Source organism: Gracilinanus agilis, chromosome 3 (genome assembly GCF_016433145.1).
Source record: "Gracilinanus agilis isolate LMUSP501 chromosome 3, AgileGrace, whole genome shotgun sequence".
Classification (NCBI taxonomy): Eukaryota; Metazoa; Chordata; class Mammalia; order Didelphimorphia; family Didelphidae; genus Gracilinanus; species Gracilinanus agilis.
Window position 1 is genome coordinate 371219513 of NC_058132.1, and position 58374 is coordinate 371277886.

General features: G+C 37.3%; 1 protein-coding gene across 1 annotated transcript; it reads right to left on the minus strand.

The window, feature by feature from the left end:
- Nucleotides 1–23785: 23785 nt before the first annotated feature.
- On the minus strand, nt 23786–41143 carry LNP1 (leukemia NUP98 fusion partner 1). The gene is made up of 3 exons (XM_044669201.1): nt 40988–41143; nt 26111–26365; nt 23786–23932 (listed from the first exon to the last, which is right to left on the minus strand). The coding sequence occupies exons 1-3, from the start codon at nt 41141–41143 to the stop codon at nt 23786–23788; spliced, it is 558 nt and encodes a 185-aa protein (XP_044525136.1).
- Between the last annotated feature and the right edge of the window lie 17231 nt (nt 41144–58374).

Sequence of the window (58374 nt, forward strand, 5' to 3'; positions counted from 1 at the left end):
GATTCTACAGCAAATACCTGAGCCTATAGGACTGTGATTAAATGTCTTTCTGTCTGATTCTACGAAAAGGGAACATGAGAGCTGTTAATAGTGCTAAAGAAAGCACATGGTCAGAGACTTGACTGACTGATAATCTGCATGAATTGCAAAGTTCTATGCCAATACCTTAGGGCTTGGAAATTGGGGTTTGAGTCCTGGAGTCCCAGTCTTTTCTAAAACTTTAGAGGACGTGGGTCCCCTCGACTTAGATTCCTAGAAAGCACCTAAGATTGGTTATTTATTTGGCTCAGTTCCCTGAAAAGCTGATAAGTCAGACCAGAGAGAGACATTTTCCTTAAGTCCTGGCCCTGAATGGGTAATTGCAATCTGCTGAATTCACTTTAATTAGACCTTCATTCAAAGGTCTAAGTTTATTTTCCCCAGATTTTTTGCACATTTTACATTTCATTCACAAGTTAATTTTTTCTTCTTTTTTCTTTAATTTTATTCTTTGTATTTTGCCAGTTGATTTCATATAACCCCCAGGACCCAGCCACTCATCCTTAGCTGACCTGAGGTACCCTTTTTAAGAAAAAAAGGTGTGTTTAAGATTTACCTCAGGGGGATATCTGTTAAGTTTTTTAAAATTCGATAATGTAAAAATATATGTATATTTAACTCTTTTAGGAGTAATTTCAGGGGGAATTGTATAAATCTTAGAAAAAAATGTATGTTTTGTAATCTATAATGTAAAGTTTAAATTCTTTTGAGAATAATTTCAGGATAAGGATCTTGCCATCTCCCCAGAATCCAGAACGACAAACCTGTTTGGTGAAGACACCATGAAGATGTCTGAAAAGCCTTCACTGTACCATGAAGATCAAATTTGAACTTTGGGGTGCAGTTGATTGAACTATGGGGAGTGGAAATTGAGTTGTATATATTGTTTTAATTGTACACTGTTATACCAATAGGGGGCTACCCCCAAATTGTTTTTTTGTCAATGCGGCTAATTTTAACCATTTGTTCATCTATTTCTTTTATCCCCAAATTCCTGAAAATTTTAGAAGTTGTCTATTTTTACAGGTCCAGCAAAGAAAAAGGGCTAACCTTTTTTTTTGCTGGACCTCAGGGGAAATTGTAAAAGTGAAATTTGGGAGATGCCATCTAAAAGTATATATATTTTCTATGGACACGTGGAAATTATCAAACTACATTTCCCATGGTCCAACGGGTTTCCATTTCCTGTTCTTTGGGCGTGGGGACGCCTACGTCACCACGCAGAGGTCAGTTTAAATCTCCTGGGTTAGGAGGGAGTTGCTCTCTTGGCTAGCAGACTCTAGAAGAGACGGGAGCCTTTATTATTTTTCACCTTAATAATTTTGATCCGAGAAGGTTACATTTATTATTTCTGCTCTTTTGCATTTGTTTGCAATGTTTCTATGCCCTATTACATGGTCAATCTTTGTGAATGTACCATGTGCAGCTGAAAAGAAGGTGTATTCCTTTTTGTCCCTATTTTTTTTCTCCACATATCTATTAAATCTAATTTTTCTAGGATTTCATTCACCTCTCTTATCTCTTTCTTATTTATTTTTTGGTTTGATTTATCTAGATCTGAAAGAGGAATATTTAGATCTCCCACTAGTATGGTTTTACTATCTATTTCCTTCTTGAGCTCTACCAGTTTCTCCTTTACATATTTGGATGCTATGCCATTTGGTGCATACATATTGAGCAACATTATTTCCTCATTGTCTATACTGCCTTTTATCAGGATGTAATGACCTTCCCTGTCTTTTTTAATCATATCTATTTTTACTTTGGCTTTGTCAGAAATCATAATTGCCACTCCTGCCTTCTTTTTCTTATTCGAAGCCCAAAAGATTTTGCTCAAGCCCTTTACCTTAAACTTGTGTATGTCCACCTGCCTCATATATGTTTCTTGTAGACAAAATATGGTAGGCTTTTGGTTTCTAATGCACTCTGCTATTTGCTTCCATTTTATGGTCAAGTTCATCCCATTCACATTCAGAGTTATAATTATCAGTTGTGTATTCCCCAACATTTTGGTATCCTCTCCTAGTTCTACCCCTTCTTCTTACGCTATTTCCTTTTAAACCAGTGATTTGCTTTAAGCCAGTAACCCTTGTCCCCTCCCTTAATTTACTTCCCTTTCTACCCCCCTCCCTTATAATTCCCCTCTTTTTATTTTTAAAGCCTAATGAATTCCCTCCCTCCCCCTTCTTCTCCCCTCCCTTTTTTGACCTCCCCACTCCCCCGCTCCCCTTGGTTTATCCCCTCTGACTTTCTCAGTAGGTTTAGATAGAGTTCTATATCCCAATGGATATAATTACTCTTCCCTCTCAGGGTTAATTCCACTGAGGGTAAGGTTTAAATATTACTTCTTAATGCTCTATTCCTCTCCTTCTTATAATAGTATTCATCCCCTTCCCTTCCCATGCCCTCTTTGTGTGTAATAGAATATCCTATTTTTCTTATTCATTCAAGTTGCTCTTGGTGTCCTCTACTATTCACCCCCCTCTTTCCCACCCCCTATATCATCTTAGACCATTTAGTACTCCAACCTCTCCCTATGAATAATTACTATAATAGTGGATACTATAATAGTGAATAGAGTTCACTACAGAGAATTACACATAACATTTCTCCACATAGGAATACAAATAATTAGATCTTATTGAAGCCCTTAAAGAGGCAAATTTTAAAAAATAAGAGTTTCCTTTCTTTCCCCTTTGTTTCTTATTTACCTTTTCATGTTTCTCTTGATTTTTGTGGTTGGATATCCAACTTTCCATTTAGTCCTGGTCTTTTCTGTGCAAATACTTGGAAATCTTCAATTTTGTTGAATGCCCATACTTTCCCCTGAAAGTGTATAGTCAGTTTTGATGGGTAGGTGATCCTTGGTTGTAGACCCAGTTCTCTTGCCTTTCTGAATATCATATTCCAAGACTTGCGGTCTTTTAGCGTGGAGGCTGCCAGATCCTGTGTGATCCTGATTGGTGCTCCTTAATATCTGAATTGTCTCTTTCCAGCTTGTTGTAAAATTTTTTTTCTTTTACTTGGAAGCTCTTGCATTTGGCTATTATATTCCTGGGGGTTGTCTTTTCAGGGTCTAGTGTAGAGGGTGATCTATGGATCCTTTCAAAGTCTATATTGCCCTCTTGTTGTAGAACTTCAGGGCAGTTTTGCTGAATAATTTCATGGAGTCCAAATTTCTATTAATTTCTGCTTTTTCAGGGAGACCAATGTCTCAAATTGTCTCTTCTAGACCTGTTTTCTTGATCTGTCAATTTCTCATTGAGATATTTCATGTTTCTTTATATTTTATCAGTCTTTTCACTTTGCTTTATTTGTTCTCGCTATCTTGAGTGTTGTGAGGATTTATTTAGTAATAGTGTTGGACCTATCAGGAAGGGCTGGAGGATTCCAAGATGGAATAAAGGAGCAGGAAGTGTGCTTGTGCTCTGAGAGAGACTCCATTAGTGGTTGGACATAACTGTTGCTAACCGTGGGAGATCTCAAAGTTAGGGGGAAACTGCATCCTGATTCCCTGGGATGTTGAGAGATGAAGGCTTTCAGCAAGTGGACAAGACCTGCAGAGCTGCACCAAGTGGGGAAGTAGTTTGGGATCTGGTGGACAGTATCTCAATCTCATTCTCCCTACCTGGGTACCTTGTACCACCTTGGCTCTTGGCATCCTGTGACCATCCTTGGATTACCATGAGACCCTTTAGTATCCATTGTAAGTAGTCCATTCCCTGACACCCTAGCCTCAGGCTATGGTTCCTTTCCCAAGCCTGCCTGTGTCCTCTCTGTATAGTTTGGATTCTACCATTTCCTTGTTGCCATGGTAATGTCAATCAATCACATTTCCCTCTCCCTTGGTTCCCCAAAAGATATATAAGTTCCCCAAATTCTTTTGTTCCCCAGAGTTATCATCTTGCACAGTGATACTCTCAGGGAATACTATCCCCAGAGTCTCAGGGTGTAGATCCTATAAAAGTTGGGGTTTTTTTGTGTGTTTTTTTTTGGCACTGGGCTCTGAATATTTGGACCTATTTTTGGCACTGGGCACTGAATATTTGGACCTATTCCTTTCTTGATCAAAGATTTGTTTTTTTCTGACAACTTTTGTAGTTCTGTGTGTTTTACAAGTTAACATTCTAAAATTAGCATGTAAAGTAGAAATTGTATATAGCAAAATGACTCTTCAAAGCAGTAAACAGTCTCTGGTATGCTGGAACAATGTAGTGTGGTGAGTAAAATGTAACAAAGACAAATTGATGCATATTTTTTCCAAATAAGATAATTATTTATAGTGATGCATATAGTTCTTAATAAGGTGGGTCAGGTTGGCCTTTTGGTCAAGTCATCGACCAAGTGAGAAGGGGAAAACTGTTTAGAGGCAGGAAGGGAGAAGTTCTGGGTGGCTAAAGAGATTGTACACCTCTGACAATTAAAAATTGTTAATTGCTTTATGGGCCTTAACTGCCTCCAGTAATCTTCATTAGAAAATCAGTACCACTCCAGTTGGGACCACCAGCTAGTCGTTTCCTTGGAGGTGAACAAACTATTTCTAATTTCACAAAGTGAGATGAGGGCAGAATAACTTTTTGGATTGGAAAAGAAGCTTAACATAAAAAAAACAAAGATCTTAGAAACCAGGTCCATCATTTCTTGGCACAGTGGGAAAGAAATGGAAGCAGTGTCAGATTTTATATTCGTGGGTTTAAAGATTGCTGTAGACAGTGACTATAGTCATGAAATTAGGATATTTGTTCCTTAGGAGCAAAACTAAGGCAAATCTGGCACCACAAGAGAGGGAAGAGAGAATTACCACACTGACCCATCTCTCTTTCTCACCTAATCCCTCAATATTTGGACCACTAATACAATTCCAGACCTTTAGTCTAATTAGATTCCCTCTGTGACTAGGAAAGGGAAGGAAAAGGAAAGGGGAGAGAACTGATTAAATTAATACAACTTCTATAGGATCTTATTTTTACATCATCCATATCCTTTCCCTTCTCCCATTACCTCCAGGATCAAAAACAAAGACACTATCTGGCATTTAGAGCCTTCCATAAGCTTGCTCTTTCCTATATTTCCAAATTCCTTTTATTTTGCTCCCCTCTATTAACTGTTCCAGTGACACTGGCCTTTTTGTTGTTTCTTGAACAAACCACTCCATCATCTACTCTGGGCATTTTTACTGGCTATCCTTTATGTTTGGAATTCTCTCCTCCTCATCTCTATTGCCTGGCTTTTGTGGCTCCCTTCAAGTCACAGCTAAAATCTTCATTTCTGCAAAAAGTCTTTGCCAATCACCTTTATGCTAGTGTCTTCCTTATGCTGATTATCTCCAAGTTATCCTGCCCATGTCTTATTGGTACATGGTTGTTTTCATGTTATTTCCCTCATTAGACTTTCAGCTCCTTAAGAACAGGAGATGTGGCAGGATCGGACTTGTGCTCTAGGAAGATCAATTTAACAATTGAGTGCTGTTTCCTTCACTCTAGATCTACAGTTCATAATCTTTGGACATTAAAATTAGTTGTAGAGATAAAGGAAGGAGACTAAGAAAAGATGGCAGTTAAGTACAGTTTACCCATGGCTAACCTTGCAAATGCAACCTTGAAAAATTCATTGCATAGAGATGGCAATTTGCTCTTAAGGCCTTAGCCTGAGTCTAAACCATTCCTTCTCTACATACAAGGTTGAGAGCAGGAAATAACAACCAAAAATTAAGATGCCATTAGTTTTATCCTTAACCTGAATTTCTTATTTATTTATTTGTTTGTGTTTGTTTGATTAATTTAGAATATTTTTCTATGGTTACATGATTTATGATCTTTCCCTTCCCTCTTCCCTCCCTCCTCCCATAGCCAATAAGCAATTCCACTGGGTTTTACATGTATCATTGATCAAAACCTATTTCCATATTATTAATATTTGCAACAGAGTGATCATTTAGAGTCTACATCCCCAATCATATCCCCAAATGACCTGAATTTCTTAATTCTTAACTATCAGAAGTCGGTCTCAAAACTTTACTAAGAAGGTGAAGTAAAGAAGTTAACATTTATTCAAAGTTTTTGTTCACATATATAAAACTGATCAGCAGGCAAATAGATATATCTTCATGATGTGAAGTATAGATTAAAGTCTATTTTTTACCACTTTCTTACTCTAATTTTGCTAGTAGTTTTCATTGAATAATAATTCCAATCTCCAGGACTTTTTTTAGTCAAAATTTTTGTCATACACTTACCTTTTATAGGCAGCTAGGTGATACAGTAGATAAAGTACTGGGCCAGTCAGGAAGATCTGAGTTCAAATCCAACTTCAAATACTCACTAGCTGTGTGACCCTCTGTCTACTTTAGTTTTTTCAGTTGCAAAATGGAGATCATAGCACTTACCTCTCAGGTAAGGATCAAATGAGATGATCTTTGTAAAACACTTAGCACAGTTTACTTAGTAAATTAATAATTTTCTTCCTTATAAATGACCTCTATAGTCTCTTCCATTTCTGAATCTATAATCCTACCTATATGCACTAGGTTTAGTTTAGAAGTTTTTTTATTCTATTCCATTTATTTATTTATTCTCTTGGTTAGTGTAGGAAAGATTAGCATTTTTACTCTGTATCTTAGATCTAATTATGAATAGGATGTATTATTCCATATATTCTATTGTTCCTTGAATTCTGGCAGAATCATTTTGCAATTATCTTTGTAGAAGTTTTTTGTATCTATGCCTCTTCTGATGTATGAGGCAGTGTTTTTTAGTATATGGAATACTGGAAATAGTCCTCTGAAAACCTGGCTATCTCACCAACTAGTTATGATGTAGGACAAAACATTCTACCACTATGGGCCTCTACAAGGTTCCTTCTCTATAAAATGAAGCATAAATCTCTGAGGCTTATTTCATCATTAATATAGAATTCTAGAATTTATCCTTATTAGATCCTGGAGTCAAAGGCAACCTATAATTCTAAATTCTGACCTTTGAGAAGATTAATTTCTAATAGTTTTTTTTCTATTTCTGGGTTTTGAATTGAGACTCATATCTACCACTTGGACCTTCCTACTCATCCCTTTGTTCATAGGAAATTCAGAGAATGCCCTACCCTGGAATATCTCTCATTGTTGGGTAATGGTTAGAAAAGCGAGATTATAGATTCTATATGGCCTGGTAAATATGAACTAGTTTAGGCCAGATGTGTCTGCAAGCAGCAGAACATGTTCCTCGAATCTCCCATTGATAAAGATTGGACAAAGTCACAATAAACCAAGCAGAACTTAATTTCTCCTTCTACACATTGGGGGCATGGAACCAGACAGATGATCATCCACCATCAAAGAAATTGGGGAGGGATGGAGAACAAGATGGATCACCTTCTCATTGGCTATTCACCAATCAGAGATGTCTTGAAATATCTAGGAAATGACATTCTAAAATTGTATTTAATGATCCATGTAGTGGAATTTTAGCATCTATAGTTATCGAGAAAATCATTTGACCAAATTAATTAATATTGACCAGACTATTAATAAATTAAATACCCAGAACTCTTCTTCCTGGCATTTTTTTTAAACCCTTACCTTCCATCTTGGAGTCAATACTGTGTATTGGCTCCAAGGCAGAAGAGTGGTAAGGGCAGGCAATGGGGGTCAAGTGACTTGCCCAGGATCACACACCTGGGAAGTGTCTGAGGCCGGATTTGAACCTAGGACCTCCTGTCTCTAGGCCTGCCTCTCAATCCACTGAGCTACCCAGCTGCCCCCCTGGTATTTTTTTTATCATCACACCTTACACCAGGATGGAAGGCAGATAGGATATTGTTATCATACAATTAGGTCTATGAAGTTTCTCAAGGCTCTAGAATCTATTGCATACAAGATTCACAGGTAAGGATTTTCCTAGAAGTCAGAGCTCAGCCAGTAGTCTGAGGGTTACCAAAAAGGTAGGACCCTGGGAAGGAGATAGTGTTAGACTTGAATTGAAGAAGATCTCACAAAAACATTTACCTTCTACCCCTCCCACCTTCTCCATCCTATTGGAGAAAAAGAAAATCCTAGTGTTGTATGAATACTAACTATTATCTACAGTAAGGACTTTGTGCTTCTCCACTTGGGCAAAGTTCATCTCTTGTTTCAGGTGCTGGTGTCTGATGACCTTCACTACTGCATTCAGAAGGCATCACTCAGTACAACAAAATGCTCTGTTATCAAATTAAAGTTCTTATTTCGTGTTTCATATAACAGATCATTTCCCTATATTAAAAAATTAAAATCTACATCCTTCTATCCCATGCTTAATTATTTCATCAAAAAGTTGGTTGAATTTCATGATCTTTAGAATAGTCACTGCAAAGTAGGAAACCAAAGTAGGAAACCAAAACTTTTGAGTTGTTAGTGAAAATATTATATGACACTTAAAAGGATCTTCAGATGAGTCCCATAAGCATGTTAGAGAGAGAGAGAGAGATGGGTATAAAAAACACATCTTAGTAATTTTAGTAATGTTCTTGAGGCAGCCTTTGGTTCATGAGCAAAGGAAACAATTACCCAATCCCAAGAGTTTTATTGGACTGTATCCTTCCTAAAAATAAATATAAAAGATAAAAATTAATAATATATGATACAAAATAAAATATTCTTAATAAATATTTATAATGTAATAAGAATTTTTATTTTTTATTTCCTTTTAATTTTTATTATTTGAGCCACAAGGCTATTCCTTCTGCAACTTTTAATTAACTGAAGCCCTGTCTTCTGTTAATATCAACTTAGCCTAACCAGAACCCGTCCCACAGGATGGAAAAATTTGTTTAAGGCCTTAAACATTTATTAGATCAGAAACCAGAGAAAAGATCTCAACCTTCCTTTGTAACATGTAGATCTTCTCTCTAATCATCCTGTTTGTGAATCCTCTAAATGTAGCTTAATCTATAACCTGATTTAATTTCCCTATAGAGTGTGTTTTACTAGTTCTGTTAGTTATAAAGTATGACTATTTAACTAAGTACAACTTGTATAACATTAAAAGTAGAATGGGATTATGAATCTGTATCATCTTTAACATATACTAAGAAAAATGTATAAGATTATAATATGTAAAATATTTTTTCTCTATCTCTGTGATACAATTTTGCCTATAAAAGGCTTTATCAGAATTCTAATAAGGATTCAGACTTAATGTTTTCTCTGAGGCTTGACACTATGCTCAAGCATAATAACAAAACTTAACCATTATAATTTCTGCATCTTGGTAAATGTTTCAGTACCTGTTACCTATTCCCCAAACTAAGAGAGGTGATACTTCTCCCAAAACAATGTCATGATTCAAAATCTACTGGAATTTTAAAACAGTCTTTGGGATAATTTTAACTGCCTTTGTGATAGTCTATTTCTCTTCATAGCCCTTTATTAGAAATGGTAAGAGTATTTAATGATTTCCATTTCTGGGTACCATACTGTGAGACACATTCCTATATCATTAGGTAGTACTATTAGGCAATGATAACTTCTCTAATGGGAAGTCTATGAGGAATATTAACATATTTGGTGTCTCAAAAGTCTTAGGGAGCCACTGAAGTTTATTGACTGATATGATCAAGGCCTCTGCTTCAGGAAGATCAATTAGACTGGATTGGAATGGCAAGCAAACCAAACAGCAAGCCATTGAAAAAGTCCAATCATGAGGGGATATGTTGTTAATGTCATTTATCTATAAGAATGCTGCAAATAATAATGTTGACATAACCAATTGTTGATATCCATAATTCAAATTAATATTCTAATTTGGCATAGATAAAGTTCAATCAGGGATGCTATCATTTTCATTGGTCTCAGCAATGATTTTCTGTTTTTCCTGTTTTGTAAGCAACTCATCTAAAAGAATATCAAAATCACTGTAGACAGGATTAAATTGTTTGATTATTTTTTTGGAACTTCTTTATAACTGCTCTTAGTTCCTCTTCAAAAGATGGAGTTTCCTTTTTAAAACTACATATGTGGGGGCAGCTGGGTAGTTCAGTGGATTGAGAGTCAGGCCTAGAGACGGGAGGCCTTAGGTTCAAATCTGACCTCAGACACTTCCCAGCTGTGTGATCCTGGGCAAGTCACTTGACCCCCATTGACTACCCTTACCACTCTTCTGCCTTGGAGCCAATACACAGAAGTTAAGGGTTTAAAAAAAAAAACAAAACTACATATGTCACTTTGAGTAAAGCCCTTATGCTGTTTAACGTTAACTAATTCATGTTCTGGGGTCATCATTCTCAAAGGGGAAAAGTGCCCACGCTCTTCTCTAATTCTGCCATTTCTTTCTCTAATTTAGTCATGCCTTCTTGTTTATCAGTACATTTTTCTCCATCTCATATTTCTGTATTATAGACTCCAGGCAATTCACTTTTTTTTTTCTTAAACCCTTGTACTTCGGTGTATTGTCTCATAGGTGGAAGATTGGTAAGGGTGGGCAATGGGGGTCAAGTGACTTGCCCAGGGTCACACAGCTGGGAAGTGGCTGAGGCCGGGTTTGAACCTAGGACCTCCTGTCTCTAGGCCTGACTCTCACTCCACTGAGCTACCCAGCTGCCCCTAGGCAATTCACTTTTAAGGTTAATTTGTTAAATCTTATTTGCTATAGTTTTAATTCTTTAAATTGGTTGAAGATGTGGGAGAGGTGGAAGAGTAACAACAGTATTACACCCACTACTAATGGTGTATAGCTCAAAAACTTCAATAATGCAATGGTAAGCAGTCCCATCTTGCAGTTAGGGAATGCTATTCTATTAATAAAAGAATGAATAGTCAAGTAAAAAAATTTGGGTATAGCTCCCAGGAACATGGTGTTATAAAACCACATTGTCCACTGAAGCCAATGCTTGTAAAAGCAGGCTTCTAGGCTGTAGCTGTGGCTAGTTGGCTCTTTAGCGCCCTCTAGGCTGACAGTGAAGGAAAAAAATGCCTTTTTAAAAGTTCTGACTGCATCTGTTATGGATACTAGTATCAATCCTTTAGGCTCTGTCTCCATTTAGCTTGCCAAGAATGTTAATTTAATTTATCTACAAGAATGTTGCAAATAAGAATGTTGTAAATAAGAATGGCCAGGAACTGTTACTATAGGAATGTTAAGGGGGGGGGGGGGTGATATTGGATATAGTATCTTTTTCCTGCCTGTATTCAATCAGGCAGGTGCCTAATAGCTTGAGCTAAGAGTAACAAAACTTGGAGGCAGCTTGTAAAACCAAAAACTCTACTTAATAACTATTAAGGAAAAGGTTTGAGGAAAGGTAAGGAAAGATAATGAAAGTTGAGGATTAGGGTTGATTCCAAAAATCTAAAAGGGGATCTAAACTTTTGCCCCTTCCCTTCTAGTTCATAAGAACTTGCTTCATGCTCCTTTCCTTGAGCCTTCTTATAAATAACCTATAACTAAATAAACAACTAAATAACCTATGCTATTTACTAATCCTCTTAATTATAAACAAGTTACTGTTTATGTATGTCTCTAAATCTGCCTGTGGCCACTCTTCAGACAAGATCAGGCTTTTGAGCCTAAACAGGCCTCAAAAATGGCTGCTTCTGTCTCCAGCCATACAGAGGAAAAACACAGTCTCCTTCTGTCTCCTTCTATCTCTTTCAGCTTTAAATCAGTTCAGTTATTCGCTCTCTCTGCCCACTGTCAGCTTTTCTGCCTAAGCAGGTCACAAAATGGCTTGGCCCTCTCAACCACCACACAAAGGAAAAACAGATTCTCTCTCTCTCTTTTCTGTTGATTTCCCCCATAAACTTATGCCAGAAACTCTAACTGGTTCTCCTCCTTCACCTGCCACTGGGTTTTTTCAGTGTCCCAGGGAACAGAAACACCAGCCTTCTCCTAAGGAAAAAAAAAATTCCAGGAGATCCCCTGCTGTGCAGGTTGGCAGTTGGAAAACCAACCGATTCCGGCTACCTGGAATTCCAACAGGCAACCTTCCCAAGATTCTGTTTGGCCTTAATGACAGTCCTTACCCACTATTCTTTTTTTTTTTTTTTAAATCTTTACCTTCTGTCTTGGAGCCAATATTGGCTCCAAGGCAGAAGAGTGGTAAGGGTAGGCAATGGGGGTTAAGTGACTTGCCCAGGATCACACAGCTGGGAAGTGTCTGAGGCCAGATTTGAACCCAGGACCTCTCGTCTCTAGGCCTGACTCTCACTCCACTGAGCTACCCAGCTGCCCCCCTTACCCACTATTCTTTACCCTGTCCTTAGCTGCTAAGATCTCAATGACCCCAAATGGTCCTCATTAGCCCAATAGCTTAATTAATCCTAATAACGTGCCTGGAATAGGGGTGGAAGGGACAGCATTATTAGCACAGAGAAAGGAGCTTGTGAGAGTAAGGTTAAGAAGGTAGGATCAACAAGACTGAACAGCCAATTGGATATGGGCATGAGAGAGAGAGTGGATAGTCAAGGATAATACTTACATTGTGGGTCCAGCTGACTAGGAGGATAGATGGTTTCCTCAAAAGTAATAGGAAAATTGGTGAGAGAGGAGAGTTTGGGGACAGCTAGCTAGCTAGCATAAGTGGATAGAGAGCCAGGGCAGGAGTCAGGAGGGCCTGGGTTCAAATCTGGCCTCAGATACTTCCTAGCTGTGTGATCTTAGGCAAGTCACCTAATCCCCATTGCTTAGTCTTTCCCACTCTTCTGCCTTAAAATCAATATTTAATATGAATTCTAAGACAGAAGGTTAGGGGGCAGCTGGGTGGCTCAGTGGATTGAGAGCCAGGCCCAGAGATGGAAGGGCCTAGATTCAAATCTGGCCTCAGATACTTCCCAGCTGTGTGACCCTGGGCAAGTCACTTAACCTCCATTGCCTATCTATTACCACTCTTCTGCCTTAGAACCAATACACAGTTGATTCTAAGATGGAAGGTAAGAGTATAAAAAAATTTTTTTTAAATAATAAGACAGAAGGTTAGGATTTTTTTAAAGGGGAAGGTTTCAGGAAAAGATAACAAGTTCAGTTTTGGACATGTTGAGTTTAAGATATCTATGGAACATCCGTATAGGGTGAGAATAATCTCAAATGGGCCCCCATTGAAGCAAAGCAATCTTTTTATATCTCCCTAATTGATTCACTGTCCCACTGTAGCTCTTCCAAGCCATTTTTAATGCTACCTGGCTCCTCTCTCAGCTGAAAATCTTGCCTTGTATTTCACTGAAAATGCTGAGGCCATTCTCTAAGAACTCCCTTTTCTTCTTATTCAACTAATTATTCAGCTGTCTTCTGCACTCCAAAAATTTGATAGCACCATGGTCCTTCAATATATTTTTAGAATTCTGGTCCTTCTAGTGTTAATTGACAAATCTAATGGCCTTCTTTTAAATCTCATCCTTCTTAAGAGATTACTGGTAACTTTGGAGAGAGCAATTTCCATTTAATGAAATTGGAAACTAGACTGCAGAGGATTTAGAAAAGTGAGAGAAGTAGAGGCACTGAGTATACTCAGCTTTTTCAAGAATTTTAGCTGATGTGCATAGGAAAGATATAAGAAGATAGCTATTAAGAATGGGAGGATAAAGTGAGGATTTGTTACCAGTGAGGGACAAATGGGTAACTTAATAAGAAACTAGGACGGAGCCTTTGGATACAGAAAGAGAGAATAGAGGAGATAGCAGGCACAAGTTCCTAGAGAAAACAGGAAGGATGACTACGTGTAGAGAGCCCTGACAGTGAGGTAGCTGCTGTAGGGAGCTGCCAGTTTGTGGGAGCAAAACCAACACTAAGAGAATAAAAGGAAAAAAAGAAGAAGGCACTCAGGGGTGAGGAGATGGAAATACTGAGTCTCAAGAGTAGGAAGGTTTCTTTCACCATTGTTCAATACATCATACTTGGAACATGAGAAACATTTGCTAATTTCTTCAAGGGACTCTGGTAAAAAAAAAAAAAGAAAGAAAGAAAAGAAAAAAGAAATGTAGAGTCCGATGGTTGGTCTGGATGCTGTAGAAAAACTACTTTGTACAAATTAAAGCACAGAGAAATAGTAACTACTAATCCCATTATAGGTTTCCATATAGATAACTGTAGAATACAAAAATGTTAGCTTCCTAATATGTGATATAGGCAACCAGGACAAGATCTGACCCCTATAGCACCATTATTTCCAGAATATATGAGTGTGTGTGTGTGTGTGTGTGTGTGTGAATGTGTGTGTGTGAGAGACAGACAGACAGAGAGAGAGAGAGAGAGAGAGAGAGAGAGAGAGAGAGAGAGAGAGAGAGAGAGATTGACAGTAAAGATAGAGAATGAGTCAGATAGGCCCCAGAAGAACCTATGAGAATGTTGGCAGAGAAGAAGTTTGGAGATACCATCTTATTAGTGTTTGCTAACAAACAGGATCTTCCCAAAGCCATGAATGCAACAGAAACCACAGATAAACCTGGACTTCATTCTCTTCATCACTGATGTATTGATTTCTGGGACAAGATGGACACCACCTTTGAGTGGCAAGACCGGCAATTGAACACCTCAGAAGGTACCCAGATGCCATGAGCCAAGGCAAAAAGTCCGTTGGAGCCAACCCTATATAATACCCATCGGGCACAACACATGTGGCTCAGTCTGGAGCAGAATTTGGTAAGTGGGAGGTTGAGGGAGGGCAGGCCTTTACCTGCAACCCAACCTAGCTTACTGAGAAAGCTAGAGAGCAATTACCATCATTGTCAGTAGAGCTGAGAGAGAACAGTGATACTGTCATTCAAGATCATCAATAGCCTTCCCTAATCTTTGGCTTGGCTCCAGCCAAGTCAGGCCAGAGTTAGTGTAAGGGTAAAGAACCTCCAGTCTCTACCTGATCTAGCAATCTCCACAGCTTGATCATAACTAGATTATTAGCAATAAGGTTCCCAAATCCTCCATCCTTATCCTTGTTCCTAACCCCATCTAACTAAACTTAAATATAGTGTTTTGTCATCAAGCACCTTTCCTGAGTGGTCAATATATCTAAGCCCTTGGGAAGGGGAGTCAATCATGCAGTCAGATCTCCACCATTATTCATACAGTGCACCAATAGCCCTTATCAATATCTATTCCAGCTCCAGGCTGAGGAGCTAGAGAGGTTAACTACACATATAACTTCTCAGTGGTCCCCTGTCTGAGCAACTATTATAAGGGATAGCTGACAGGCTCAGTTTAGCAAGCCTGTCAGGAGAGGAGAGGTATAGCCTTTTGCCAACAGCACCTGCACACAGGCCATGGGAGAGAGTGTGCTCTCTCTCCCACCAAATCCAATCCACCTTTCAAAAGCCTCTAGCCTCTATTACCCATCCCTTCATTTTTCTATAACATCACAGAAACTGCTACATCTAAGTCACCTGGGCTGCCACTAATCAGGATAGGCTCAATAAAGAACAGTCTAGTGGTCTAATTAGACCCCAAGCCAGAAATGAAACAACAAAAGTTCCTCTTCTCACTTTTCCTTCTCACCCTCAAATTTTCTCCTATCTGTCTTTCACTTTACTCTAATGTAGGAAACTATGCTACTTTGTGGTATTGAGTCCCAGAAGCTATTTTTCCTCTTGCTTGTCACAGTGGATATTGTACCATGCTACAAATGTGGCAAATACAGGTCTGAAAACAGGTTACTTATTTAATGTAAATAGTTTTTATTTGCAATGGGGCTGTTTCTGGAGCTCCTATGCAAAATCACTTGACATTTTTATTGCAAAAATCAACTCATTGTTTAATACTGGGAAGAGATTTTATAAACATTGACACTTGGGTTGCTGAGGAGTTAACATTAAGCAGCAGATCAGAATGATCTTTGTTGAGATTCATTTTAGTAGTTTGTTTTTTTAAACCTTTACCTTCTGTCTTGGACTCAATACTGTGTATTAGTTCCAAGGTAGAAGAATGTTAAGGGCTTGTCAATGGGGCGCTAAGTGATTTGCCTAAGGTCACAGGAGTTGTCTGAGGTCAGTTTTGAACCTAGAGACCTCCTGTCTCTAGGGCTGCCTCTCAATCCACTGAGCTAGGTAACCGCCCACCTGGTGGCAAGTTTTAGACTGAACTTACTATAGTGTTGTTTTCAATAGGAAAAAAAATTTTAAGACAAGTAAAACACTTGAATACAGAGAAGTGAGAAATATGCTTAGTGTAGGTTTTTCAGTAACAACTTGAATGCTAGTTCATTTTAATTGTCTGCAACTTCTTTATTGATACTTTGAAAATGATAAAATCAAACAAGTGATCAGTTTTGCGTGGTTAAAATAGAGACTCGTGTAATGTTGTAGCTGGATCTCTAAGTATTTCACAGTTTGGACTTGTATTTGTGCTCATATGGATACTTATTAGTGGGGGGGACAGTTTTGAACTTGTAGTTTAGAGCAGGTTGCACACTGAGAACATTAGATTTTTAATTATAAAGCATTTATAATTAGACTATTCCCCCCTCTACAGTTCAGGTCAGCCTATTCTTCATCACCTTTGAATAACTCTTGGGAAGGACCCAGTGATGGTTGGTTATAAACACTGAAAAGAGATTTAAAAAAAAAAAAAAACCTTACCTTCCATCTTAGAATCAATACTGCATATTGGTGCCAAAGCAGAAGAGTGGTAAGAGCTGGGCAATGGGGGTTAAGTGACTTACCCAGGGTCATACAGCTAAGAAGTTGTCTGAGGCCAGATTTGAAACCAGGACCTCCCTTCTCTAGACCTGACTCAATCCACTGAGCCTCCTACCTGCCCAAAAAAGGAGTTTTTTTTATATATATTTGGAAATAAACAACAACAAAACTCAGGCTTTTAATTTTGACCAAGTATGTAGTGCTTCTATATATGAAGTCACTCCAGAAACCTCTGTAGAGTAAGCATAGGCTATGTTAGCCCCAAAGCTTGGTTGGAAATATTTCAAAGAAATAATCGAGAATACCAGGTATTTCTCTATGGTGTCTAGGTTTTGAAAGAAAATAAATTGAGCACAAGAGTTTGGAGAATCATTCCATTCAAGAAGTATTTGGTCCCATTTTGGTGTGATTACCCTATTTATACATGTATGAAATGTCTTTTGGTACTAATACTCCTAGGGTCTAATTTACAATCTAAAAAAAAAAAGAAAAAAATCTTTTTTTTTTTTTTAACATTTTGATATAAACACTGATGAAGCTGGAACTATTAAACTTGAGCTTGAAAAATCCTTAGAAATGGTTTGGTGTTCTGAAAACTCTGGCTGCTTTTAATATGCGATTAGTAATCAGTTGTTTTGTATACTTGTTTTCCGTTTTCAACAAACCAATATTATAACTAAACCTATTAGAACAAAACCTTTAAACTATTAAAGGAAAAAAAGAGGTCATGTAAAGGTATTTGTTTTGGCAAGAAGAAAAGCTGTCTCTTCATCAAAGATTAGAGTAAAAGAAGAGATTGTGAAGGGTTTGAGAGGTATGAGGTGAAGAGAAAGTGAGAAAAAGGAAAATCTTGGCAAATACCTTCCATTTTTTCTGTCGAGTATGAGATGGGGTCCTCAATTGAGAAGGTGGAAAAGGGAAAGCTGTGAGAGACTTGAAGAGAGAAAGGAAGCTTTGGAAGTTCTGCTGTCATCAGTGAGTAGAGCAGAGAATTCAGTAGGAAGGAATGGAAGAATTGCCTTGCTACAGTGAGAACTCAGTTGAAATTAGATAATATAAATTTGTAGAGGAGCCAATTGGCTTGGCGTCCAACTGTTTCCAACTCCATTCAGTAGCATGTGATTAGGAGTGATGAAAGAAGATGGTGGGAGTAATCCAGAATTGGGAGTATATCAAAGGATAATATTGTTGATGTTGTATACCACACTACTACTGCCTTTTCTAACTTTCTGTCTCTGGAATAAAGGATTCTTGTCTTTTATCTTATGATCACTTTACCAGTCACTTATCTTTTATAAGCTTTATAAGTTTTAAAGAATACGAATCTTACCTGAATACCCAGATAAATTTCTACTCAATTAACTTGGTCATATTTAGAAGGAATTAAACCCAAGCCTTCAGTAAAACAATTTTTATAGGGTTCCTATAGAATTTTCTTCAACATCAATTGCTTAAAAATGTATTTAAAATTAATGGCCCCAGTTCACAACTGGGAAGAAACAGTTTTCATTTTATTTCCCTCATTCTTTACTTTATTTCCTTTTTGAATTTTTCTTTAGTGTAAACAATATATACTTTCTTTCACAGCATGATGAATATGTAAATATGCATTATATTATAATACGTGACAACCTATATTATCATATTACAGTGATTCCTCACCTATTGTGGGACTTACATTCTAGAGACCCCTGCAGTAGATGAAAAATCCTCAAAATAGTGGCGTTATATTTATTTTATTATTTATACATATTTTAAGGTTTTATAAACCCTTCCCACTCTCCTACAAAGGTTTCCCACATTCTTATTAATCTTCCCCACACTCTTATAAACACTGAGCCATATTAGGATATAGAACACAATGCTGTGCTTAGTCGCCTTTTATTCTATCAACCAATATGTACAATCTCATGTTGTCAAATTTGTGCAAGCCATAGTGGCATACTGCATTTCCATTGTGATACAGAATTAATTTTTTTTTAAACCTGCAATACAGTGAAGTAGTCAAAAGTGAAATGTGATATAGTGAGGGATGACTGCACCTGTTGTATTGGGGAGGTAAGAGGAGTAGAAAGGAGGGAGAGAACATGGATCACAAAATGTCAAAAAATGATTAAGAATTGGGTTGATATGTAAAACATGTTTTAATTTTTAAAATTAATGGTCCTATGATCACATATAGGAAATTATAATTTTAGTAATTTTATTTTTTTGCATCTTCCATACTCAAGAGAGGGTAGATATTCATTCAGTCATGGTTTTCTTTTGAGTTTCTAAGACAAATCCTTCATTAATATTTTAAGTGTGAGGCGCTAATCAGAAGAGTCTAATGAATATAGCGAGTTCCTGCTAACATATGTAAAACACTTTGCAATCCTCAAAGCCCAATCTAAATTCTAGCTATTATTATTAGTTATTACTTAGCCTGGACTACTTCAGCAAAGTCATTTGGGGAAAGATACCTGGATCAGACTGCCTCCCTATTTGTAGCTACTGAGGTTGTATCTTCTTCATTGTTGTCTTCCTGCATGAACTGTGAGTACCTTTCCCAGGAGCAAGGATTTTGTTCACTAACCTAGAATCAGAATATCATGTAATGTTGTTCAACCTAAATCAAGTTTCCTTTGTAGAGCCCTTTTTCTGGGTATTTTGTTGCCTGTTGGGTTATTCTTGCCTTAATTGATAAACTAAAACAGGTCAATAATTGCTGATGAGAATTGTCTTCTTGACTGGTATCTGAAACAGAAATCAGTTGAGATCTTTTCTTTCCTAAGTAAAAAGAGAACATGAGTATTTCTCACACAATTTATATAAGCATTATTTCTATTAATCAACAAGAAATTATTAAGTGCCAGTTGTATGCCAAGTTCTGTGCTAGGCAACAGAGATTAAAAAAAAAAAAATGAAACAGTCTGCCCTAAGGGATGTCATGGCAATGGAATCTTGGAGATAGCAGCCTTCATGCCTGATAAGGAAATGGGGTATTGGGGATGGTAGTTTCCAGGAGAAGTATTCTCCAACAGAGAAAGTATGCTATCTCCCAGAGAATGAAGTATTTTTCTTATGCCAATTGTTAGAGGGGAAGAGAAAGGAATTGGTAAAAGATAGATAAGGAAGAAGTTCTTGCAAGAAAGTGGCCACATGCCAGGAACCAAAGAATTCTGGATTCTGGGACTAAGAGAGTGTCAAAGAGCTCCCCTGGGCAGTTGGTGACCAACTGCCCAGGGGAGCTCTTTGACTTCCTCTCTCTTGAGCTGAGGAAGTTTTGACTTCCTGTCCCCTGGAGCTGAATAGACTTACCTCTGTTGTTCCTGACTGAAGAAACCCTTCTAGAAGAAAAATAAAACTGTTCCTGTCTACTACGAAGATCTGTGACCAGCTAGCCTGAGCAAAACTTCAGTGTTGGTGAGACCTGAGCCCAATTCTGGCCTGGCCCAGCTAGGGTGAATCTAACCATCCTGAGTTCAGTCCAAAATATATCTGGAGACCTGTTATATCCTACAAATCAACTTGAGAGGATTAAATAGTGTCAGGTTTAGCTAGTCAGGTCTGGGATCTAGACAGACAGATTAGGGTTTAGGGAGCTTCAAGATAAAGAAGACACCCCTGTAAGGGGGTTTTTAGAAGGTGGAGGCTAGTGAGAATTCCTTAGAGTTAGGGAGCCCCTATTCCTTAATCCTCCCTCCATACCTCTTTGCTGTTTTCAAAATAAATCCCTATTTCTGGTTTTACCTAACTTGTCTTGAAGACTGAAAAGCGCACTGGTCCCCATGAGGGAAACTCTCAGGCTTATTTCACTGAGGGATACTGGGGAATCAAATCAATCTCAGTTTCTCAATAATGTCATCAACACCATCCTTTCTAGGTCCATTATTTCACAATGTAACACAGCTCTAGGGCAAAGCCCCAGTTAATGTCTAATAGAAACTACTTTTGTGAACAGTAGTAAAAAAAAAAAAAAGCAAATTTAATCTGGGGCATGTATGGAGGGCAAAGGAGTTGTCTAGAGAAATACTTATGACCCATGAGTCTTGTTGAATACTCTTTCTTTCCTCCATTCCTCTCCAGGGAATAACCACAGTCCTGAGGGGGGGAGAAATTTTACCATACCAGTAAGGGAAGGTCAATACTTTATAAGTTAAGTCAACAAACATTTTTTAAGCACCAGAAACTTTGCTAAGAACTGAGGATACAAAAAAAAAGGGAAAAAAATAGTCTTGCTCTCAACATACTCACAATCTAATGAGAGAGATGGTTATAGAAAGTGTTCAGGGAAGACTAGCATCTCTGATGTGAGGATTTGCCAACTCCTTTTCAGGGCTGCTCATTCATCTTTGTTGCCTACCTCTCACCCAACTGTCACCTGTGGCTCTAAGAAGCTGTAGCATGCACAATGGCCATACCGTGGTTAAAACCCTCACAGCAGATGGCCTAAACTAGGTTGAAGGTAACTGGCAAGCCTCAAACCTATAAGTGAATTAGGGAAATGTCTACCTTAAACATGCAAAGACTTCCCCAGGTAAAATGGGCAGATGAGAACAATTTATTCCAATGGGCCATGAAGGCAGCTGATGAACTTGGTCAGACATTGAAGACGCCAAAGTCATCCATCCACTGCATCCCTGGCCATGGCCCATTGTCCTGCCTTTTTTCTTGTCACTGGACTTCACCACTGGAAGACAGAGTGAAGCTGATGACTTTATGCAACTCTGCCTCATTTAAAGCTAATTCATGCACAAATCAAAACATTATTACCCCATGAAGTCATTTGGTCCTTTTCAAAACAAAAGGTGAATAACATCAGCTTATTACTGAAGTTCTGGGCTCACAATATTTATTCAATTTTGAAGCTCTGAAAAAATTATTATTCTCTTTGGCTCATGTCTCCACTTATCATTTTACCCCCAAAATGTCGGATTCTGCATAGTTTCTAAAACATATATACATATCCTTAGTTCTTTTTCAAAGCACCAAGCAAACCAAATGCATCATGAAAAAGTCTTTCACAACAATACATGTGACTACTCTTTAACTATACTCTGTAGATAGTTAAGAAAAATTTTCCTCTACTTATTCCCTGCCACCATTCCATTCAAGAAACAACTCAGAGGGTATGTCCTTCAATTGGGGAATGGCTGAACAAATTGTGGTATATACTGGTGATGGAATACTATTGTGCTCAAAGGAATAAAGAACTGGAGGAATTCCATGTGAACTGGAAAGACCTCCAGGAATTGATGCAGAGTGAAAGGGACAGAGCCAGAAGAACATTGTACACAGAGACCAATACACTGTGGTAAAATAGAATGTAATGGACTTCTGTACTAGCAGCAATGCAATGACCCAGGACAATTCTGAGGGATTTATGGAAAAGAACACTACCCACATTCAGAGGAAGCAGGAGTGGAAACAGAAGAAAAACAACTGCTTGAACAACATGGGTTGAGGCGGACATGATTGGGGATGTAGATTCAAAACTACCACCCCAATGCAACTATCAACAATTTGGAAATAGGTCTTGATCAATGACACATGTTAAAACACATCAGCCATGGGCGGGGTGGGGGGGGGGGGGGGTGAAGGGGGTGAAGGGGAAAGTAAGAGCATGAATTATGTAACCACGTTAACTTTTCTAAAAAATAAATATTAATAAATGTTTAAAAAAAAGAAACAACTCAGAACCTATATAGTTTCCTCAAAATTATAGTACCATGCAGGATTGGAGAGTCTTCCTATCTCCACCAAGTAGTAAAAGAAGTTTTTGCTAAACAAAAATCTCTCCTTCCACAGACCTACAGAACCCACATGCCTCAAAGTATCAATTAAGGACAAAATGCAAATTTTTTTCCTCCTTACTCCTTATAAGTTCTGGGTCTTAAAGCACTGGTTTGAACTATCAATTCTTCTATTTTGACTAGGAATTCCTTGCCACTCCACCAGTACTGCCCTACCTAGCATGTGTCTTTTCCATCAGAATACTTCTATAGCTGACATATCCTTTTCCTAATCTTGTCTTCCTTAAGGAAATATCATAGCTTTCAAATGAGAGAGCTACAGATCAGTAGGACCCTGGGAGAGTTAACATTATTTCCATGTCTTTTGTTAATCAGGTCCATAGCTTTGCCCTGTCCAAAAAAGGGACACTCGGGGACTAAGCAGGCTTCTCTAAAGAACAGCTGACTCTTCCTTTTCAGGTTAGGAAAACTAAATACCATTCCCTCCATCCCATTTCAATGACTCTGGAGACAGTTAGGCCAGCAACTTTGCAAAACTGTGTCTCTCTTAAATCTAACTAGCTTGCAAGTCAAAACATATTAATGATGCCATTGGTCTTCAAAAAACAAAGGATAAAAAACTTCAAGATGCAAGCAGTAGGAACACCTTCATCCCTATCCCCACTCTCAGTTCACTAAATACTTTGTATTGAGTCTTTTTTGGCCCACAGACCCATGTACCGTAATAAAATAAATTTACAATCCTAACTCCACCCAAGTTTATTTACACATTCAAATTTCACCCAATCAGAGTCCCACAAGTGTCGGAATTTAATTCTTAAAGTAAAATGAGCACCTCCAGAGAAAGAACAGTTGGAGTCTAAATGCAGATGAAAGCATTTTGGGCTTTGTCTGAGGTTTTAGTTTTATATGAAGTAGCTTTAAAATCATACAAATAACTTTTATTTAGGATTAGAGAAAGTGAAAGTGGGACATAGGATGTATATGTGTATAACCCAGAAAAAAAAACTTAGGTAATAAGCATACAACTTTAAAATCATTCAAATAACTTTTATTTAGGATTAGGGAAAGTGAAAGTGGGGGATAGGATGAAGATATGTTGGAGTTCTTTAAATATCTTTATTTCCATTTTCAAGAATCAATTTATTCTATTAAAATTACATTGGTCCTCTTCTTCTCTTGAAAGGGAAACAAAAGAAACCTCTAACATATCAAAGGAAAGAGGGAAAGCATGCTGAATGCCAGTCCTGGACAAGATCATCTAGTGGATTTTTTCATGTTTGTTGTTTTTATCCCAGGCTCCACTGCCCTGTGACTACTTTCTTTTACAGATATGACTCTCTAGTCTTATAACATCTCAAATATCCATCAAGCAAGGTTTACCTACTTTACATACGGTTGTCATGTGAAAATAATGAGCTACTCATGACTCTTTTTTTGTCAGGGCTCCCATGTTTGCTTCTCCCTGCTTCTTTTCCTTCAGTTCTCTTCTTTCCTCTGTTTCCTGATGGGCTTTTGTACTGATTCTCAGGCGCTCTCTCTCTTTTCTCTCCTTTCTGTCCTCAGGTTCCTGAAAGGGAAGGATCAAAGAACTATAAAGTCACAACAGCTGACAATGCTTGGTATTTATACTAACATTGCAACCAAGATGGTATAAGCATTGGTCATGATAGTTTTCTATTTCTGAACAAAGCAGCCTTTACACATCAGGCTCCAAATCTGGATGGTCTTAAAATAGATCAGCCTAAAACTAAGGTTGCTATAAAAGTGTTTGTCTGCCATTTTAGGCACTTATGAAAAAATGAGGATTAAAAATCATCTTAAAGCAATGGAAGGGAGCTTGTTTTGTGCCAGCCAGATGCATATCTAACTTAATTCTGCTTATTTTTCCTTCTGACCAGAACTATAACTAGCAATTCTGACACCTAGGGCAAATCCAAATGGGTAGAAGGGGTAGGGTGCAAAGGAAGGTGTGACTGCAGTGTAGCCACATCATGAGAACATCCCTGATAACAAGAGATAGTAGAGATAGTTAGATGATGCTGTGGTTAGAGTACTAGTCCTAGAGTTATGAAGATCTAAGTTTTAATGTAGCTTCAGATGCTTACTAGCTTTGTGACCCCCCAACAAGTCATTTAAATTCTATGTGTCAGTTTCTTCATCTGTAAAATGGTGATAAGAATAGCACCTACATCCCAGGGTTGTGAGGATGAAATGAGATATTTCTAAAGTGCTTTGCAAACTTTAAAGTGATATGTAAGTGCTATATTATTTATTATGATTATTATGATTATTATTATTATTGGAAGAAAGATGGACCATAGTAGCATAACAATGAGAATATTCCAAAAAGCCAGTCAAGTCACGTGGCTGTATAATGTGGTAGAAGACCATGAAGTAAGGTGGAAGAAACAATGTGGCTACACATACAATGTGAAATATGCCCCTCTCCAATGAGGAAATTCAGGCCTCTGGATGTCATTCTTTTGGGACAGTGCAATGATTATCCAATGGCACTAATGGCTCTCTTTCTTACAGGCTCAATCTCTATGTCACATTGGTAGATAATAAGTAGTGTTAATAAAGCTCCTTAAATGTATTAAATTCTTTACCTGAAGTCCTCTTTTTCTATTCCTCATTGTATATGATGTCTGTTTGTTGAGTTCTTAATAATAGAGGGAAATAATGTTTAAAAAAATAAAGGATTGATCATTAAGTTAGAGAAGGGGATGTGTTCAATTGCTATTTATGTAGTATGAAGAAAAGTTGAGGAAGACCCTCAGCATATCAAGTGGACCTTCCTATGTTGAATTTCTAGGAGGAGATGAATGAGATTTGCACCAAACCAATAGGAAAAGAATAAGTTGCAATCTTCATCTTTGAAGGGAATGTGAACATAAATGAGACCATCAATCCATTGACATAATTATTGGCATTACTATTAGTTTAGATTCCCATAAATCCACAAAAAAGAAGGCTTATCTCCGATATATCTTCATTTCTGCATTTCTTCAATCTTCTTTAAGGAGCCTAAAACAGCTCATTTGTGGCTGTTCCCTAAATAGTCTCCAATCAATGGCCCTTGGGTAGTTTCTATATTAATTTTTGCTATGCCTTTTAGATACACAGAGAAAAGTGTTATGGCATGGACCACTAGCTATTAGGGGCTGAACACCAGACACAGGCAAAGTGAGGATTTTCTTCTCTCTTCATGTTGGGAAAAGTAGAAATGAGCAAACAAATTATTTTGGCGAGGCAGTCAGTGGGTACTTAATGGGGGAAGGAGGAGGCTTACTATATGTGAGGATAATGGGTAAAAGTCCTCAAACATTGTTATTTTAAATTTCCATCAATCATTACTTCTCTAAGTTAACAGTACAAGGATCAGCATGTGGTGTAAAATTTTATCATAACTTTACATTAAAAGAGAAATTTATATCCTATCTATATTTTATTTGCCTTAAGAATATTTTTTTAAATGCCTGACATTAGTTAACAAGGTTTGGTCTTTCAAGGAATTATTAAATTCTCATAATATTGTTAAAAACTTGTGATCATCAAGGTCAATTTATGTTTAATTTAGAATGATATAGCGTCTTTCTTGTTCATTCATTTAGAGACTCTTAGATAATAATAAGCAAAGAGTAAATTGATCATATATATCTAGTTGTCAGTGAACAAGGTGATTCCATAGGAATCCATATTTCTAAAGAGGTTCCAAATAATCTAATAATGTCTATTTACATACCAAAGAGACTGATCTTTTGGTTCTAAAGCAGAGTTGCTGCTCAAAGTGTTCTGAAAATTCCTGGATGGAATGTGATCTGCCTTTGGGTTCCATTTGCCCCTGCAATGAACCACTCGGGGAGCATATTTTTGCCCTCATATGATGATGGCCTCGGAATCCATAATCCTCCTGAGAATGCCTTCTAGGGTGGCCAGAAACTGGAACAACTCTAGAGGATCCATGAATGCTGGTCATGGGAAGGGCAGCAAACTGTGTCTAAAGAAAGGAGAAAGAATTGTTCCATATTAATACGAGCTAAATATCTATGGTGGTTTCTGGTCAACAAAATCCACTCTGAAACAACTTTAATGTACATTTCAGTAAGAATTGCCTTCCATGATGAGGAAGCATAGACAAGTCATTCACAATTTAGGCTGGATGTCCAAGGATCATCATTCATTTTTTGTTCTGCTCTACTAGTAAGATATGAATAAGCAGTTTCTTAAAACTGACCTTGGAACTGGGAAAATCTAGTTCAACAAGTTTTAACATGGGGGAGAAAATCTGCATGTTCACCAATGTATATTCTCCTACTAAGCAAAATAAAAGGTCTAAATAATGAGAGTTTTGGTTAGGACTGAAAAAAAGTAAGGTAAATATTACCTTAGTACTGATAATTTTGTTTATGTTGCTACTGAATTGATAGACTTGATATGGCGAGAACTCATGCTAAAAGAAATAAGCAGAACTGGGAGAAAATTGCATACAATAACAGCAATATTAGATGATGATTATCTGTGAAAACTTGGCTACTCTCAGCAACACACTGATCTAGGATAATCCTGAAAGATTTATGATGGGGAATGCTATCCACCTCCAGAGAAAGAATTGTTGGAGTTGTCTTTCACACCAGTTTATTCTTGGTTTTATTCTGGAGTTTTGGTTATGTATGAGTGTGCTCTTACAATAATGACAAATACGGAAGTGTGTTTTGCATGAAAATTTTAAAAATGAAAAAAAAAGTTCTCCCTTATGTATTTCTTTTATGTGAGACAATTTACCACATATTTTCTCTCCCTTCCCACTTCTCACAGGGCATCTCTCTTTCTCACCTTTCTATTATCTCATCATCCCAACATAATCAACTCACTTTCATACATTCTTCCTATGCAGAATCCTTCTAACTGCTCTAATTATAAGTTCTTAGATGTCACATGTATCATTTTCCCCAAATAGAAATGTAAGCATTTTAACCTTAATGACCCCTTTATGATTTCTCTTCCATGTTTACCTTTTCATGCTTCTCTTGAATCTTGTATTTAAAAGTTCTATTTTCTATTCAGCTCTAGTTTTTTCATTAATAATGCTTAAAAATGCCCTATTTCATTAAATATCCATTTTTCCCTTGAAGGATTATATATAGGTTTTTCTGTATAAGCTATTCTTGGCTGTAGTCCCAATTCTTTTGCCTTTTGGAATATTACATTCCAAGTTCTCCACTCCTTTAATGTGGTAGCTACTAAATCTTCTGTAGTCCTGACTGTGCATTTCATGGTATTTGAGTGGTTTCTTTCTAGTTTCTTGAAGTTTTTTTCTCTGTGATATTGATGCCCTAGAATTTGGCTACAATTTGGGGGAATTTTCATTTTGGGATCTTCAGGTAATGATCAATAGATTCTTTCTATTTCTATTTTGCCCTCTGGTTCTAAGATATCTTGGCAGTTTTCCTTGATAATTTCTTGAAATATGATATCTACATTCTTTCTTTGATCATGACTTTCCAGTAGTCCAATACTTCTTAAATCACTCCTTAATCTATTTTCCAGGTCAGTTATTTTCCCTGAGGATATTTTTCCATTCTTTTCCATTTGTTTTATTATTTCTTGATATCTCATGGAATTATCATTCCAATTGCCCAATTCTAATTTTATTTAAAACCCTTACCTTCCATCTTAGAATCAATACTGTGTTTTGGTTCTAAAGCAGAAGAATTGTAAGGGCTAGGCAATGGGAGTTAAGTAACTTGCCCAGGGTTATACAGCTAGGAAGTGTCTAAGGCCGGATTTAAACCCAGAACCGCCCATTCTCTGGGCCTGGCTCTCAATCCACTGAGCCACCTAAATGCCCCTCCAATTCTAATTTTTAAGAAATTATTTTCTTCAGTGAGCCTTTATACCTTTTCTACCCACTTGGCCAATTCTGTTTTATAAGGTATTATTTTATTCAATGTTTTTTTGTGCCCCATTACCATGCTGTTAATTACCTTTTCATGTTTTGTTTCCTTTACTTTCATCTCCTTGCCTAATTTTTCCTCTACCACTCTTATTTGATTTTGAAAATCATTTTTTAGCTCTTCCAGGAATTCTTCTTGGGCTATGCCAATTCCTTTTTTTTTTTTCCTTTGAGGCTTTGCTTGTAGTTGTTTTGAATTTGTTGTGTTTTTCTGAATTTGTTTCTTGATCTTCTCAGTCACTATAGATTTTTATGGTTGGGTTCTTTGTTGTTGTTTGCTCATTTTTCCAACCCCTCTCTTGATTTGGACATTTTTATTAATGTTGGGCTCTCTTCCTAGAGTAAGGGGTGGATGGGCATTGTATCAAGTATAAAAAATGTATTAGTAGCCATTAGAAAATGAAGCCACATACCAAACTAGCTAAGTAAGTTTAAAAGACACACGCTGTTACCTCCTCTCCCCATAGTGGATTGGATGCCAAGAGAGCAAAGAGAGCAAAATAAAGGAAGTACAAGTCCAGCCACTCAATTTTATACTCCTGTCTACATCATCACATAATGACAGGAAGCCAGTGGGCTCACAGGAAATGTAGTTCAGAGACCTCAAAATTTCCAATAACACATAAGCTTGAGGCTTTTTTACACTGCTGTTTTCAAAGCTAGTTCTAGAAGGCTAGAAATTTTTGGTGCTTCCACAGTGTTATAATCTGGGGAGAGGTGTGGTTACTGCTCTCTTTGTCTACACTTTCTGGTCCTTACTCAGGAAGATTCTAAATCAATAGCTATTCCTTAGGGTTTTTACTCCCTTGAGATTAGAAACATTACTATTCCTGAGAGTCACCAATCTCTTGGAACTGGAAATGCTATTGCTCCTTGTGAAAGAGAATTCTTTACTCTATTGTTTATCCTGAGTTAACACTAATTTATGTACCTCACTAGAGACTAAAGACAGGATTAACTCTCCTTTGTCTGCCTTTTAAATTGAATCAACAAAAGACTGAACACCCTACTTAGTGCTAGGTGAGAAGCCAACAAGATACTTGGAGAGCTCCATCCTTTTTTTTTAACTCAATCAGTCAGAAACTTGTGAATTCTTTTAAGAAGTTCACACAGGAGTTCACAGCCTCAGAAACTGCTCAACCAGGAAACCGTGAACCTTTTTGATGAGAAACTGACCTTGAGAACTTGAGAAGTGGATCCCACAGACACTGCCTCCCTTGGCAGTGCTAGACAATTTGGAAACTGTGATTGGCCCCTGTAAAGAGGGGAGGAGACGAGAAGTCACCATAAAAGCAAGCCCAAACTCCCTCAGAGGAGACAGTCTTTGAGAAAATAGTCTGAAGAGATTATCTTCTGGAGATAGTCTTCTGACTGGGGAAAGTCTTAAAGGGAGCTTTGCTAGAGACTGCAGTTTGGATCGTGGGCTTAGAGCTCAGCTTCAACTTAAATTCTGACTCCTGGACTACTTTGTTGGGTTCACTCAACTGACTCAGCTGACTCCCTTCCTAGTTTCCTAAGAAACTAGCTTCCATCTTGGAGGATGCCTCATGGTTACTCACTATCAACCCTCCTGGCTGAGAACTAGTATAAGTATTTTCTCTAACTTCTTTCACATTTCTCTACTTTATTGTTTCCCTTCTATAAATAAACTTCTGACTTGAGATATAATAATTTCAGTGACCACATTATTTCATATAATTTAAGTGCAACCATTAAATTTAACCTTTACACCCTCAAGGCTTCCACTACCTTTACTTTTTTTAAAATTTAATATTTTTTAACCCTTACTTTCCATCTTAGAATCAATATTGTGTATTGGTTCCAAGGCAGAAGAGTGGTAAGGGGTAGGCAACAGAGGTTAAATGACTTGTCCAGGGTCGCATAGCTAGGAAGTGTCTAAGGCCAGACTTTAACTTAGAACCTCCCATCTCTAGGCCTGGCTCTCAATCCACTGAGCTACCCAGCTGCCCCACCCCATCCCCACTCCCTCTTTACCAGAATGCTTCTTTCCACCTTTGAACCATGATCCAGTAGTAGATAAGGGTAATGGAATTGTGAAAGTATCTGATATTGTACTCTGTACTAGTATAGGGGCCCCCTGTAATCTCTCCATAACCAGTTGCTAGGTTCCCTTATCACTTCTGGCTTGATAGCCCTGAAAATTGCTGCTATTTCTGTCACTACCACCTACTCCCACCACTGGGGTTGAAGCTACATGGGTTCCAAGCCAGCCTATATTCCTGTATCACAGATCCTTCTTTCTGACCACCTATGTTGTCAGAGGCAGGAAGAATATCTCACTGACTTTTTATCGGCTCTGTCACTCCAGAATTTGATTTGAGGTGTTATTTTGAAGTTGTTTGGTAGGGAACATTGGGAAAGCTTAATTGAGAGCTTTCTCTTCTCTACTATCTTGACTCCACCCCTGGAAGTCTGTAATCCCAATTATAAAATGTTATGATCTCTCTAAGTTCAGTTTCCTTCATAAAATAAAGTGTAACGGGGAACTGTTTAAGAGTTTAGTTCCTAGAGTGTGTGCAATCTGTTCTGACATGTGCTAAAACCACATAGATGTTTAGGGGATCCTGCTTGCAGCTGGAAGGAATGAAAGACCCTCTACTTCAAAGCATGTGCATAGATGCTCTGTCTGGTTTTTTTCCCATTTACTGTGTGGCGAAGCAAAGTCTTTCAATTGGCTACTACACCAGAATAGAGTATACATAAAAAAGGGTATGGTGAGGACAAATCTTTTTCCTGGTGAAATAGAGGAAAATTTCCTTAAATCACATCACGAAGGCAGCCATCTAGTTCTCCAACTTATAGATCAGTTCCTGAAAAGTACTATATGTCCAGAAAAATCACAAGAAAAGGAGTTCAGTATTTCAACTACAAATCAAAAGTTTCAGCTGGCATAATGCATGATGCTGCTGAAGTCCTAGAACCACAATCAATAGAATGAGTTAAATGTGGTTTATGGTAGAAATGTGAAACTTCTTTCCTGATGATTTTGCTAGCTCTAAAATGACATACTACAGAGATGAAAGAACAGAAGAGGAAAGTACTACAAACCTGTAGAAATCAATAAGCCATTTCAATACTATCTTTTTGGTTCATTCTATGGTTTCTCTCAATTCACTGTGCCACTGGGTAGTAGGGAAGCAGACAAATAGGGAAAGGGGCTTCATATTCCTTTGTTCTGATTTCATAAAGGTCACTAAGCCTGTAAAGGCAAATTTATTTGTTCATTTTGGCTGAAGTTGCAGATTACAATGAGCCCTGCCAGAGAGTAAGGTTTCCTGAGGGTAGCCAACCCCTGCCCTGAGGTGTTTCATGTTCTTGCACGCTAAATATACCCAGTACATTACAATGGTTTAGAATGGATCATGAGGCTCATAAAGCTTTAAGACTTTTGCTTTAGATAGAAGTATGCAACATGTAAACAGATCACTGATAGCAAACTCTTCTTTTGTACATGATGAGGCAGATGGCAGGTTATTTATAGTTCAAAGAGGGAAGAGCCTGGAAAAAGAGCATTGGGAGTCAGAGATTCTAGTTTAGATTCTGGATTTACTATTTACTAGCTGCATGACCTCAAATAAGTTACTTTAATCTCTCTATGCCTCAGTTTCCCTTTCTGTAAAATGAACTTAGAGTAGATGACCATTGAATTCCCTATAAGCTTTAAATCTAAAATCCAATGTATTTCAAATGGATCACTGTAAGGAGAAGATAAAGTTATAGGAAATGGGAACAAAATTAATAACATGATTTTGTAAAATTCTTTTTTACAATTCTTAATACACATGAATATCATTTGTTCTTACAGTGTTTCAGGTAAGCAAGAAAGAAGTAGACAATATTAATCCACTGTGAGGAGGGATATAAACAAAGTCATTAGTTGAATTGCTAAATGTAATTTAATTAAGATTTCCTGCATACATTTCAGGAGTGTTGTTCTCTCTCTATTCAGACTATGTTTCCTAAAATGTAATGGGCTATTGTTGATTGTAAGTCATTTAGTTCCTATTTTACTTGGTTAAATCACTTTCCAAAAAATATCAATTTTGCTTATTAATTACAGAATTTTGTATTGTCTATGAAAAGCTGAATAGATTAACTTCATGAATTGTGATATAAAAACTTTAGGTTGCACTTGGGTTACATGCTTCTCTAAATTGGCCATAAAATGACGAAAACATCAAAATGCATAGGAATAAAAATGCACAATATGTTATATTTTCCTATGAATCATGTAACCATGGAAAAATATTCTAAAATAAATAAATAAATATTTGTAAATGAAGTGTATATATATATATATATATATATATATACATATATAAAGATGTTGCCTACTACTTCCTTCCTCTAAAAAAGAAAACAAATTCCAAGGAAGGTGAAGAATTGAGAACTATTTATATGACCACATTACATCTGTAACAAGAAGAAAGATAAAATGACTGAGGGGGAAAAAGTCAGATCTTCTGAGCATATTGATTTATTAAGCAATACATACCAATTGATTCAAGGTCATTGACATTCAAAAAATATAAGATGGGGAAAAGGGAATAACAGCTCATATTTATATAAAGCTTTAAGATGTGCAAAGCATTTACTTGCATTATCTCATTTGATCCTTAGTCTAACCTTTTGAGATTGATGCTATTTCCACATTTTACAAAAAAAGGAAACTGAAGCATCCCAAGTCCAAGACACTTGCCTAGGTTCTCAGCTTTTAAATATCTTAAAGCAGGATTTAAATCCAAGTTTCCCTCACTCCAAGACCAGCATGTTATCCACTATAGGCCATGTAAAATGAAAGCAGCAACATAAATGCAAGCTGTGAAGGCTAGAAAAGAGAAGCAAAGCCAGGGAAACCAGTTCAAATAAATGTGGAAAACCCTAGAGGTGAGGAAAGGAGCTAGGACAGGAAAGGTGGCACAAGATCCCTTAAAGTGACTTCAATCCAGACAGGAACCTGAAGGGCAAGGTGGGGAGGCAGGTGGCAGGGCAGGGCAAAGATTATAGCCAGATTTGGGCCCTATCCTGGCAAAACAGAAAAAAGGATAAAAGCATGACCCATAATGGGTCATTGAAAAAGGTGACTGAACCCTGACATGGATTCCTCAAAGTACCTGGAGTCACAGAAAGAGGCAGAGCCAGGCCAACTTCAGCAGTGACACTGGCAGTAGTGATAAGAAGACAGACACTGGCATTATCTCCAATATCACACACTGGCCAATCAATCCCAATTAGGTATTGTGCAGGGAGAAGATGGAGAACATCAAAGGCCAGAACCAGCAGTGGACCACTGCAAAACAGAAGCCAGGAACTGAAGGAAAAGGAAAAGTCTATTAGCAGTCACAGCATCAAGAGAAACAGAAACAGGGCAGCTAAATGGGTGAGTGGATTGAGAGCCAGACTAGAGATGGGAGGTCTTGGGTTCAAATCTGGCCTCAGATACTTCCTAGCTATGTGACCCTGGGCAAGTCACTTAACCCCCATTGCCTAGCCCTTACCGCTCTTCTGCCTTGGAACCAATACACAGTATTGACTCCAAGACAGAATGTAAGGGTTTTAATTTTTTTTTAAAAGAAGATAAATCGAAACCACAGCTTTCAGATTACTTATCCTGTTCAATCCATTCAAAAACATTAGAGGAGTAATATCTCAAGCACAAAATCCAAAGCCAGAAAGATAGGCTAAAATGACAAGTTAAATAGAAGAATATACCAAACACAATGAAGAAATATTATGGGTAAGAGAAAGCCCACAAATTAGGAAGGAAATAAGCATTTTATTAAATACCTTCTATGATCCAGGCACTCTATTAAGTGCTTTAGACATATTATCTTGGTTTCTTCACAACAACCTTGGGAGGTAGATGCTATTATTATTCCCATTTTACAGTTGAGGAAACTGAAGCAGACAGTGGTTTAGCGACTTGCCTAGGGTCAAAAAGCTAACAATTGTCTGAGGCCAGATTTAAACTCAATTTTTCCTAACCCCAAGAGCAGAATTCCATCCATTGTGCCATCTTTTACCTCTAAGATAAATCCTAAAGACAAGAGTAACTCCACAACAACTATAAGAAGAGCCGCAGAGTGGAAGAAAATGGCTTAGCTACAAGGACTAAAAGAATGTCTGAAAAAAAATAAAACAAGAGATTAAAAACTAAAATTAGAAAATGAGAGTTTGGGAGGAAAAGAAAAAAAGACAAATAGCTTAGAACAGAAGGTAGAAAGAGTTGCTGTAGACTCATTGAAAAACAGCATGGAGCAAAAAACTTAATAAATACATGAAACAATAAGAAATAGAAAAAAGTAGAAGAAAATATAAGGTATCTATTCCCTAAAACAACAGACCAGGGAAACTGATTGAGGAATAATCTAAGAATCATCAGACTTCCTGAAAACCATGATCAAATAGACAAAAATGTATTTCAAAAAATCATTTTAAAAAACTGCCCAGATCTATTAGAACCAAAGGAATTTGTGGAAGAGAGAAAAAAAAAGAATGCACCAATCATCTCCTGAAAGAGAAACCAAACTGAAATCACTCAAGAATGTCATAGCCAAAATCCAGAATTTCCAAATTAAAAAAAAAACCCTGGAATTAGCCAAGAGGACAAGAGTTCAAACACCACAAAGAAGTATATAAGGCTTAGCAATAGATTTATTATAAAGAAAAGAAAATATTATAATATAATAACAAATGATAAAAGACAAAGGCTTACAAAAATAAATTATTTAGCCTTAAAAATATGTATGTATATGTATACCTACATACATATATATATGCATATATATATATATATATATAATCCTACAAGGGAAAAGTTAAATCTTATTAGAATGGAATATTTTCAAAAGCATTCCTGATGAAAATATCAAAGTTGATTTGAAATGCAAATCAATCAAACCAGTATATATTAATGTCTACTATGTGCCAGGTACTGTGCTAGGTACTAAGAATATGGGAATAAAGTGGGAATAATCCCTACTTCAGAAAAGCTTATAGAGACAAATACATATATAGATATGTACAGCATAAAATTTATAAATACAAATATAAAGAAAGAAGTTAAATTCAAAGTATTGTAGTTAGCAAAGTAAGGCACTAGCAGTTGGAGAAATCAGGAAAGACTTTAAGCAGAAAATGGTGCTTCAGCTGCATTTTAAAGGAAGAAGAAATTCTCTGAAGCAGAAGTAAAGAGGCAGTGAATTCCAGGCATGTCAAAGAGCCCTTATTAGAGATAAAAAAAAAAACCAACAGGAAATGGAGTGTCATATGTGAAAACCAGAGAAAAGACTAGTTTTGCTGTATTACAGAGTGCGGGAGGGGGAGTAATGTACAGAGAGGCTGAAAAGATAGGTTGGGAACAGGCTCTTTAAGACCGAAAACTAGAGATAGATAGGTGGTACAGTGGATAGAGTGCCAGACCTGGAGTTGAGAGGACCTGGGTTCAAATATGATCTCAAACTTTCTAGCTGTGACCCTGGGCAAGTCACTTAGCCCTTACCCTCTGTTTTAGAGTTGATACTAAAAGAGAAAGTATGTTTAAAAAAAAAAGACTTAAAAAGCTAAAAATAATTTGAGATTTGAAGTTTTTATATTTGATGTTACAAACAATAGCCGTTGGAGTTTAGACTTTATTGAGGTTGGGGAGTCATGAGAAGAGATGTTGTGAAGATAAAAATGGCAAATTCTGACATTATAAACCTGGGACTGAGACTGGAAGAATGTTGATGCTGTAGCACAGATAAAGAAGTTTTGAAGAGAAGAGGGTTTAGAGAAAAAAATAATTAGTTCCATTTTGGACATGTTGAATTTATAATGTTTTCAGGATGGCAACTGGTCACTTGGAACTGAAACCTAGGGGAGAGACAGGAGCTATATAGGGAGAACTGAGAGTCATCTGAATGGAGATGGTGGTTAAATCCATGGGAGCTAATCAGAATGCCAACAATTAGAGTGTAGAATAAGAAAAGAAACCATAGGATAGAACCTTGAATGAATAGATTTGAGGGAGAAGGAGAACAGAAGAAAGGACATGATATGATGATAAAACAGCAAAGTAGACTGTAGAACTCTCAGACAGGTAAAAGGAGAATCAGGGGATTGTGTGTGGTATCAGGAAAACCCCAAGAGAAGAGAGTAGGAGATAGTGGTTCACAGTATCAAATGTAGTAGGCCAAGAAGGGCAAAGACTAAGAAAATGCCATCTTATTTGGCAATTCTTGATGGAAAGTCCATAGCTAAGTAGAAATTTTGACATGCAAACACAAAAGTCAAGAGAAATCTAGAAAAGTAAAAACATCAGAGCAATCGAAAGAATGCTTACCTTTTAGTGACCAGAAGAAACATATATCCCTTCAAAATCCTAATGTCTTCAAAAGTAACAGAAGGAATTAAAAACGACAATTACAGGGCTTGGATGTGGTTTGTTCTATTTGGGGGGTTTTAAAAGAGGAAAGAAAAGGGAGCAAAAAAGGAATAAAGGAGAAATACGAGGAAGAAGGGGGAGGGATCCATTATTTTACTTTATTAAATAAATATTATTTATATTTCATATAAATGAAATACTTAAAAGGAAAAATACACAAACATATAGCACTCAATAAACTCATTTTTATGTGAAATCGAAAAAAGATAGTTGAACACATAGAATTAGGTATAGAAATACATTAAACTCAACTGGGAATGGGTAGCAATAAGGGAAGAGAGAAGTATAAAAGGGATGGAATAACCAGGGAGGGAATAACCACAAGCAAAACAAATTTCATTGTGGGGTGTCAAACATAAAGCTCAAACTTAGAAAAAATGTTTTTAAGTATAAGAACTAGGGAGAGTAGTCTATGCTTGGTAAAGAGAGAAGGGTAAGAGGAGTGGAATCAAACCACTTCCATTTTATTGAATACTAATTTTAATTGGATTCTTTTTCTTTGTTCATTTCCTTCTTTGTAAAAAGAAGGATATGATGTAAAGAAATATATAATTAACTACAATAAGCATAAATAGGAAAGGGACCAAACTCCCCTTAAATCGGAGATAGTCCAGAAACTAGAAAAATCAGAATCCAACAATCCAACAAGAAAGAAATTGAAACAAAGATTCACACTGGGTTAAAAGGAAGAGCTGGAGCAGAAATTTTTATGCTTCAGATGAATTCAAAATAGGAGGAGTAGAAATCATGGACTCCAACAAAGAAATAGGAAAATAGATATAGTTGCAAGAGATAAGCAGGGAAATAACATTATGCTTAAAGGTACCATAAATAAAAAGAAAATCAATAGTTAACATATGCAACAAATGACAACAATCTATATACTAAAAATAACAGTTAATTGAATGATAAGGAGAAACAGAAAAGAATAACAGTTGGTACTGAGAAGATTAAGATTGCTCTTATATCATTTATTTATTTATCTTATTTATAACTAATTGATTTTGTCCTATAATTGTTTTGGTCTTGTAACTGCTGAAGTTATAATTCTTTGTTTCTAAACTTAGTTTAGGATTCAGTTGATCTGTAATGGATTAAGTTTAAAAATCTAGATCCTCTGACAATCACTAATCTACTCTTCTCTCAAAGAATTTTGCTAACTTTGAGAAATGTGTGAGTGAGTGATCAAAGGAGTTTTGGCATGATATCTTTTTTTTAAAACCTTCTGTCTTAGAACCAGTACAAAGTAGTGGTTCTAAGGCAGAAGAGGAGCAGTAAGGGCTAAGCAATGGGGGTTAAGTGACTTGCCCAGGGTTACACAGGTAGGAAGTATCTGAGGCCATATTTGAACCCAGGATCTCCAGTCTCCAGGGCTGGTTTTCTAATCTATTGAGATATCTACTTGCCCCTGGGCCTGTTATCTTTACAAAAGCAAGGGTGCCTGGTTTGCTGTCCAAAAGTCAGGACCACTATCTTGTACCTGGATTCCAAAAATGATCCCATCTTAGTCTCATGAGAGAAAGGAGGGTCATTGCTAGCCCCATTACTAAACTTCCAACCAATCATATTGTTCTCAGTGCCTCAGCTCTGTAACCTATCATCTTGCCCTTAATCCCACTATGTCATCTAGCCTGTTCTGGTCTTTGTTCTGTAATCCCAAACCTTCTAAAAGGGGAATTGTCCTTCTTCCCTGGATCTTTGGCATGAATGGAGGCAAGTCACTGATCCATATACTGACAGGTTGTATGCCCCTGCTAATAAATGGTATCTTGCTCAGAAATCTGCCTCAGCTGAATTTTTAGTTAAAATTCAGATGATATGGTAACTCAATGTATGCTTCTAGACAAATTTAACAAAATAAAGAAGAGCCTTAATAGATTTTTTAGAAAAGTTAGACATAATAGCTCTCTAGTGATTATTAAATTATAACAGGAGAGAATTTGTATATATTAATGATACCTCTAGAAAAATTGACCATGTACTAGGATATAAACACCTCAAGAAAAAATACAGAAAAGCAGAAATGTTAATGTTAATGTTAGTTTCCCTAATCCAACAACAAATACTTTATTGATGACAATATAAAAACATTATAATTTTTTAAAAGCCTTTGAAAAAATTCATGTTTAAATAGACATAAGTAATTTAATCTTAAAGAATTAGTGCATTAAAGAACAAATCACAAAAATAATATATATGTATACAAAATGAAAATGAAAAAAACCATACTAAAACTTTTGGGATATAGCCAATATAGTCTTGATGGAAAATTTAATATCTTAAAACATTTTTATAAAAAAAAACCTTAAAAGCATTATAAAAGCAATAAAACAAAACTTCTAAACAAATACAAAAATTAAAATTCTTAAAATAAAATAAGGAAAATTGAAAACAAAAAATTAAAGTGATTATTAAGACTAGAACTCTTTTTAAAACACAAAATAAGTAAATTATTAACTTATTTTGATTTTTTAAATCTAGTTGTTGATATGAAAAAACTTTTAAGGTTAATTTACAATAAATTGAGAAAAATAAAGGATATCATTATTTCTCCCAGTTACATGTCAATAAATTGACAACTTAAAAATGAAATTTATAAAAATACAAACTACCCAAATTCACAGAACTATAAAAAGAAAATTTAAATATCTCAACCTCAGAAAAAAAAAACACCAAAATATAAACTTTCAAAGGAAAATAATTTCTGGATCAGATAGATTTACAACCAAATTTCATCAAACTTTAAAAGAATTATTATTTTCAATATTATGTTGTATTAAATTGTTTGTAAAAGTAGAAGAAAGAATCCTAACAATATCTTGAGTCTAAAATGTGCTAAACCAGAGTAAAACAAAGAAAAAAAACAGACCAACATCTCTAATAAATAGTAACACAAAAATATTGAAAACCATAGCAAAAAGGCTAAAAGAATACATTAAAAAACATTTTATACTATACCTAAATTGTCATGATCATTAAAAAGAGAGTGAGTAGAACGAAGTTTAGAAGATGATACAAACATACAGGCCACTGTCACAACTAACATGTTAAATTTGAAGTATACAAAATAAAACACAAAAAATTAAAATCTCATCTCCCTCCTTCCCAAACCCTCCATTCCCTACAACTAGAACCTTTAAAAACATAAAGGGAAGGGAAGAAAGGGAAAGAAAGGAAAAGGAAGGGCAAGAAAAATTAAATCTCAGAGGCAATAATCTTTGAAAAGGCTGACTATTATTCTTTAAATTGTACATACCATCATCCACATATTCATGCAGTAATTTTTCAGTTCCTCTTTGTATAAAAAGCTGTTCATTTTTGTTCAGTGTTGTCAAGTTCACAATAACAAAAAGGATTTTTTAAAAATCCAACTGTGATAACTGCTTCCACTATAAGCCCAAATTGAGTATATTAATCTACAAAGTAATCTAAAATACCTTTTCAGCCTAACTCCTCAGAATCAAAGAATGCTAGAAGTGTAAAGGAACTTGGAAATCACTGGAACTTGGAAACCAATCTAACTCAATCATTTCTTGCAAATGAGAAAACCAAAACCTAGAAAAATTAAGTAAATTTATCAAGGTCACCAGTATCTGGTAAGTGATATGGGACTGAAAGATAACTTATTACTTAAATTGGTTAGCTATTCTTTACATTGCATGAGAATAAAAGGGGAATTAAATTTCCCAAAACTTATGTTCAGGGGAACCAAGTGCTAAAAATAAAAAATTCCCCCCCACACTAATAAGTCTCCAACGTATTTTAGCCTTGAGGAAACTTAGAATAGAGGTCCACTTCCTGGTATTTGGTGGCAGAAAAGGTGATATAAAGAATTAGATACTTCTACTGCTATATAATAAGGAGTGATACTTCCCCTAAAAGCTGAAGAGTACTGGCATTCTGAAGACAAGAAGTGTTGCTTTTTGACTCTGAGTTTCAAGGTGAATACACCCAAATATTTCCCTCTTACTAGTTTCATAGTCAAGGCTTTGCTTCTGTGACACCGTGTTCATGCAGAAAACATGCTGGTTTCCCATCTCACAGCGGAGAGATTTGGACTCTCTCTTTTAGTAAAAAAAAATCAGATGAGCTTAGAAATGGGGTAAAAAATTATAGGAAAGGCCATGAAAACTTGGCCATGCCAAAGGAGCCTTTAAAAAGTAATATGGGTCAACCCCCGTCCTTTACTCCCCCACTTTTGTTCTGCAGTAATAACTTACTGGACAAGGCAGGGAGGTTCTTCTAGCTCTGATATCCTGGGATCGGTGTTCCCTATGGTTTCTTAAATCTCTCTCATTTTCATCAATCCAGCTGTGGCCCCAGAAGCTGCTCATCCATTTGGCAAAGGAAACATCATCATCATCTTCATTTTCCATGTACAGATGGTTCCAAACAGCAGAAGCTGTCACCCAATATGATAGAAGCAAATATTACAAAACAGAGCTTAAACAAGGTCTCTCCAAAATATGAGAGACTGGAGTTTCCAATGGGTCTTTAATAATGTGATCCTTTAAAAAAAAAGATTTATAAAATAATGACATGCACCATGGAGCTTCAGGCAGTATCTATTTATAAGTTAACCTGCTCCCCCCTCACTGCCCTCTTCAAAACAAGAGGCCTTTTAATCTTTTCATTACAGGGATGCTTATGCTACATAGCCTTAAGGGTGGGAAGCCCAGTTCACTGCCTGTTTTCCCCATGCACTCAGTTATTTAATGCATCTCCAGCTGTCAATAACATTGAAGTGCTACCAGCAAAAACATGCCTTGCAGGTGTAGGCTGGCTAGGAAATGGGGCCATAGTTAGGAAAGATAGGAATGGATATACTGACTGAAGCCTGAAAAATAAACAGCATAGATAGGCAAGGATGTACCAGGAAAAGTCATTCAATTCAGAGGGAGAGAGTTACCTGGGAACTTTACTAAGCATATAAGTAAATGAATAAAATTTTAAAAAATAATTCATATATAAACACTTTGTAAAGTGGTTTCCTCCCAGGAACTCTGATTCAAAATCAAAGTCTTCTGAGAAAGAGTTCTGTTTGTTTTCCTTTATTTTCCCAAGATGAAGCAGAGGAAATGAGCACCACAAAGAAAGAATTAGATGAGTGGCATAGTAGTGAAAAATAAAAATCGTATCTCCTTCCTTCCCAGTCTCTCCACTACTTGCGCCCACAATCTATAAAAACATAAAGGGAAACAAACATGGATTCTCAGAGGCAAGAATCTTTAAAAAAAAAAAAAAAAAAAGTTGACTATCATACTAAAGGACAAACTCCTAAATTCCAAGGTGGTCAGAATAGGCAGAAGAAAACAATTTATTACAATGACCATGAAGGCATCTGAAGCAAGTTCTGTGAAGCTCTTAGTGTTGGTTAGACAGAGTGCCAAGGTCATCTACTACATCCTAAGCCAATGATGGCAAATCTTTTAGAGATTGAGTGCTGTGTGCTCCCCCCCTCCCCAGAGACTTCTTATCATGCCCTGCCCCTTTTACCCCACACAGGGGAGGGATGAAGTGCTCCCATTGGGCTGCTGGGCAGAGGGGCGGGTGAAGTGAGGAATGTCCTCAGTGAGTGTAGAGAGGGGGAGAAGAGTGGAACAAGCTCTGCTCCCCTCCAGCTCTGCCACCTGTGAGCTGCCCACCTTACCCATTGTGTGCTCCCATTGGGCTGCTGAGCAGAGGGGCAGGGGATGTGAAAAAATGTCATCAGGTGTGATGGAGGGGAGGAGGGGAGCAGCTCTGCCAGAGTCCCTCTGCCTTTCTAGTAATGAACTCTGGGGGGCTTGGATGTAAGGACAGCTGAGTGCCTACAGAGAGCGCTCCGTTTGCCATCTTTGGCACCGGTGCCATAGGCACCATCACTGCCCCTAAGCCATCACCAGTGGTTTGACTTTTGTCCTGCTATTAGATTTTGATAACTGGAAGAGAGAGTGAACTCTGCCTCATTTAAATACAACTCAGGGCAAGTCAAGGCATGATCCCATGATACTGACAGCCTTGTTTTAAGAAAGCCCAAATTGACCTTTCTCCCTGTTAACCTGTCTTCAAGAAACCCTTATCCCAGACTGAACAATAAGCCCTCAAGCACCCCTTGATCACTCTAGATAGGATTAGCAAATATAATCAAATCCTAATTATCCTTTTTATCTTCTTGTTTTTTCCTATTGTATCTAGGGCCTTCCCAGGCATCCTAGCTCTAGTTATATCCTTTTTCCCAAGTCTTTACAATCTGTTGTCCTTCCTTTCTTATACCCCCTAAAGTATATATATGACCCAGAGTTTTTTAGTTCAGTGGAAATTCCCATTATTGGTGACTTTTTCTGAAAAAGCATTCATCCCCAAGTGATTGCTTTGTGTCATGGCTATATCTCTTGTCCCGATTAAAAACATGTTCTAATATAACTACTCTGGTAGTTATGAGTTTGTGTATTTTTTCAGGTTGACAGCATCATGTGTCCCTCTCAAAAATGGACAACTATAGTTTTTTTGTAAATAGATAGATGTCAAGGTGAAATCTAGAAGTCCCCAAATTTGTAGCCTAGAAAGATTTAATGAACCCCAGTTTACTTAGCTTAAAGTTGAAAGCCTCAGGCTTGACCCCCCACCTCACATGAGAGTTCCTCTCTGAGGGAGAGTCCAACTTCACTAGTCTCAGACTAACAATAAATAAAATAAAAATTTTTTTAACCCTTAATTTCGGTGTATTGTCTCATAGGTGGAAGAATGGTAAGGGTGGGCAATGGGGGTCAAGTGACTTGCCCAGGGTCACACAGCTGGGAAGTGGCTGAGGTCAGATTTGAACCTAGGACCTCCCGTCTCTAGGCCTGACTCTCACTCCACTGAGCTACCCAGCTGCCCACTAACAATAGACTTTAATGGAGTTTAAGTGGGGATGACTAATCCCATTAGATGTTAAGTATCTCTTTTGTCCCAATGGTTTCTCCCCTTGGCCAAGGTCCTTTACCAAGGTAGCCCAGGCCTTGGATGAATCTTTCCCTTTTGTGTCCATTTGTAAAATATAGCCCCTCTTTATTCCTGTTTGAAACTCCTCATTTTCCTTTGTTACAACTGTAAAGTCAACCAATGGTTCCTCTCATCCTTAGTCTCTCTGTTCCCCTAGAAAGTATTTAAGCTTCCCCAGCCATTAAATAACTCCTTGGAATTATCCAATCTAGCACAGTTGGCTTTCCCAGGGGTCAGTGACCAAAGCAAACAAAGTTCAATCCTCGGACTCTTCATATGTGTGTGGCATGCAGCTCTGTGTAGAGGCCTAATTCAGTACTTGTACCCCTTTCCTTAATTAAAGAGTGGTTTTTCTAACTAATAGTCCTGTGTTTTTTTCCAGTTAACAAATAGAGGTTCCCAACCGAGATTCCGCAGTCCCAGCTGCCTGAGTCATGCTGCTAACAAGGACTCTAAGACATAAGGTGCCCACACGGCTCTTTTAGGGTTGAATCAGCAGTCTGGTTAACAGAGGGGCAAGGTAAGTGGCTCTCAGAAAAAGGACTCATCTTGTGCATTTGGGAGTAACCCACTCTAATTAAGGGGAAATTAAGAGGTGGTCTGTGGATTCCACAGAGAGCCTCAAAATCAAGAGTCTACCTGGGGGCTGCTGGAATGGGGAACAGTAAATCTGTGGCCCCAGGAGGAGGTGGGGGCAGCCAGCAGCCCAAGGAACCACCTAACAATTTGGCCTCGAGTTAAATGTTTCCAAAGTATGGATCTGATGCGTGCAAATATTTAGATAAATTGTGCAGAGAGTGGCAAAGTCCAATCCCAAGGTAAATTGGTCAAAATGGAGTCTAGTTCAACCTGATTACAAGCTCCAAGCTTGGCTAGGTTTTTGGATGTGTGTGTGTTGTTGCATGTGTATGTGAGTGAAGAAGTGTCTTTGCTAGAAGTAAGGGCAAGGAGAATGTAGTTCAGATGTGTGAATGGTTGGCTGAAAACTTTGAATGGGAAGCTGAGCTGGAGTGTGGGAGCCTGAGTGTTCATTTGAAGTTCTGGGTAACTGCTTTAAGTCCATTAAAATAGAGAAAGTTTCTTCCCAGCTTGAGATGCCATGACTTAAGGTTTAAATGGTTGCAATTTTTGTGAAAGAGCTTCTCATAGAAGCTTAATAACTTAAGTTTTGGATTTCTTCTCAATGTTCTGTGGGGTTTTACTTCTATTGTATTACTAGTGTATTTCTTCTAAATGCCAGTGATATAAATGTTAGCAAATAATGTCTATAAAGTTGTGTTAACAGTTAATTCCTCCCAAAAGCTGAAGAAGTGAGGCAGGAGCTGGTGATCTAGATATGGGAATATTCAGCAGGAGGCAAAAGGAGGTCCAAAAATTCATAGCTTTAAAGTCTAATCTTTTCTTCCCAGTTTTGGTATAACTAATGTGTGAAATATTGTATGTCAAGTGCAGTTAATGTTTTAATAATGTTGGTAATGAGATGCATTTTATTCTAGGTATTAACTTTGTTATTTGAGTGCTGTAATTTCACATTTTTGTCAAACTGTTATTTGTTTCCATAGAGCAAGGTTTTTCTGATTAACATGGGTGTGTGTTCTGAAGTAAAGAAAGTTCATTTTTGGTCATTGTGTCATTGTAAAAAGACAAGACATGGTTGGGAAAAGGCTTTCTTTAAATGGCAAAGAAACCCTGAACATTTTTTACACTGACCAACAAATTTCCTCTCAAGGAGCAGCTTTTAGCCTTAGGTCAAAGGGGTTGGAGGCAAAGCTGAGAGAAAGGCAATTTTGGAGCCACGGGTAAATTAGAGTAAAAAAATTAAGAGAAGGGAATATGTCACACCCACCTTGACTCTTTAGAGCAGTAGGCAGCCCATTAATTCAACCCTCAGAAGGAGGGTGTGATACAGTGGGAGATGCTTCTGGAGACAAGAAGAGTCACTCAGCTTGGACTTGGCCTTTCCTCAGAGAGGAACTCTCATATGACAGGGTCAAGCCTGAGGCTGTCACCTTTAAGCTAAATAAACTAGGGATCATTAAATCTTTCTAGGCTACAAGTTTGGAAGCTTCTAGATTCCACATTGATACAGATATAAAGAAGATAGAGATAAAAGTCAGAGAAGAATCCTGCTTCATCTTCAACATGCAGGACCCATGCTTCAGAGTTCAATATAAACTTCTTTTTTAGCTTTTGGAGTTCTTCACACTTTGGTACCAATCTACCTTTCCAACCACATACATCCTTACCTTACCTTCTTTCCTGCATTCTACTCTCCAGCCAAACAGTCTAGCTTACTGGTTATCTTTGTACTGGCAAGTTCTCCAAGAGTGGAATGATTTCACTTCTATCCCTTAGAATTCCTTTTCTTTTCACAATGTCTTCTGTATAAGTCCTGTAGGGATTCCCTTCAGTTGCCATTGCCCTCAAGCCTCAAAAATTTACATAATTTATTTTGTTTATACTTAAGTATGTGGATATTGTCTTTCCTAGAATATCAGCTCCTTGAAGGAGGAATTATTTCCTTTTTTCCCCTTTATATCCACAGTTCCTGTCACATAGTTGGCATTTAATAAATACTTTTTGATTTCTATATGTTACATAGAGGGAAAAACATAGTAATAGTCATGGCTATTAGATTTTTTAACAGGCTAAGAGATACTGTGGATGTCCTTCATTGAGTAGTCTTACAAAAACTAAATTTTTATCTTGTCAAAGATGGGTTACGCACAGGCTTGACTAGAATCTTCTCTATTAATTGTAGGAAGTTGACAAACTTGTTTTATGAAACTCCAAAATGACCCTTGTCCCTGATAACCTGCCTTTTCCCCCTCTTCAAAACTCTTTATAAGCACATTATATGCTGTAGTTCATTGGAAGTCCCAAGATTGAGGTTCAATGCATCTTTCCAGGTTAAAAAAATCTTCCTACCTAAAGATCGTTATAACTATTTTGGTAGTTCTGTGGTTGTTTTTTTCAAGTAATATTTCAAGGCACTTTCTAGCTCTGTAAGCCAGTGATTTTACAAATGGATTACTGTGAAAGGGAAAACTACAATTCAGACTAAGTGAACATTTTTTAAAACCCTGTGAAAGAGAATTTTTTATTCCCTTTGTCTATTTTAAGTTAATCAATCAGGAACTTGAAGTACCCCTACTCAACACTTAGTAAATCACTAATCAAGAGAGCTCACACTTACTTAGTCATTAATAATTAGTTAGTCCTAAAAGAAGACAAGCACTGCTCCACCCCCTGGGCAGTGCTAAGCAAATTGAGAGACTTTGATTGGTTCCCAAGATGTGATAGGCCAGCCCACAGTGAAAGGAAAGAGAAACAAGAGAGACAGGAAGTGACCCAGAGAAAACTGCTTATAAAAGCCAGCCAAGGGCATTCTGATTCACTTCTACTGCCTTGGTGGCTTTTGCTAAGGGAGGACTTCTGAGCTGGTGTCTTTGTGTTGGAGAGTCTTCTGCATTCGAGGCATTCTTCTGCCTTGGACTTCTGCTTTGGAGATCAGGACCTGAGGGAGCCTTTTTCATAATTGAGCTGGATTTCTTTGGATTGGCAATTATAGGATTTTTAGCTAGGGAATATTTTCTACCTCCTTCCTGCATTTCCTTTTTTACTCTCTCTACCCTGATGTAATAAAGCTACTAAAGCTATTAACATCTTTGTGACTTAAGTTGATTTTATAAAGAGCAACCACAACAATTTTTTAATTCTTATATTTGTCAAACCCATTTTAATTATTACAAGCTTTACCTTCCATCTTAGAATCAATACTATGGGGGGGGGGGCAGCTGGGGGGCTCAGAGGACAGAGAACCAGGCCCAGAGATGGGAGGTCCTGGGTTCAAATCTGGAATCAGACACTTCCTAGCTGTGTGACCCTGGGCAAGCCACTTGACCCCCATTGCCAGGCCCTTACTACTCTTCTGCCTTAGAACTATGGGAAAAGGAAAAAAGAAAGAAGGAAGGAAGGAAAAACAAAATCTGTATAATTATTGGCCCTAGAGAAGAATTGAGAAACTGTATTTCCCTCCCTTCATCACAGAGATGGGAGACAATGAATGAGGAATATTGTACACCCCATCAGAAACAGACTGCAAGCAAGATAGTGTATGATAAACCCAAAGAGTCCAACTTTGGGGACAAAAATCCACTATTTGACAAAAACTGCTGGGAAATTTGGAAAACAATATGGGAGAGATTAGGTTTAGATCAACATCTCACACCATACACCAAGATAAATTCAGAATGGGTGAAAGACTTGAATATAAAGAAGGAAACTATAAGTAAATTAGGTGAACACAGAATAGTATACTTGTCAGATCTCTGGGAAAGGAAAGATTTTAAAACCAAACAAGAGTTAGAGAAAATTACAAAATGTAAAATAAATAAGTTTGATTATATTAAATTAAAAAGTTTTTGTACAAGGGAAAACAATGCAACCAAAATCAGAAGGGAAACAACAAACTGAGAAAAAATCTTTATAACAAAAAATTCTGTCAGAGGTCTAATTACTCAAATATACAAGGAGCTAAATCAATTGTATAAAAAAATCAAGCCATTCCCCAATTAATAAATGGGAAGGGACATGAATAGGCAATTTTCAGATAAAGAAATCAAAAGTATCAATAAGCACATGAGAAAGTGTTCTAAATCTCTAATAATTAGAGAAATGCAAATCAAAACAACTCTGAGGTACCACCTCACCCCTAGCAGATTGGCTAAAATGATTGCAGGGGAAAGTAATGAATGTTAGAGGGGATGTGGCAAAATTGGGACATTAATGCATTGCTGGTGGAGTTGTGAACTGATCCAACCATTCTGGATGGCAATTTGGAACTATGCCCAAAGAGCGATAAAAGAATGCCTGCCCTTTGTTCCAGCCATACCATTGCTGGGTTTGTACCCCAAAGAGATCATAGATAAACAGACTTGTACGAAAATATTTATAGCAGTGGTGGCAAAAAACTGGAAAGTAAGGGTATGCCCTTCAACTGGGGAATGGCTGAACAAATTGTGGGATCTGTTGGTGATGGAATACTATTGTGCTCAAAGGAATAATAAACTGGAGGAATTCCATGTGAATTGGTAAGATCTCCAGGAATTGATGCAGAGTGAAAGGAGCAGAGCCAGAAGAACATTGTACACAGATACTGATATATTGTGGTAAAATCAAATGTAATGGACATCTGTACTAGCAGCAATGCAATGACCCAAGACAATTCAGAGGGATTTATGGAAAGGAACACTATCCACATTCAGAGGAAGAACAGCAGGAGTAGAAACACAGAAGAAAAACAACTGCGTGGACACTTGGGTTGATGAGAACATGATTGGGGATGTAGACCTGAAAAGACCACCCATGTAACTATCAATAATGTGTAAATAAGTCTTGACTTACCACACCAGTGGAAATGCGAATTAGCTACCAACCTGGGGGGAGGGGGTGAGCCTGGGGATAGGGGGGTGAAAGGGGTGAAGGGTAAAGTAAAAACATGACTTACGTAACCAGGGAAATTTTTTCTAAAAAGAAAAAATTATTTAAAAAAAAAAGAAAAAAAAGAAACACTGCAAAAACTTTTTTTAGTCCAGCTCATTTACATTATAAGTATAAATATTTGGTCTAAGAGAAAATTTTAGAAAAGATTTTTCCTAAGGGGAAAAAAATACACAGAAATTCAATGGAGAAGCCCTTCTGCTTATTGTTATGATGATAATAACAGATAGTTTGGAGAAGCAGATAAATGTGTCAGGGCCAAATAGAGCTTTAAGTCAAGAGCCAGAGATTGACAAGCGACAGTGAGGAAAGGAGGTGGTAAAACACTCCTGATTCTCAAACCCCTCCCCCTCTAACTGCTTCTGCTTCAGTTGGTAATGAAGACAGGAATAAGATTCCTCTGGTAAGTTTCAGTTATGACTGAAACCCCAATTGATGTTCCTTTTCTTAAATTTATATTCCTCACAGGTCAGTATGATGAGTATATAGAAATTTGTTATCTAACAGTTGAGGACAGAGGAGATCTTCTTAAACTGGCAGCCAACAGGATTCAATCTAAATGTACAGACTGAATTGTAAGTATCTTCCCAAATAATTATCAGGCACAGATTTGAAGGCAAAAAGTTATATTAGGAATTAACAAGGAAAATTAGAGAAGTTAATGAAGGTTTTAGGATAAAGGAAAGGTGACCCTGAACTGTTAAATTGATGCCCACTTCCCTCCTCCTCACTGGAGGGGATGAAGCACTTAACTAAAACTGGCTCTCTTGCTATAATATCTTACTCTCTAATCATTAAGTAATTATATAATTATATTAATGAAGAATAGTAATAACAAATAGGCTAACCCTTTGAGTAGAAACCACTGGCTTAAGCTACAATGGCCACCTCAGGAGAAACCCCAAGTCAGCAGTAGCAAGCAGAGTGTCTGCTCACATCCACTCCCACAAACTAACTGTCTTCAACCCTTCTCAACTGCCCCTCACCCAAAGTTCTCCAGGGGGGTCCCCTGGAATTCTGGGTGAGGCTATCCCTGTACCTTTGCAGGGATTCCATGCTTTGCATCTGCACACAACATTATGGGTCCTCCATAAGACAAAGATATTTGGGCAATATTCACATCTGAGGAGAAGTAGAAATGAGGCAGCTTAAGAAAGGATCTTCTTTCTCTAGACTTAAAACTTCCTTATTCTAACTCTCACTGGATCTTCATTTCCTTCTACTTTTCCCATATAAACTAGAGCTATATAGAAATTTTTTCTCAACAAGTTAAGAACTTGAAAGAAATGGATGACTTACAAATCTAGAGAAAATAATGGATTTGAATGTAATGTAGTGATGACCTGACTTTATGGAGCCCTTAAATTTACCTGTATCCTTTGGGAACTTCCCTTCTGGGAAGTCCCAGACTGACCCTTGTCTTAAACTGAAAAATAAACCTTAAAGTACAATGATCTCAGCCTATATAGTATTAACAGCTATAATCAAATCTTAAGTACCCTTTTGTCTTGGAAATTTCTCCCATAACATTTCAAATAAAATTTGTTAAATTAGCAGATGATTTATTTGGAACAGATGTTAGTATGTTTGGACTCCTATATTTACTTTCTTAGGCTTCTTTAAATATTTGGTATTTAGTTACATTTTTGATGTTTACCAATGTAATACCTGCTGGCAGATAACATCAATTCCAAGTTCATTACTGTTAATTGGAATTTGGGAAATGCCATCTAAAAGTATATATATATTTTCTATGGACACGTGGGGACCTTAAAAATTACATTTCCCGTGGTCCAACTGGTTTCCTGTTTTGGATTACGTATTCAAGGTGAGGGACAGCTTTAAATAGGGGGAAGTGACTTTGAACTGACCTCTTTAGCTACCTGAGCGCGTGAAGGAACGAGAGGTAAAATGGCTATGGCAGGAGTTTTGAATTCTTACAAGTGCATGGTCTAATGATTTTATCTCTATCAGCATGGCTTTAATAAAAATACTAATTTCTATAATTATAGCAGCCTTTATTATTTTTAATCGTAACATTACCTAGTCTTTGGGTCATGCTTTCTCCTTTTATTTAGATTCTTATGCAAAAACCTAATTCCCTTAAAGTCCTATGATGCTTAATATAATGTATATGATTGAGGTTATGGATATATGGAGGTACCTAAGACAGATCAGGTCTACTGAGGAAGAACAGCCAGAAAAGACATACCCATAAGTTTGAGATTCTTGGCAAGGCTAGACTCATAGCTACAGCTGTTCTGTAGGCTGAAACTCAGATAAGAAAGAATTCCTCCCCACATATAGTCATGATTAAACTTTGGGTCTTTCCTTATTCTAAAGAGCAAAGAAGTCTTTGTAATATTGTGACTAAAAGTACCAGACCTTCCTTTACCTACATTACACAGAATAGATTAGCTGTCACTCTTTCTCAATTTGCTAACATTTGTAAAGGAACGCTGGTAATGCTCTTGGATGAAGTTATTGCATAAACAATTTTCTATGGGAAAGTAAACCTCCCCCCCCCCCAATAATGATGTAATGCTTAGAATTCTACTCTCTGTAAAAGTCTTTCTTTTTGTCACAATAAACAGAGTTGATGAAAACCATGTCTCCCTGTCTAGCTCTTGCTCTATCTAATCTCTATAATCTATCTCTATTTCTATCTTTACCTCTACTTTCTCTATTACTACTTTACTCCTACTAATCTCTCTACTTCTGCTAATCTCTCCCTACATTCTCTCTCAAAGACAGAACCCTGGCACTCTACACATAGTGCCCCCTACATGATAAAAACAGTAGTAAATATTATTAAGTATCTACCCACCACTCACTACAGTGCCTACTACAGAGTAGGCACTTTAGTCAATCAAGAAACATTTATTAAGTGCCTACTCTGTACCAGGCACTGTAGTGAGTAGTAGACAGGCATTTAATAATACTAGAGAAACAGAATCAAATATTGAATGAAGAACCTAAAGAACCTATCTCAAATTCATTAAAACCTGGAACCAAGTTCTATCTGACACATAATTCTGTGACCCTGAGCAGTGTGATGTTGGAAATTTGGGTTTCCTTGAACTTAATATTGAGATCCCTGATCGAAAAACTTCCTGTGGACATTTAGATCTCTTACAAACTACATTTCCCATGATTACTCTTACTTAATACAGGTCAGCAGGAAGTGTGATTACAGAGAGGTATAAGACTTGGGATGTGATTGGGACGTGGTCTCTTTTCCTGTGAAGCAGCTTGGGGTCAGAAGGATGGCACTCTATTTGAACTAGATCTTATCAGGCACGTGGCTTAATTACCAATATGGATTACAATAAAACCCTAATATCTTTAAATATATCCTTTTATAACAATTTTAATTGTTACAGCAGGATACAGATTTATAAGTTACAAATGCTTAAATTCTCAATGCCGTGATCTTTGGGATTCTGGGAAAATGGAGGCTTAGACAAAGCAAATCTTAAAATCTCCACACCCTTACACATCAAGATAGAAAACAATGCACTTTGAGAAGAAAGAGGACCAAATCTAATAACAGTACAGAGCAGGGGGAGCCTGACTGCAGCACAACTAAAGAGGTATGCCAAGAAAAAGGCTTGAATTCTTGAAATGTTGGTCTGAGGGTATAGAAGGGGAATCCCAGGACACCTCCCCAACGTGCTATACAGAGTGTCCAGGGGCCCCAGAAATCTCAGGGTGGGCAGGCCCACCAGCCCAGAGAGAGGGCCTTGCTGGCACCAGACTTGAGGAGTTGAACATAGGCACTGGAGAGGTGACTAGAGGAGGAAGCCAGAGAAACACAGCAAAAAAGCCTGGAAGGTGGTGGCTTAGAGAGAACCAAACATCAAACCCCAGGCCACTTGACTTCCTCACATGGAGATAAAAAACAAAGGGCTTCAAGAGGAAAGAAAATCAGATCAAACTCAAGGACAACACAGGGGGGGTCCCACTGCTGGACAGCTCAGCTCAGGGAAAACACTCCTTCTTGTCCCCCCACATTTTTTCCTTGTTTTTATTTGTTTGTTCGTTTTGCCCTCCTCTCCAGGTTTTAGCCTCAGGGCATATTGTGCAGTAAGACTAATCCAATCAATACAGGATTGATCCCATCAATTGGACAAACTAGAAGTCTTCAGAGAGCAGAGAAAGTAACCACAAACCTCCATTGCCAGCTGAGGAAAGATCTTTCATCAAAGATCATTAAATACATCTGCTCAAACCAGTAGAACATAAAAGGAAAAAATATGAGTAAACAACAGAAAAAGAGAAAAGAAATGACAATTGACAACTTCTTCCAAGGAAGTGAAAAGAGAGCAAATGAAATAGAAATAAAAGAAGAGGGAAAAGTTTCAGTGAATTGGACACAGACTTTGGAAAATCTCAAAATTCAACTTCAGGAATTAAAAAAGCAATCAAGAGAGGCTAAAGACAATTTGAAAAAGGAAATACATGAACTAAAACAAGAAAATAAAGTCTTAAAAGCCAGAATTGGCCAGCTTGAAAATGAAGCAAAGAAGGCAAATGATCTCAGACCAGAAAGAGAGGGATGACCAAAAAGCCAGGGAAGAAATTCAGTCTTTAAAAAACAGAACTCAACAACTAGAATCAATGACTTCACAAGGCAGCAAGAATATATAAAACAAAATTTAAAAAATGAAAAATTTGAGGAGAATATGAAACACCTCATTGATTTAACCAAAGATCTGGAGAACAGAGCTAGAAGAAACAATTTAAGAATTATTGGTTTACCAGAACATCATGATAAAAGAAAAAGTTTAGACAGTATCCTACAAGAAATTATCAGAGACAATTGCCCTGAAATTCTTGAACAAGAGGGAAAAGTGAAATTGAAAGAATCCACAGACCACCTCCTACATTTAATCCACAACTGACAACTTCCAGGAATATTATAGCCAAATTCAAAAACTACCAGACCAAGGAAAAAATATTACAAGCTGCTAAAAAGAAGTCATTCAGATATTAGGGAACCATGGTTAGGATAACACAGGATCTGGCTGCATCTACATTGAAGGACCAGAAGGCATGGGACACAATATTCCAGAAAGCAAGAGAACTGGGTCTACAACCAAGAATCAACTACCCAGAGAAACTGACTATATTCTTGCAGGAGAAAGTATGGTCATTTAATAAAATTGAGGTCTTCCAAGCATTCATCAAGAAAAAACTGGACGTAAACAAAGAGTTTGCTGCCCAAACACAGAACTCAAGAGAATCACCATAACGTAATTAAGAGAATGGGGGAGGGGAAAATATTTTCTTTAAGGGACCCAATAAGTTCAATCAATTTATATCTCAAGAAGAAAAGAAGATATTGGCAAATATTAAAAATTGTTATTACCAATAGGATAACTAGAAGAAGTTTACATAGACAGAACAGTGGCAAACTGTATAGGATGAAATGTCAAGCGATATATATATATGTGTGTGTGTGTGTGTGTGTGTGTGTGTGTGTGTGTGTAAATGTATGCAAAACTAGAGGAGGTGAAGAAGATAATGTTAAGAAAAATAGGAAAACAAACAAAAAGGAATAAATTTATATTCCATAAAGAAACTCGTGGAGCCAACGGGGAAGGTTGGTGAGAGGAAATATTTAATACTTAAATGCATTGAAATTAACTTAAAGAGGGAAGAACAATCAGATCCACTGAGGCAGCGCCCTATAGAGTAGTAGAAGGGTAACAAAAGGACTGGTGGAGAGGGAACTAACACTAGGAAGGGGGGGGTAGCTTAAAAAGATTCTAAAGAAGAATAAGAGGGGAATAAGAAGGGAGAGGGGAGAAAGGGAAGTACAACAAGGGAGGGGATTAGGGGAACTGATTAAAAACAAAACACTGATATAGAAGGAAATAGTGAAAGAAGAAAGGACAGGACAATGAGAGAGAATCAAAATGTTTGGGAATACACAGTTGATAATTATAACTCTGAATGTGAATAGGATGAACTCGACCATAAAACAGAAGCAAATAGCAGAGTGAATTAGAAACTAAAATCCTATAATATGTTGTCTATAAGAAACACAAATGAGACAGACAGACATACACAGAGTGAAAATGAGAGGATGGAGCAAAATCTATTGAGCTTCAAATGAGAAAAAGAAGACAGGGGTGGCTATCATGATCTCTGACAGAGCCAAAGTAAAAATAGATATGGTTAAAAGAGATAGGGAAAGTAACTACATCCTAATAAAAGGCAGCATAAACAATGAAGAAATATCAGTACTCAACATGTATGCACCAAACAGTATAGCTTCCAAATTTCTAAAGGAGAAGCTAGTGGAACTCAAGGATGAAATAGATAGCAAAACTATACTAGTGGGGGACTTCAACCTTCCCCTATCAGATCTACATAAATCAAAGCAAAAATTAAATAAGAAAGAGATAATAGAGGTGAATGAAACCATAGAAAAATTAGAGTTAATAGATATATGGAGAAAAAGAAATAGATACAAAAAGGAATACACCTTCTTTTCAGCAGCACATGGAACATTCACAAAGATAGACCATGTACTAGGGCATAGAAACATGGCAAACAAATGCAAAAAAGCAGAAATTATAAATGTAATCTTTTCAGATCATAGTGCAATAAAAATAGCTATTAGTAAGAATACATAGCGAGACAAACCAAAAACTAATCTGAAACTAAATAATATGATTCTTCAAAATAATTTAGTGAAAGAACAAATCATAGAAGCAATTAATAATTTCATTGAAGACAATGACAATGATGAGACTTCTTACCCAAACCTATGGGATGCAGCCAAAGCAGTTCTAAGGGGAAAATTTATATCACTGAGTACACATTACAAATTAGGGAGGGCAGAGATTAATGAATTGGGCATGCAACTTAAAAAACTAGAAAATGAACAAATTAAAAATCCTCAGAGGAAAACTAAATTAGAAATACTAAAAATCAAAGGAGAAATTTAAAAAATTGAAAGTAAAAGAACTATTGTATTAATAAATAAGACTATAAGCTGGTATTTTGAAAAAAACAGATAAAATAGACAAAGTACTGTTAAATCTAATTAAAAAAAGGAAAGAAGAAAACCAAATTGATAGTATCAAAGATGAAAAGGGAGACCTCACCTCTAATGAAGGGGAAATTAAGGCAATCATTAAAAACTATTTTGCCCAATTATATGGCAATAAATATAACAATTTAGGAGATATGGACGAATATTTACAAAAATATAAACTGCCTAGACTAACAGCAGAAGAAATAGAATACCTAAATAATCCCATATCAGAAAAAGAAATTGAACAAGCCATCAAAGAATTCCCTAAGAAAAAATCGCCAGGGCCTGATGGATTCACAAGTGAATTCTATCAGACATTCAAAGAGCAACTAATCCCAATACTATACAAATTATTTGATATGATAAGCAAAGAAGGAGTCCTACCAAATTCCTTTTATAACGCAAATATGGTATTGATTCCAAAGCCAGGTAGATCAAAAACAGAGAAAGAGAATTACAGACCAATCTCCTTAATGAACATAGATGCAAAAATCTTAAAAAAAAATACTAGCAAAAAGACTCCAGCGAGTGATCAAGAGGGTTATCCATCATGATCAAGTGGGATTTATACCAGGAATGCAAGGATGGTTCAACATTAGGAAAACCATCCACATAATTGACCACATCAACAAGCTAACAAACAAAAATTACATGATTCAAGGTTCCGGGTTAAGATGGTGGCAGAGTAAGAAGCAGCTCTTAAACTCTCCTGACCGAAACACACAAAACTCCTCAAGGGGACATAAAAACAAGTCCAGACGAACGGAGGAACCCCACAACAGGGCACAGCGTGGAAGGTACGTGGAATCAAGGCATTTCCATGCTATAAAGGGGTGAAACAGCTCTCACTAAATCGCGGTCTGAGCAACCACCCCACCCCCACCCCCTCCACACACAACACCTATAGTGCTGAAGCCAGCTAAAAAGAAATAGAGCAAGTTTGGGGCACCCATCGAGTCATTGGCAGCTTCGGGGCCTGTTTCTGAGAGCAGCAAGATTTAGGACCCCAAAAAGCTAACGAACGAACACAAAATTTGAGCGCGGGAGCAGGGCGCCAAGAGCGGACACAGGGCGCAGAGCGCGGCCTGAGAGTGCAGGCACGGGCGGAGGCGTGGGTGGAGGCAGACACAGCCACGAGCTAAAGCTCTGAAACCCTGAGTGGGGAACCAGTGCAGACGGGTATACGACTGTGGAAGCAGCTCCCTGAGACTTGTAAAGAAACCTCCAACAGAGGATCAAGCAAGGCGGTCCACCAGGGGGCTTGACTGTGGACAGACCCTGAGTGCGAGGATAAACCTGAGAAGCTGCTGGGCTAACGATGGCTACCCAGTCTCAGGAAGTTCAGAAGAGAAAGATTAACAACAAGAAAAAGAAGTCTTTAACACTCGACAACTTTTACACAGAGAAAATACAGACAACCGAGCAAACAGAGAAGGAGAACAAACAAGCATCCAGACTGTCCTCAAATAAGGAAAACTCCTCACAAGCTATGGAAGAGTTCAAAACTGAGATTTTGAGGAAAATGGAAGAGATCTGGCAAGAAAATAACAGTTTAAAAGGAAGAATCTTGCAATTGGAAAGTGAGGCTCAGAAACCAAATGAACTGATAAGCAAATTGAACACCAGAAATGACCAGATTGAAAAGGAATACCAGAAGATTATGGCCGAAAACCAGAAGATTATAGCCAAAAATCAATCCCTAAAGGCTAGAATTGCGCAAGTACAAGCTAATGATCTCTCAAGACAACAAGAACAAATTAAAACAAAGTCAAAAGATTGAAAAAATAGAAGGAAACATGAAATATCTCAATGAGAGAGTGACAGACCAAGAAAACCGGTCTAGAAGAGACAATTTGAGAATCATTCGTCTTCCAGAAAAACCAGAAATTAATAGAAACCTGGACTCCATACTAACAGAAATAATTCAGCAAAATTGCCCTGAAGTCCTACAACAAGAGGGCAATATAGACATTGAAAGGATTCATAGAACACCTGCGATGTTCAATCAATAAAAGAAAACACCCAGAAATATAATTGCCAAGTTCAAGAGTTTCCAAGCAAAAGAAAAAATCTTACAAGAAGCCAGAAAGA

Excerpts from the sequence above, each read along its gene's own strand:
- LNP1 (XM_044669201.1), bottom strand. The coding sequence starts at position 41,143 with ATGGAAAATGAAGATGATGATGATGTTTCCTTTGCCAAATGGATGAGC. Across the intron at positions 26,366-40,987 it reads GAACCTCCCTGCCTTGTCCA|ACACAGTTTGCTGCCCTTCC; the intron begins GTAAGTTATTAC and ends TCCTTTCTTTAG. Across the intron at positions 23,933-26,110 it reads CCAAAAGATCAGTCTCTTTG|GAACCTGAGGACAGAAAGGA; the intron begins GTATGTAAATAG and ends CTTCCCTTTCAG.